This window comes from Hemiscyllium ocellatum, chromosome 38 (genome assembly GCF_020745735.1).
Source record: "Hemiscyllium ocellatum isolate sHemOce1 chromosome 38, sHemOce1.pat.X.cur, whole genome shotgun sequence".
NCBI classification, from domain to species: domain Eukaryota; kingdom Metazoa; phylum Chordata; class Chondrichthyes; order Orectolobiformes; family Hemiscylliidae; genus Hemiscyllium; species Hemiscyllium ocellatum.
Genome location: NC_083438.1, coordinates 22623895 through 22695983, shown reverse-complemented (window position 1 = coordinate 22695983; position 72089 = coordinate 22623895). Strand labels below are relative to the sequence as shown.

At 46.5% G+C, this 72089-nt stretch overlaps 1 protein-coding gene across 3 annotated transcripts; it reads right to left on the bottom strand.

The window, feature by feature from the left end:
* Window positions 1-41563: 41563 nt before the first annotated feature.
* Window positions 41564-65073, bottom strand: LOC132833961 (carcinoembryonic antigen-related cell adhesion molecule 21-like). 3 transcript variants are annotated; one of them, XM_060852661.1, is made up of 8 exons: window positions 64816-65073; window positions 64350-64661; window positions 58584-58898; window positions 56679-56993; window positions 49651-49779; window positions 47459-47587; window positions 43703-43751; window positions 41564-41753 (listed from the first exon to the last, which is right to left on the bottom strand). In XM_060852661.1, the coding sequence occupies exons 1-7, from the start codon at window positions 64865-64867 to the stop codon at window positions 43729-43731; spliced, it is 1275 nt and encodes a 424-aa protein (XP_060708644.1). In that variant the 5' UTR covers window positions 64868-65073; the 3' UTR covers window positions 41564-41753; window positions 43703-43728. The 3 variants fall into 3 exon arrangements, with proteins under 3 accessions (XP_060708644.1, XP_060708645.1, XP_060708646.1); XM_060852662.1 differs by lacking the exon at window positions 49651-49779 and having other exon boundaries at window positions 64816-65071; XM_060852663.1 differs by lacking the exons at window positions 47459-47587; window positions 49651-49779.
* Between the last annotated feature and the right edge of the window lie 7016 nt (window positions 65074-72089).

Genomic DNA, 72089 nt, shown 5'->3' with positions numbered 1-72089 from the left:
GATCTAAGCTTGTAATTCAATGAGGAACTGGGGAGGTCAGTGCCAAGGTGTTTTAGGTGAGATAGAGACATAGAATCAGTCAGGTCAGTCACAGAGTCATACAGCGTAAAAAAAAGGCCATTTGGCCCAACTGGTCCATGCAGACCAGGTTTTCTAACCTGAACTAGTCCCATTTGCTGACATTTAGCCCATATCCCTCTAAACCTTAACTATCCATGTGCCTGTCCAAATATCCTTTAAATGCTGTAATTGTACTCATCTCTACTATTTTCTCTGGCAGCTCAATATCAAGCTGGGATCCCACATTGGTTTAGCTTATATTTAAACGATTTGGACAGTGAATGGAAGGAATGTGGTTGAAATTTTCAAATTAAATCACACTGGGTGTTTGATTATCAACAAAATACAATGCAATGGGGTTCATTTCTAATGGAGTAGAGCTGATGAGAATTTACATTACACTCGAATGGCAGAGGGTTTGAGTTATAAGGAGAGGCTGGATAAGCTGAGACCTTTTTCTCCCTGGAATGTAGGAGGCTGAGGGGTGGCCTTATAGACATTTATAACATCGCGAGGGGTACTGATAAGTTGAATAGCCAAAGTGTTTTTCCAAGGGTCAGGGAGTCTAAAACTAGAGGGTAGCAGTTTAAGGTGAGAGGGGAAAATATTTAAAAGGGACCTGAGGGGCAACATTTTTACTCACAGGGTGATGCCTACATGGAACGAGCTGCTGAAAGGAATGGTAGATGCTGGTACAATTACAACATTTAAAAGACATTTGGATAGGTATGCCTGGTTAGGAAAAGTATAGAGATTTGTAGGCCAAAACCTTTATTGCACCCTTTCCAGTTTAATAATATCCTTCCTACAACAGGGCGAGTAGAATGATGCACAGTGCAAGTGCTGCTATAACCCATGTTTCTTCAGCACAATTGGATTTATGGCGATTGAAGAATTTAGACCATTATTTGTAAAACATGAACTGTGTTGGCTATAACGCGATTCCAGTCCCATTAATTTTCTTATAACACGAGATCGCACAAGAGTGTTGTGAAGAAAGCATGTGGTGTTTGGGCTTTCATTAACAGGGGGATCGAGTTTAACAGCCGCAAGGTTTTGCTGCAGCTCTACAAGTCCCTGGTGAGACCACGCTTGGAATATTGTGTCCAGTTCTGATCGCCCTACTATAGGAAAGATACAGAGGCTTTGGAGAGGGTGCAAAGAAGGTTTACCAGGATGCTGCTTGGACTGGAGGGCCTGCCTTATGAAGAAAGGATGAATAAGCTCGGACTTTTCTCTCTGGAGAGAAGGAGGAAGAGAGGAGACCTGATCGAGGTGTACAAAATTATGAGAGGAATAGATAGAGTCAATAGCCAGAGACTTTTCCCCAGGACAGGATTGACTGGTACGAGGAGTCATAGTTTGAAGATATTAGGAGGAAGATATAAAGGAGAAATCAGAGGAAGGTTCTTTACGCAGAGAGTTGTGAATGTGTTGCCAGCGGTGGTGGTAGAAGCAGAGTCCTTGGGGACATTTAAGCGACTACTGGACATCCACATGGATAGCAGTGAGTTGAGGGGTGTACAGGTCAAGTTGCTATGTTTTATATTAGGATTAAATCTCAGCACAACGTCATGGGAGAATGTGCAAACTCCACACAGTCAGTCGCCTGACGGGTCTCTGGCGCTGTGAGGCAGCAGTGCTAACCACTGTGCCACCGTGCTGCCACTTGATCAGGTCCTGCAGATTTATCCACCTTTAACCATTTCAAGACATCCAGCACTTCCTCCTCTGTAATCTGGACATTTTGCAAGATGTCACCATCTATTTCCCTTAAGTCTATATCTTCCATATCCTTTTCCACTGTAATACTGCTGCAAAATACTCAGTTAGTAGCTCCCCCATTTTCTGTGGCACCACACAAAGGCCGCTTTGCTGATCTTTGAGGGGCCCTATTCTCTCCTCGTTACCCTTTTGTCCTTAATGTATTTATAAAAATTCTTTGGATTCTCCTTAATTCTATTTGCCAGAGCTATTTCTTGTCCCCTTTTTGCCCTCCTGATTTCCCTCTTAAGTATACTCCTACTGCCTTTATACTCTTCTAAGGATTCACTCGATCTTCCTGACATATGGTTCCTTCTTTTTCTTAACCAAACCCTCAAATTCTTTAGTCATCCAGCATTTCTATACCTACCAGCCTTTCCTTTCACCCTGACAGGAATTTACTTTCTCTGGATTCTCTTTATCTCATTTCTGAAGGCTTCCCATTTTCTAGCCATCCCTTTACCTGCAAACATCTGCCCCCAGTCAGCTTTCAAACGTTCTTGCCTCAGACCGTCAAAATTGGCCTTTCTCCAATTTAGAACTTCAACTTTTAGATCTGGTCTATCCATTTCCATCATTATTTTAAATCTAATAGAATGATGGTCACTGGCCCCAAAGTGCTCCCCCACTGACACCTCAGTCACCTGCCCTGCCTTATTTCCCAAGAGTAAGTCAAGTTTTGCACCTTCTCTAGTAGGTACATCCACATACTGAATCAGAAAATTGTCTTTCACACACTTAACAAATTCCTCTCCATCTAAACCCTTAACACTATGGCAGTCCCAGTCTATGTTTGGAAGGTTAAAATCCCCTACCATAACCACCCTATTATTCTCACAGATAGCTGAGGTCTCCTTACAAGTTTGTTTCTCAATTTCCCTCTGACTATTAGGGAGTCTATAGACCAATCCCAATAAGGTGATCATCCCTTTCTTGTTTCTCAGTTCCGCCCAAATAACTTCCCTGGATGTATTTCTGGGAATATCCTCCCTCAGCACAGCTGTAATGCTATCCCTTATCAAAAATGCCACTCCCCTCCTCTTTTGCCTCCCTTTCTATCCTTCCTGTAGCATTTGTATCCTGGAACATTAAGCTGCCAGTCCTGCCCATCCCTGAGCCACGTTTCTGTAATTGCTATGATATCCCAGTCGCATGTTCCTAACCATGCCCTGAGTTCATCTGCCTTCCCTGTTCGGCCCCTGCATTGAAATAAATGCAGTTTAATTTATTAGTCCTACCTTGTCCCTGCCTGCCCTGACTGTTTGATTCGCTTCTGTTCTCAACTGTACCCATCTCAGATCGATCTCTTTCCTCACTGTCTCCCCGTGTCCCACCCCTTCACCTTACTAGTTTAAATCCTCCAGAGCAGCTCTAGCAAATTTCCCTGCCAGTATATTAGTCCCCTTCCAATTCAGGTGCAATCCATCCATCTTGTACAGGTCACTTCTACCCCAGAAGAGATTCCAATGATTCAAAAATGTGAATCCTTCCCCCATATACCAGCTCCTCAGCCATGGATTCATCTGCTCTATCCTCCTATTCCTGTCCTCACTTGTCCGTAGCACTGGGAGAAATCCAGATATTACTACCCTCGAGGACCTCCTTTTTAAATTTCTGCCTGACTCTCTGTAATCTCGCTTCAGAATCACAACCTTTTCCCTTCCTATGTCATTGGTTCCAATGTAGACAATGACCTCTTGCTGGCCCCTCTCCCCCGTGAGAACATTGTGCACTCTCTCTGAGACATCCTTGATCCTGGCACCAGGGAAACAACACATCATTCTGCTTTTTCACTGCTGGCCACAGAAACATCTGTCTGTACCTCGAACTACAGAATCCCCTAACACAACTGATCTCTTGGAACCCGACGTACCCCTCATTGCATTAGAGCCAGTGTCAATACCAGAAACTTGGCTGTTTGTGCTACGTTCCCTGAGGATCCATCACCCCCTACATTTTCCAAAACAGCATACCTGTTTGAAATGGGTATATCCACAAAAGACTCCTGCACTAGCTGCCTACCTCTCTTACCCTTCCTGGAGTTAACCCATCTATATGACTGTACCTGTACCTGAGACATCCCCCCTTCCTATAACTGCCATCCATCACATACTGTTGCTGTTGCAAATTCCTCATCACTTCTAACTGTCTCTCCAACTGATCCATTCAATCTGATAAGATTTGCAGCCAGCAGCATTTATGGCAGATATAATCCGCAGTAACCCTTATACTCTCTTTAAACTCCCACATCTGACAAGAAGTACATATCACTCTATTAAAGACCATTTTTGCTCCTTCACAATCTACAGACACAGATTATAACACCATCTTATTCCTCTACAAACACTGCCCCAGGTTAAATTAATAGTTATGGCTTATATTTAAGTTTAATCAAGAGGCATATCTCCAAAAACACATAATCAAGAAAGAACCTACTCTACTCACTACTGCAGATTCTCTGTAGGCCACACTTAAAACAATGATTAACTATCTGATTCTGTGCTGTGAACTTCGCCCAGCAGTTCCTCCAGGATCAGTTGTGAATTTCAGTGTTTGGCAATTTTCCCAGACACACTCTGATGTCCAGCGATACACGAATTCAAACAGCAAAGGCAGTAACTGTGCAGGTTCTCTCTCTCTCCTGCAATGACCTCACCATGTGCTTCCTTTGTCCATGCTGTGAAACTTGAAAGTGTTCAGAAAATATCTACAAGGATGTTGCCAGGGTTGGTGGATTTGAGCTGTAGGGAGAGGCTGAATAGGCTGGGTCTATTTTCCCTGGAGCCTCGGAAGCTGAGGGGTGACGTTATAGACATTTATAAAATCATGAGGGGCATGGATACGGTAAATAGAAGGTATTTTCTCTGGGGTGGGCGAGTCCAGAATTAGAGGGCATTGGGTTATGGTGAGAGGGGAAAGATATAAAAGGGACCTAAGGGAAACTTTTTCACGCAGAAGGTGGTACATGTATGGAATGAGCTGCCAGAGGATGTGGTGGAGGCTGGTACAATTGCAACTTTTAAAAGGCATCTGGATGGGTGTATGAAAAGAAAGTGTTTAGAGGAATATGGATCAAATGACGGCAAATTAATTTAAAGTCAAGGTTAGATTGGTGCTGGAAAAGCAGGAGAGTCAATGTTTTGGGAATAAGGGCTTTCTCCTAGTTGATTTCAACCTTACTGCAAAGTTTGTTCCAAGGATGCCGACCTGGAAGGAAGGGCTTATGCCCAAAACATCGATTCTCCTCGGATGCTGCCTGACCTGCTGTGCTTTTCCAGCACCACACTCTCGACCCCCAGTGTACAGCTGCCAATCATCTACACTCCTCCCACTCTCTGGGTGGCGCTGTAGATGGTCCTCCCAAGGTACAGCTGCCAATCATCTACACTCCTCCCACTCTCTGGGCGGCGCTGCAGATGGTCCTCCTAAGGTACAGCTGCCAATCATCCTCCACTCCTCCCACTCTCTGGGTGTTGCTGGAGATGGTCATGATTTGGAGATGCTGGTGTTGGACTGGGATGGACAAAGTTAAAAATCACACAACACCAGGTTATAGTCCAACAGGTTTATGTGGAAGCACTAGCTTTCGGAGCGCTGCTCCTTCATCAGGTGGTTGTGGAGAATAAGATTGTAAGACACAGAATTTGTAGCAAAAGTTTACGGTATGATGTAACTGAAATTCTATATTGAAAAAGACCTGGATTGTTTGTTAAGTCTCTCATCTTTTAGATGTGTATATGTGGCAGTGGGGTTGGGGGGGGGGGATATGGTGGAATGTTTGAGTGTCTGTGAGAGGGTGTGTGTGGGTGTGTAAGTGTGACTGTATGAGAGAGTGCCTGAGTGTGTGTCTGTTTGTCTATCTGTCTGTACAATGAGGTCTCCTGTAGTGTGATATGAACCCAAGGTCGGTTGAGGCCATCCCCATGGGTAATGAACTTGGCTAGCAGCCTCATTCATGTCACACTGCAGGTGACCCCATTGCACTGTATACACACAGACAGACAGATGGACAAACAGATAGAGAGACGGACAGACACACACACACACACACACACACTCAAACCTTCTCTCATACAGTCACACATACACTCCCAAACACACCCTCTCACAGACATAAAACCCTTTACACTCACACTCACACACATATACATACCCTCTCACAGACAATCCTAAACCCCGCCACACACACATGCACACATACACATATATGTTTGTGGGGTGAATTTGTACTTGCAGAATTACATTTTACTTTGCTCAAAAACTGCAAGAATCCATGTAAGATTGTATAAATCTGTTTTTTTAGATTAGAATCAGTCTGACCATTGTGGCACAGACAGCCTCATCGGGAGTGAACACCCTCAATAGCTTATCTGGTCCGACATGACACCAATTGTTAAAGCACACTTGAGAATGTAACTTTTAAAAAAGCTTTTGCGATTTACATATGAAAGAACTGAAACCAAGATGGTCATTCTAAAAGATAAGAGACTTCACAAACAATCCTGGTCTTTCTCAGTATAAAATTTCAGTTACATCACCCTTTTGCTAGACATTGCGTCTTACAATCGTATTCTCCACAACCACCTGATGAAGGAGCAGCGCTCTGAAAGCTAGTGCTTCCAAATAAACCTGTTGGATTATAACCTGGTGTTGTGTGATTTTAACTTCGCACTCCCAGGGTACAGTTGTCAAACATCCTCCACTCCTCCCGGCCTCTGGGTAGCGCTGCAGCCTACAGTCTGAGGGAAGAAATGCCTGTCAATCATTCTGCACTCCTCCTGGACACTGGGTGGCGCTGGAGAGCTCCTTTTTGGTGTTGGCGGAGGTTGGAGGTCCTGACCTTCCAGTCCTCTCAGCCGAAAGATGGCGCTAAAGTGGTCCTCCCAATAGGGCAGCTGTCAATCATCCTTCACTCCTCGACTCTCAGTGCTATGATTTGGAGATGCTGGTGTTGGACTGGGGTGGACAAACTTAAAACTCTCACAACACCAGGTTATAGTCCAACAGGTTTATTTGGAAGCACTAGCTTTCGGAGCGCTGCTCCTTCATCAGGTGGTTGTGGAGAATAAGATTGTAGGACACAGAATTTATAACAAAAGTCTATGTGTGATGTAACTGAAATTCTATATTGAAAAAGCTGTGGATTGTTTGTTAAGTCTCTCATCTTTTAGAATGAACATGTTGGTTTCAGTTCTTACATATTTAAATCGCAGAACATTTTAAAAATTGCATTCTCAAGTGAACTTTAACAATTAGTGACATGTCAGCCCAGATAATGTATTTAAATTGTGAGTGCCCAGTGTGAGACTGTCTGTGCCACAATTTTCGGACTGTTTCTAATCTAAAAAACGGATTTACAGAATCTTATATGGATTCATGCAGTTTTTGAGCAAAAAAAATTAATTCTGCAAGTACAAATTCACCCCAAAAACTCGTGTGTGTGTGTGTGTGTGTGTGCATGTGGGTGTATGTGTGCAGCGAGGTATGAGTGTCTGTGAGAGATTGTGTATTTATGTGTGAGTGTGAGTGTAAAGAGGTATATGTCGGTGAGAGGGTGCGGATGTGCATGTGAGTGTGGGAGTGTATGTGTGAACGTATGAGAGAGAACTTGTGTCTGAGAGAAAGTCTGCTTGAGTGTATGGGACTGCAGGAGTGTGTGTGTATCTGTAGGACTGTGTGTGTGTCTCTAAGTGTCTGTGTGCGTGTGTCTACCTGTGAGTGTGCGTCTGTGTGTGTGTGTCTGTGTGTGTGCAGTGCAGTGGGGTCACCTGTAGTGTGACATGAATCCAAGGTCCCAGTTGAAGCCGTCCCCATGGGTAATGAACTTGGCTGTCAGCCTCTGCTCAGCCACTTTGCGTTGCCTTTCCCAAAGTACACCTTGGAAGACAGTTACCCGAAGGTCCAAGGTTAAATGTCCTGGACCACTGATGTGATCTTCAACTGGGAGGGAATACTCCTGTCTGTTGATTTTTGTTCGATGTCCATTCCTCTGTTGCCTTAGCCTCTGCTCGTTCTCACCAATGGACCATGCCTCAGGGCATCCCTGCCTGCAGCGTATGAGATAGACAATGTTGGCTGCATCGCATGAGCACCTGCCACGTACATAGTGGGAGGTGTCCCACGTGTAATGATGGTATCCATGTCCACACTCTGACACGTCTTGCAGCGTCAACCATGACACGGTTGTATGGAGTTGTCCTGAAAGCCGGGTGGTTTGGTACGGACAGTGATCTGTTTGAAGTTTGGTGGTAGTTTAAAGGTGAGCAGTGGAGGTGTGGGGAAGGTCTTGGTGAGGTGCTGATCCTCATTGATAATGTGTTGCAGGTCACGAAGGACCCACGGACCAGTCGAACCGGGAACATTCCTTGTCACAATGGAAGTTTCCTCACTCTACACCAGTATCCCCCACAATGATGGCATCGCGGCAACAGCCTCAGTACTCAACACCTACAACTGCCAATGTCCGAGTACCGTCCTACAACTCGTCCACTTTATCCTCAACCACATTTTCACCTTTGACAACCAGTTCTTCATCCAGACACATGAAACAGCCATGGGGACCAAATTTGCACACCAATATGCCAGGATTTTCACGCATAGATTCGAACAAGACCTCTTTTCTACACAGAACCTCCAACCAACACAATATACCAGGTGCATTGGCAACATTTTCTTCATCTGGACCCATGGCGAGGAGTCACTGATAAAACTACACAGTGATATCAACTAGTTTCATCCCACCATCAACCTCACCATGGACTACTCTCTACTATCTGTCTCATTCTTGGACACATGCATCTCCATCAAGGATAGGCACCTCACTCTACCACAAACCCACAGATAACCTCATGATGCTGCACTTCTCCAGCTTCCACCCAAAGCATATTGAAACAGCCATCTGCTATGGACAAGCCCTATGCGTACATTGGATCTGCTCAGATGAGGAGGAATGTGACAGGCACCTGGAAGTACTCAGGGATGCCCTCATAAGAATGGGGTATGATGCTCAACTCATTGAGTGCCAGTTCTGACTTGCCACAGCAGGGAACCGTAATGACCTCCTCAGGAGACAGACACGTGCTGCAACCGACGGGGTACCCTTTGTTGTCCAGTATTTCCCAGGAGCTGGAAAACTACGCCATGTTCTTCACAACCTGCAACACATTATCAATGAGGATGAGCACCTCACCAAGACCTTCCCCACACCTCCACTTCTCACCTTTAAACAACCGCCAAACCTCAAACAGATCATTGTTTGTAGCAAACTGCCCAGCTTTCAGGACAACTCCATACAACCCTGTCACGATCAGCGCTGCAAGACGTGTCAGAGTGTGGACATGGATACCATCATTATGCATGGGACACCTCCCACCATCTGCTCAAAAACTGCATGAATTCATGTGAGATTCTGTAAATCCAGTTTTTAGATTAGAATCAGTCTGAATATTGGGCACAGACAGTCTCACACAGGACAACTCACACCTTCAATGCATTATCTGGGCTGACATGACACCAATTGTTAGAGTTCACTTAAGAATGTAACTTTAAAAAAGTTCTGGGATTTACAAATGAAAGAACTCCCACCAGGTACTCATGTGACTCAGCCAATGTTGTCTATCTCATACGCTGCAGGCAGGGATGTCCTGAGGCATGGTACATTGGTGAAACTGAGCAGAGGCTATGGCAACAGATGAATGGGCACCACACAACAATTAACAGACAAGAGTGCTCCCTCTCAGTCAGAGAACACTTCAGCGATCCAGGACATTCGACCTCAGACCTTCGGGTGACCATCCTCCAAGGCAGCCTTTGGGACAGGCAGCAGCGCAAAGTGGCCGAGCAAAGGCTGATAGCCAAGTTCGGTTCCCATGGGGAGGGCCGCAACCGGGACCTTGGGTTCATGTTAAACTACAGGTGACCCCACTACACTAACACACACACACACACACACACACACACACACAGATAGACAGGCACACACACACACACACTCCTACAGACACAAACACACTCCTACAATCCCATATACTCATGCAGACCCTCTCTCATACACAAGCTCTCTCTCATACGCTCACAGATACACACACACGCATCCTCTCACAGACATATGCCTCTTTACACTCACACATACACACACTTTCTCACGGACACTCATACCCCATCTCACACATATACACACACGCACAAGTTTGTGGGGTGAATTTATACTTGCAGAATTACATTTTACTTTGCTCAAAAACTGCATGAATTCATGTGAGATTCTGTAAATCCAGTTTTTAGATTAGAATCAGTCTGAATATTGGGCACAGACAGTCTCACACAGGACACCTCACACCTTCATTATCTGAGCCGACATGTCACCAATTGTTAAAGTTCACTTGAGAATATAAGTTTAAAAAAGTTCTGGGATTTACAAATGAAAGAACTGAAGGCAACATGTTCATTCTAAAAGACGAGAGACTTAACAAACAATCCGGGTCTTTTTCAATCTATAATTTCAATTACATCACACTGTAAACCTTTGTGATAAATTCTGTGTTTTACGATCTTACACTCCACAACCACCTAGAACATAAGAGCATAGAACATTACAGCACAGTACAGGCCCTTCGGCCCTCGATGTTGTGCTGACCTGTCATACCAAACTGAAGCCCATCTAACCTACACTATTCCATGTCCCTCCATATGCTTGTCCAATGACGACTTAAATGTACTTAAAGTTGGCAAATCTACTACCGTTGCAGGCAAAGCATTCAATACCCTTACTACTCTCTGAGTAAAGAAACTACCTCGGACATCTGTCCTATATCTGTCACTCCTCAATTTAAAGCTATGCCCCCTCGTGCTCACCGTCACCATACTTGGAAAAAGGCTCTCCCTCTCCACCCTACCTAACCCTCTAATGATCTTATATGTCTCTATTAAGTCACCTCTCAACCTTCCTCTCTCTAACGAAAACAGCCTCAAGTCTCTCAGCCTTTCCTCGTAAGACCTTCCCTCCATACCAGGCAACATCCTAGTAAATCTCCTCTGTACCCTTTCCAAAGCTTCCACATCCTTCTTATAATGCTGTGACCAGAACTGTACACAATACTCCAAGTGTGGCCGCACAGAGTTTTGTACAGCTGTAGCATAACCTCATGGTTCCGGAACTCGATCCCTCTATTAATAAAAGCTAAAACACTGTATGCCTTCTTAACAACCCTGTCAACCTGGGTGGCAACTTTCAAGGATCTGTGTACCTGGACACCGAGATCTCTCTGCTCATCTACACTACCAAGAATCTTACCATTAGCCCAGTACTTTGCATTCCGGTTACTCCGACCAAAGTGAATCACCTCACACTTGTCCGCATTAACCTCCATTTGCCACCTCTCAGCCCAACTCTGCAGCTAATCTATGTCTCTCTGTAACCTACAACATCCTTCATCACTATCCACAACTCCACCCGACCTTAGTGTCGTCTGCAAATTTACTAACCCACCCTTCTAAGCCCTCACCCAGGTTGTTTATAAAAATGATGAACAGCAGTGGACCCAACACCGACCCTTGCGGTACACCATTAGTAACTGGACTCCAGGATGGACATTTCCCATCAACCACCACCCTCTGTCTTCTTTCAGCAAGCCAATTACTGATCCAAACTGCTATATCTCCCACAATCCCATTCCTCCACATTTTGTACAATAGCCTACTGTGGGGAACCTTATTGAACGCCTCGCTGAAATCCATATACACCACATCAACCGGTTTACTCTCATCTACCTGTTTGGTCACCTTCTCAAAGAACTCAATAAGGTTTTTGAGGCACGACCTACCCTTGACAAAACCGTGCTGACTATCCCTAATCAAATTATTCTTTTCCAGATGATTATAAATCCTATCTCTTATAACTTTTTCAACACTTTACCAACAACTGAAGTAAGGCTCACTGGTCTATAATTACCAGGGTTGTCTCTACTCCCCTTCTTGAACAGGGGAACCACATTTGCTATCCTACAGTCTTCTGGCACTATTCCTGTAGACAGTGACAATTTAAAGATCAATGCCAAAGGCTCAGCAATCTCCTCCCTGGCTTCTCAGAGGGTCCTAGGATAAATCCCATCCGGCCCAGGGGACTTATCTATTTTCACACTCTGCGGATTTCAAATAGCTCTTCCTTGTGAACCTCAATCCCACCTAGTCAGTAGCCTGTATCTCAGTATTCTCGACAACATTGTCATTTTCTAGAGTGAATACTGTCGAAAAATATTCATTTAGTGCTTCCCTATCTCCTCTGATTCCACACACAACTTCCCACTACTATCCTTGATTGGCCCTAATCTTCCTCTCGTCATTCTTTTTTTCCTGAATACCTATAGAAAATCTTAGGGTTTACCCTGATCCTATTCGCCAACAACTTCTCATGTCTCCTCCTGGCTCTTCTGAGCTCTCTCTTTAGGTCTTTCCTGGCTACCTTGTAACCCTCAAGTGCCCTAACTGAGCCTTCACATCTCATCCTAACATAAGCCTTCTTCTTCCTCTTGACCAGAGATTCCACTTCGTTCGTAAACCATGGCTCCTGTACTCTACAGCTTCCTCCCTGCCTGATAGGTACATACTTATCTAGGACACACAGGAGCTTTTCCTTGAATAAGCTCCACATCTCTAATGTGCCCATCCCCTGCAGTTTCCTTCCCCATCCTATGCTTCCTAAATCTTGCCTAATCGCATTGTAATTGCCTTTCCCCCAGCTGTAACTCTTGCCCAGTGGTATGCACCTATCCCTTTCTATCATTAAAGTAAACATAACAGAATTGTGATCACTATCACCAAAGTGCTCACCTACTTCCAAGTCTAACACCTGGCCAGGCTCATTACCCAGTACCAAATCTCATGTGGTTTCACCCCTTGTTGGCCTGTCTACATACTGTGTCAGGAAGCCCTCCTGCACACACTGGACAAAAACTGACCCATTTATAGTACTCATACTATAGTGTTCCCAGTCAATATTTGGAAAGTTGAGTCCCCCATGACAACTCCCTGTCTCTCTCACTCCTATCGAGAATCATCTTTGCTATCCTTTCCTCTACATCTCTGGAACTATTCGGAGGCCTATAGAAAACTCCAACAGGGTGACCTCTCCTTTCATGTATCTAACTTCAGCCCATACTATCTCAGTTGACGAGTCCCCAAGCATCCTTTCTGCAACTGTAACACTGTCCTTGACCAACAATGCCACACCTCCCCCTCTTTTACCATCTTCTCTGTTCTGACTGAAACATCTGAATCCTGGAACCTGCAACAACCATTCCTGTCCCTGCTCTATCCATGTCTCCGAAATGGCCCAACATTGAAGTCCCAGGTACCATCCCATGCTGCAAGGTCACCCACCTTATTCCGGATGCTCCTGGCGTCAAAGTCAACACACTTCAAACCAACGTCTTGCTTGCTGGTGCCATGTCCCGTCCCTGAAGCTTGATTTCGGACCTCCCTACTCTCAACCTTTTCTATACTCGGACTGCAATTTTGGTTCCCCCCCCCCCCCCCCACTGCTGGATTAGTTTAAACTCACCCAATAGCCTTAGCGAATGTCCCCCCAGGATATTGGTACCCCTCAGGTGAAGACCATCCTGATTGTAGAGGTCCCACCTACCCCAGAAAGTGTCCCACCTTCCCTGATGAAGGAGCAGCGCTCCGAAAGCTAGTGTTCCAAATAAACCTGTTGGACTATAACCTGGTGTTGTGTGATTTTTATCTCAGTGCTCCAGTTGTCCTGCTCGGGGAATATCTGTCAATCATCCATCCTCAGTGAAAGCACTGAGATCGGGCAGCTCATCTCATTCCTAACGTGTTGCAACTGGAGCCGGAGGGACATAGTGCAGTTTAAATGCATTGGAATCGCAGAGTCATAGATGTGTACAGCACGGACACAGATCCTCACTCCAACTAGTCCACACTGACCAGATATCCCAACCTAATTTAATTCCAATTGCCAGCACCCGGCCCTATCCCTCTAAACCCTTCATATACCCATCCAGATACTTTTAAATGTTGCAATTGTACCAGTCTCCACCACTTCCTCTGGCTCATCCATACACACACCACCCTCTGGGTGAAAGAGTTGCCCCTTAGGTCCTTTTGATATCTTACCCCTCTCACCTTAAATCTATGCCCTCTACTTCTGGACTCTCCCATCCCAGGGAAAAGATTTTGTCCATTTATCCTATCCATACCCTTCATGATTTTATAAACCTATATGTGGTCACCCCTCAGCCTCTCCAGGGAAAACAGCCTCTCCCTATAGCGCAAAACCTCCAACCCTAGCAACATCATTGCAAATCTTTTCTGAACCCTTTCAAGTTTCACAACATCTTTCTGATCGGAAGGAGACCAGAATTGCATGCAATATTCCAGAAGTTGCCTAACCATGTCCTGTAACGCTCAAATCCTATGCTCAATGCTCTGACCACTAAAGCCTTCTTCACTACATGACATTGCAGAATTACATTTGATTTTGCTCAAAAACTGCATAAATCCATGTAGGATTCTGTACACTGGGACACAGACAGAGTTTAAACTCACACTTTCAAAGTACTCTCTGAACTGAGACGGCACCTATTGTTAAAGATATCTTGAGAATGTAACTTTAAAAAAAGTTCTGAGATTTTCATATGAACATGGTCATTCTAAAAGATGAAAGTCTTAATCTAAATTTGTTTAATTTTACACTGCATGACACAACAATCCTGTTGCTATAAATCCTGTGTCTTAAGATTCTGCTCCACAACCACTTAATGAAGGAGCAGCGTTTCCAAATAAACCTGTTGGACTATAACCTGGTGTTGTGTGATTTTTAACTTTAGGAGAAAGTGAGGACTGCAGATGCTGGAGATCAGAGCTGAAAATGTGTTGCTGGAAAAGCGCAGCAGGTCAGGCAGCATCCAAGGGGCAGGGCTAATGCCCAAAACGTCGATTCTCCTGCTCTTTGGATGCTGCCTGACCTGCTGCGCTTTTCCAGCAATACATTTTCAGCTCTGATTTTTAACTTTGTCCACCCCAGCCCAACACCAGCATCTCCAAACAGTTTAGATCCAAATGCACTATGTTCTTAGCGCAGTCACACTTTGAAATGCAGAGAGTGTGTTTCCTGCCCTGCAAATTCTCTTAAGCAGTGATGTGAGGGGACAAACTGAAAATTCAGGAAGGAAGTTGAAGGGAAAGTGAGAATAAGAGAAGTTAAGAAAGACACAGAATCAACGGAGCAGAAAACTCAAGAAGGGATCATACAGTATGGTCAAGTGAAATAGGGATTGATAGGAAGGGTGAGGGGAGTAACAAATTAAAATTTTTATGTATGAATGCACGAAGCATAAGAAAGCTGCTGTCCCAGCACCGAACCTTGTGGTATCCCACTGGTCACCGCCTGCCATTATGAAAGGGACCCCGTTTATCACTACTCTTTGTTCCTGTCAGCCAGCCAATTTGCAATCCAAGTCAGTATTTTGCCCCCAATGCCATGTGCCCTAATTTTGCTCACTAATCTTGTATGTGGGACTTTATCAAAGGCTTTCTGAAAGTCCAGGTATACTACACCCACTGGCTCTCCCTTGTCTATCTTCATAATTACATCCTCAAAAATTTCCAGAAGTTCAGTCCAGCACAATTTCCCTTTCGTAAATCCATGCTGACTCTGACCAATCCTGTTACTGCTATCCAAATGAGTCGTAATTTCATCTTTTATAATTGACTCCAGCATCTTTTCCACCATTCATGTCAGGCTAACTAGTCTATAATTCCCTGTTTTCTCTCTCCCTCATTTCCTGAAAAATGGGAAACATTAGTCACCCTCCAATCTGCAGGAACTGATCCTGAATCTATAGAACATTGGAAAATGATTCCAATGCGTCCACGATTTCTAGAGCCACGTCCTTCAGTACCCTGGGATGCATACCATCAGGTCCTGGGGACTTATCAGCCTTCAGACCTAACAGTCTCTCCAACACCATTCCCTGCCTAATATAAATTCCCTTCAGTCTATCCACTACTCGAGGTCCTTCAGCCACTATTACATCTGGGAGATTGCTTGTGCCTTTCCCAGTGAAGACAGATCCAAAGTATCTATTCAGCTCTTCCACCATTTATTGTTCCCCCTAATAAATTCACCCGTTTCTGTCTTCAAGGGCCCAATTTTAATCTTAACCATTTTTTTCTTTTCACATACCTAAAAAAAGCTTTTACGACCCTCCTTTATATTTTTGAACAGTTAGCTTTTGAATTGGCTGGCTGACAGGAAGCAGAGAGTAGTGATAAACAGGTCCCTTTCGGAATGGCAGGCGGTGACCAGTGGGATACCACAAGGTTCGGTGCTGGGACAGCAGCTGTTTACAACACACATCAATGAAATAGATGAAGGCATTAAAAGTAATATTAGCAAATTTGCTGATGACACAAAGCTGGGCAGCAGGGTGAAATGTGAGGAGGATGTTCTGAGAATTCAGCGTGACTTGGACAGACTAGGTGAGTAGATGCATGGCAGATGCAGTTTGATGTGGATAAATGTGTGGTTATCCACTCTGGTAGCAAAAACAAGGAAGAAGATTATTACCTAAATGGAGTCAAGTTAGGTAAAGGGGCAGTACAACGAGATCTAGGTGTTCTTGTACATCAGTCAATGAAAGCAAGCATGCAGGTACAGCAGGCAGTGAAGAAAGCTAATGGCTTGCTGGCCTTCATAACAAGAGGAATTGAGTATAGGAGCAAAAAGGTCCTTCTGCAGCTGTACAGGGCCCTGGTGAGACCACACCTGGAGTATTGCGTGCAGTTTTGGTCTCCAAATTTAAGGAAGGACATTCTGGCTATTGAGGGAGTGCAGCGTAGGTTCACGAGGTCAATTCCCGGAATGGCGGGACTATCATATGTTGAAAGACTGGAGCGACTGGGCTTGTATACACTTGGCTTTAGAAGGCTGAGAGGGGATCTGATTGAGACATCTAAGATTAATAAAGGATTGCACATTCTGGAGGCAGGAAGCATGTTTCCGCTGATGGGTGGGTCCAGAACTAGAGGACACAGTTTAAAAATAAGGGGTAGGCCACTTAGAACAGAATTGAGGAGAAACCTCTTCACCCAGAGAGTGGTGGGTGTATGGAACACTCTGCCCCAGAGGGCTGTGCAGGCTAAGTCCCTGGATACTTTCAAGAAAGAGATGGATAGAGTTCTTAAAGATCGTGGGATCAAGGGTGATGGGGATAAGGCAGGAACAGGATACTGATTGTGGGTGATCAGCCATGATCATAATGAATGGTGGTGCTGGCTCGAAGGGCCGAATGGCCTACTCCTGCACCTATTGTCTATTGACCTGAAAATGGTATATTTCTACGTTTGTTGCAATAAATATTGGCTCAGATGCTGGAGTGAACTGTTTTTCTCTTTAGGTGCAACACTTCCTTAAACATGGCCCTGAAACACTGTCTCTGAGTTTGGACTCAATGTTTGAACCCATAACTGTTGGACTCAGATGTCATGATATGGGGGTGCCAATGTAGAACTAGGGTGGGAATGAAAATAACTCTGACCTCCAACATTTGCAGTCCTCACTATCTCCCAGTGGACTGGGGTGGACCAAGTTAAAAATCACACAACACCAGGCTATTAGTCCAACAGGTTTATTTGGAAGCATTAGCTTTCAGGGCGCTGCTCCTTCATCAGGTAACTAGTGGGGCAGGATCAGAAGACATAGAATTTATAGCAAAAGATCACAGTGTCATGCAATTAAAACATTATATTGAGCAAACCTAGATGACTGTTAAGTCTTTTATCTTTTAGAATAGGTTGCAGGTTTAAGTTCACTAATATGTAAATCCCAGAACATATTTTAAGACACAATCACGAGATAACAAGGTTTTATAAAATAAAGGTTAAAAATAGACTATAGCCTGTAGTTGTGTGATTTTTAACTTTGTCCAACCCAGTCCAAAACTGGCACCTCCACATCATACACATGGTGGCATCTCAACTCAGGCAATGTATTAAATGTGTGAGGTTCGAGTCTGTCTGGATCCTGACCTTGAGTTAGACCGGTTCTATTTCCAAAGTAGAAATTTGTACAATATTATATGGATTGTTTTTAAATGTGACCTTACAGAATGTCTGCAGTAGTGAGTAGAGTGGGTTCTTTCTTTTATATATTTTTTTAAAGAAAAAAATAGGTACTTAAATATTACAACAAATACAAAACAATGCAATTCAAAACAGTACAAAAATAGTCCAAAACTAAACCCAAATAATAAAAAAATCCCCAACCCACCCTCCCATACGAATGTATAAACATATACAGAGAAGTATAAAATATAAAAAAAACTGAACTAGCTATTTAACTAAATAAATAAATACCTAACAACAAACAAATAAATAGTAATAACTCAGCCCAGCCAAACAAAACACTCATACATTCACAGTTCCTCCTCCTTGGATATTGGACTCATGAAACACAATCGTTACGGCTATATAAAAGCCCGTGTTAGTGTGGCAGATAAATCTGTGTCCCGGTATTTCAAAAAGGGTTGCCATGTCTTGTAAAAATTCTCAGTTGTGTGGTGTACCATAATTGTGAGAAAATCCAGGGGAACATGCTCCATAACAATCTTCCGCCAACCCGACAGGCCTGGGGAGGTTTCAGATATCCAACCTAGCAAGATATTCTTCCTTGCACAGAATGTAAGAATATTGAAAAGTTTTATGCCCGAAACATCGTTTTGCTGCTCCTCGGATGCTGCCTGAACTGCTGTGCTCTTCCAGCACCACTAGTCCAGATATTGAAAAGTTTTGCCTTATGCGAGTCTGCAGGAAATACAATGGGTAGGCCCAAAAGGAGAGAAATAGGGTCCTTCTCCACCCCTCCACCTAAAATCCTCTCCATTGCACCCACCACAGCGCTCCAATATGTTTGAAGCCTGTCACAAGACCAAAGACGATGGGTAAGAGTGCCCCTGCAGACCTTGCACTTGGGACATGCTGGAGATACTCCTGGTTTAAATTTTGACAAACGTTCTGAGGCTAAGTGGACCCTGTGGAAAATCTTCAACTGTAAAGCATGGGTCCTATTGCAAATTGATACCTTCCTTGTATTCTCCCAAATATCCTCCCATGCCTCTGAAGAAACTTCAAAACACCCAGCTCTCTCTCCCACATCTTGCAGAGTCGATCAGACTCATCTGAGGTGGCACCCCCCAATTGGTGATATAAAGTACTGACAGAGAGTGTCCTTTTAGCCCTTAGTAACCCTCCTCCCATGTCAGACTTGTCGGGATCAGTCAAAAGTATGGTCTTTTTTTGAATAAAATCCCTGACTTGAAAGAAACAAAAGTGGTCTCTATTCGGTAACTCGTACTTCCATACTAACTGATCGAAGGACATCATTACATCTCCCTCAAATTAATCACCCATGCAAGATACACCCCTAGCTGCCTAATGTTTAAATCCTGAATCTATCATACCCAGTTGAAAACCCGACATACCCACTAAAGGTGTAAACAAAGATATTTTGCCAATATTACCTCCCTCTGCCGAATTGCCCTCCATGCTTCAACAGTATTGATGACTATTGGGTTATGGCAATATTCCCTAACTGTCCTCACCTTGTCTAAAAACAGCAAACTTGGTAAGGGGGAACCTTTACTGGGAGACTTCAATATCTAGCCATATTGAAACAGGGTCCCCACAAACCCAATCACTCACGTAGGTCAAAAGCGAGCTTAATTGATAATTTTTAATGTCCAGAAGGTCTACTCCCCCCAATCTGTGAGGCAATTGCAGTTTGGCTAATTTAATGAGGGGCCGTTTACGGTGCCAGATGAAGGAGCTGAACCAACCGTTCAGTCTCCTGAGTGTTTATTGAAAACCAGGGGAGCATCCGTATAGGGGATAGCAAACGAGGGAGAATATTCATCTTAATAAGCGCTATCTGACCCAACCATGAGACTGGAAGTGCCTCCCATCTTTGGAGATCTTGTTCAATTTTTTCAAATAATTGAGTAAAATTGGCTTTGAACAGCCAATCCAGAATTGGAGTAAAGAATATGCCCAAATACACAAAACCCCCCTGTGACCACCTAAATGGGAATCTATAGTTACTCTCAAGAGCCAACTCTTTTGTAAGACCACCCATAGGCATAACCTCTGATTTAGCAAAATTAATCTTATACCCTGAAAAGTGCCAAATGCGTGTATGCATTGTATCAGGCAAGGCACTGAGACTGCTGGATTTGTCAAGAAAATTAGAACATCGTCTGCATTCAGCAAGACCTTATGTAATTTTGACCCCACTTCTGGAGCCGATATATTGAGATCCCCACGAATGGCCTCTGCCAATGGTTCAATCACCAACATAAAAAGTAATGGTGAAAGGGGATAGCCCTGCCGGCTGCCCCTAGAAATATTAACATTGTTTGATCATGCCCCGTTGGTAATGACCGCCATGAGAGGTACACTGTAGAGAACCTTTACCCATCTTATGAAAACTTCGCCCAGACCAAACCGGTCTAGAGTATAGAAAAGGTACAGCCACTGAGCTCGGTCAAATGCCTTCTCTGCATCTAAAGAAATCACCAATCCCTGTATTGACTGCTGTTGGCGTGCTTGAATTACATTAAGCAGCCTCCTAACATTATTGCAGCATTTGCGACCCTTTATGAAGCCCGTCTGATCCTCTTTAGTAATAGAAGGTAACACAGTCTCCAGCCTTAACGCGAGAGCCTTAGAGAGGATCTTAAAGTCACATTTATGAGCGAGATGGGCCTGTATGAAGCACAGTCTTCCGGATCCTTCCCTTTTTTAAGGATCAGTGAAATATTGGCCTCTATCAGAGATGGTGGGACACAATCATGACTGTATGAATCATTAAACATATTCAGCATCGGGCCTGACAGGAAACTTATAAATTCCTTATAGAATTCACTGGGAAGTCCATCAGGACCGGGTGCCTTTCCACTCTGAAGCTGCCTCACAGCTTCCTGCACTTCTTGCTCTGATAATGGGGCATTGAGAAAGGACTGCTGTTCGGGAGTCACACCCAGGAGCTTCAGATCCCTAAAAACGGATTCCATTTTGGCCGGCCCCTCCTCACAATTCTCAGACTGATATAACTTAGAGTAGAATCTCTGGAACGCCACATTAATCTTTTTAGAATCACATGTTAGGTTCCCAGACTCTTCCCTAATCGCTGCAATGGTTTGTGGGGCACTTACTCTTTCTGGCAAGGTATGCTAAGTATTTGCCTGGCTTATCAACATGTTCATATAACCTTTGCTTTGCAAAAGCCAGCTCCTTCTTTGCCGTCTGCATGAGCACGGAATTTAGTGTAGACCGCAGTGTCACAATCCTCTGTAGTTTGACCAATGAGGGATTGTCAAAATAGGCCTTCTCGGCTGCCTTCAACTGTGCTCCAAGGAGACGTTGCTGCTCACCCTTCTGCCACTTCCTACTGGTGGAATATGAAATAACTAACCCCCTGGCATAAGCTTTGGCAGTTTCCCAGAGAACAGATGAGCTATCAACCGAGCCTATGTTGATATCTAGGAATGCCCGAAATTCCCTAGAGAAATACTCCACAAACTTACTGTCCATGAGAATAAAGGGGTCCATTCGCCAGTACCTTGAATCCACTGTAACATCCTTAATTTTAACCATAAGGTACACTGGAGCATGATCAGAGATGACAATGTTACCAATCATACAGGATGCCACCAGATCCAGGGTTATGCAGGGGTCAGAAAAAAATCAATCCTTGTGTGACATCTCTGCGGATTGGAGAAAAACGTGAAATCCCTACCTGTGGGGTGGATACACCTCCAGATGTCCACCAACCCTAACTCCCCACACAGACCCACTAACTATTTAGTTTGTGCAGAGGGTATTGAGGGACCTTTAGGCAAACTGTTAACTGTGGGATCCATGAGGCAGTTAACATCTCCCCCTGTGATGATGTGCGAGACTTGAGTCTTATCACTTTAGATAAAGCATCTACCAAGAATTTAAGAGGATGAGCTGGGGGACAATAAACATTTGAAACACCATATTCTTCCCCATTTATCAAGGCTTTAAGAATTACAAACCTCCCGTATGTGTCTTTAACACATTCCAACAATTTAAATGAGAGATTTTTCCTAACCAATATAGCCACTCCCCTACTTCTTGTATTAAGTGATGAAAAATAAACTCGGTCAAAGCCATTCTGCTATAATTTCAGGTGTTCCTTGTCATCCAAATGTGTCTCCTGTGACAAAGCAATATCCACCTTCTCCTTTCTAAGACTCAAGAGTACCTTCTTCCTCTTAATTGGTGAGTGACTTCCCTTGATATTCCAGGTACACCATTTAATCAAATCATTAGCCATAATCTTCTGCAATTACATTTAAATTCCAGAGAGGAGGAACCCGAACCACAAATTGCTGAACCTTAATGTTGCATGGTCCACCAAATATAAAAACTACATAAACTAAAACCACAACATTTAACAGAAATACAATATTATTAAAAATACAAAACAACAAAAACCAGAAAACAAACCAATATATAAAGCGCCAATAACGCTGAGTAGGGGAACTCACCCCCGCCCCCCCCCCACCCAGAGGGGTTATCTACTCTTCCCGAACTGCCCATAAATAGGCATCTAACCATCTCAACCACCTTCACTTCTCCCAGCTAGAGCTGCATCGCAAGCACAAGCTAAAAAGACTAAACACCCCATAGGATATCAATATGAATAAAAAAACATTCTTTTATAAGAAAAAAGGGGGAATAAATACCCCACCCATCGTTTGGTATGTCCTAACTTAGAAATTTAAAATGTACATCTTAACCACCGCCAGACATAGTCTGAACCAAATTATTATCAATAAAGGAAAAAAAAGGGAAAAACAAAGCTCCAACCGGATTTCCTCCATTTCTGTTACAGAATGATAAACACATACCCAAGCAACAATATTTATACATACTACAATTGTTTAAATTAGGTTAGTTTGTCCACAAAGTCTCTTGCCTTCTCCGATGTGTCAAAGAGATGCATGGACCCATCTAAGGTGATCGGAAGCACTGCCGGATATCTCAGCAAGAATCCCAAGCTCCTTCAATCTTCTCTTGACACCATCATACGATTTTCGTTTCTGGATCACTGCCGCTGAAAAGTCCTGAGAAAACATGATCTTAGATCACTCAGGGCCCTTGGATCCTTCCCCTGGAGTCTGGGAGCCTTCATGACTCTCTCCTTATCCCGGTAATGATGGAACTGCACCAGGAAAGGACGAGGGGGTTGACCCAGACCCGACCTCCGCGCTGCAGCCCGGTGAGCCCTCTCTATCTTCAATCCTCTCAGGCCAGTCTCCAAGTCAAGGAATTTCGGCAACCAATCCTCAACAAATTCCGCAGGCCGCTCACCTGCCTTACCCTCAGGCAGACCAATGATCTGAGTGTTTTTTTCTCCTGCCTCTGTTTTCATCCACTCGGTCACTCAAATTACGAACCTGCATCTTCAGGGCTTGGATCTTATCCTTGAATGAACTGGCATCAGCTTCCACCGCTGTGACCCTGTGCTCCACCTCATCCGTCCTCTTCTCCAGGTCTCCCAGCTGCTGCTCATGCTTCTGCAGCATGAGAGAGACTGGAGCCAGCTTCTCTTCAATCTGTTTCCCCAACACCTCGCGGGATTTCGAGAGCTGGTTCACCAGGTCCTGGAGAGTAATCGGCTCTGAGGCTGCTGCAGGCTGAGCTGCAGGCCCGACCTCGGTTGCTCCTCCTCCCTTTTTAGGCATTTCTGGACAGCTGAAAATACAGGTAAGTCAATTTTTAAATATTTCTTGGGGCTCCACAATCTTTCCAATGCCCCAAGAAATCCTGATGACCTGGGTTGGGCAGGTTAAAGGACCGTCCTGCTCCCACTGTGATGAGACGCTTTGCAGTATGATCTTCCCAGATCACCGCCATCTTGGATCCCTCAGAGTGGGTTCTTTCTTGATTGTATGTTTTATTGAGATATGTCTCTTGATTAAACTTAAAAATATAAGCCATAAGAATTAAGTTAGCCTGGAGCAGTGCTTTGTCGAGGAAGAAGACAGTGCTATTTTCTGGGTCTGTAGATTGGAAGAAGCAAAAATGGCCTTTAATAGAGTGATATGTACTTCTTGTCAGATGTGGGAGTTTAAAGAGAGTTTAAGGGTTACTGCGGATTATATCTGCTATAAATGCTGCTGGCTGCAAATCTTATCAGATTGAATTGATCAGTTGGAGAGACAGTTAGAAGCGATGAGGAAATTGCAATAGCAACAGTATGTGATGGATGGTAGTTATAGGAAGGGGGGGGAAGTCTCAGATACAGTCACATAGATGGGTTAAGTCCAGGAAGGGTAAGAGAGGTAGGCAGCTAGTGCAGGAGTCTTTTGTGGATATGAAAATGTGTTGCTGGAAAAACACAGCAGGCCAGGCAGCATCCAAGGAACAGGAAATTCGACGTTTCGGGCATAAGCCCTTCATCAGGAAAGGGCTTCATCAGGGCTTATGCCCGAAACGTTGAATTTCCTGTTCCTTGGATGCTGCCTGACCTGCTGCGCTTTTCCAGCAACACATTTTCAGCTCTGATCTCCAGCATCTGCAGACCTCACTTTCTCCTCTTTTGTGGATATATCCATTTCAAACAGATATGCTGTTTTGGAAAATGTAGGGGGTGATGTGCCTGAGAAGGGCTCATGCCCGAAACGTTGATTCTCCTGCTCCTTGGATGCTGCCTGACCTGCTGCGCTTTTCCAGCAACACATTCTCAGCTCTGATCTCCAGCATCTGCAGTCCTCACTTTCTCCTGAATTGGAAGTCCTGTCTTGCTGAGTTGAGGGTTGGAGAAATTTGCCCAATCGATTAGAGATCACAAAACACAGCTCGAAGTGAAATTGACAAACAGTTTATTGCAAGCGGTATGGCTGGAGGAGAAACTGACTCGGCTGAAACAGAACTGACAGTGTGCACAGGTCGGTCAGATTTCTATTCCCAGAGCTGAGGATGAGACCAGTTTTATAGTAATGCTGCACAATGACACTGAGTAAGAAATGGGAAACTACAATGTTTCTGGAAATGGAGTAATTTAGTTACAAGGATGCTCATTGGAAAACACTTTAATCGGATGAACGTCCAGTTCCTTCACACAATGCAACATCCCGACAGTATCATGGTTCCACTCATCTCCACAGGTAGGTGTTAACGTCTCTTCTAAAGTGGTGAGGTGCTTCCATTGTCCTGTTCCTGGAACATGTCCTTTGCTGGTGTCTGTCCTCTTTGTGTGGCTTTGGTATTGCTGGGTTGTGAAACTGCCCGTGGGGCTTCGACATAGCTGCGGTGCTCTGTCATGTCCATGGGAGCTGACCGTGTATTCCCTTATCTGCCTGCTGTCTGATCCAGCTTGTGAGCTGCTCGGGAATTCTGGGTGTTCTGGTACAGTTGGGCCAATTTTGCTCTTGTGGGCCTATCGTGGGTTAGCGAGTCTTTTCCCACAGTGAGACTGAGAGGGCTGCCTGTTTTTAGTGTGGCTTTCAGAAGAAGCAGGAGAGGGAGAGGGAGGAGGGGAAGTGTAGGTGTGGGAAAACATCGCTGCAGTGAGTGAGCAGATCCTGTCCTGTTGCTGACAAACATCCTCTCCGAGTTTGCAGAGTGATTCCTGTGAGAATGTCACAATGTTAAGTCACGCTCCTGCTTTATTGTTGTGGATATACAGATGAACCGTGCATTTCCAAACAGGATGGGCAGGAGCTGTTTCGTTTGGATAACTGATTCTTCGGATAATCGATTTGACCTTACACAAGGGACGCCATACTGATCTAACGCTGCGCTCCCCCGGAGAGTTGGTTTAAATCGATAATTTTGATGAGTCTGCTATTTAAACAAACCAGTCTTTGCATTCTGCAAATTGCAGGTTAAACTGAGAAAGATTAAATCCGTACCGTCACATAAATACTGTGTATGAAATCCTTGCATTAAACAAGGTCCAGAACAGCTTCTACGATTGCAAGAGCATTTGTCATTTCCTGGGAACTCAGTCGCGCAACAGAAAGACAAAAGCACCACCTCGTGTATGCGTTTACATTCTCAGGCATTTTTTCCATGAACGGCCCAGTAAAGTGATGGGAATACTGTAAACCACTTACTTTTGCAAAGGGCTGTGTAACTAACCCTTACCTAAAAGATACCCAGTCACTGCTGGTGTTTTTTTCTGTTTTTGCCAGCGTTTTCACATCTTCTTCAGTACTGGTGAGTCCAATACACTTACCTCTTCGATGTAACGTTTTTGCGGGGAGTTGTAATCTTCTTCAAGATAATCCGAAATTTGGATAATCGATATTCAGAGAATCGAGGTTCCTCTGTACTCTGCAATCCAGCCCCATGTCACCCTCCCTTCCCTCTCTGGGTCTGGCACCGGGTAACTGTGGTTAGTTGCTGCCCCAAGCCCCGATCTGAGCGCCTCACTGTCAGTTGTGAGCCAGAGTCAGAAAGGGTGACACTCGGAAAGCACAGCAGGTCAGGCAGCATCTGAGAAGCAGGAGAGTCGACGTTTCAGACATCAGCCCTTCATCAGGAAGGTGGGGGGTGGGGTAGTGGGGAGGAGCCCATGGGGCTGAGAGATAAATTGGAGGGGGACTGGGACTGGAGTGGGGGAGGTTGCTGCAAAAGCAAGAGGTAGATGCAGGTGGGGAATGATGGTGATTGGTCAGAGCAGAGGGTGGAGCAGATAGGTGGGAAGGAAGATGGATATGTTGGATTATTCAAGATGGCGGTGCTGAGTTGGAGGGTTGGATCTGGGATGAGGTGGGGGGGTAGGGGAGATGAGGGAACTGATGAAAGCGACATTGCGGCTGTGTGGTTGGAGACTCCCAAGGCGGAAGATGAGGCGTTCTTCCTCCAGGCGTGAGGTGGTTTGGATTGGCCGGTGGAGGAGGCCAAGGACTTGCATGTCATTGGCAGAGTTGGAGGGGGAGTTGGAGCGGGCAGCCACAGGGCGGTGGGGCTGTTGGGTGCGTGTGTCCCGGCCATGTTCTCTGAAACGTCCCTCAAGTTGTGATCCTTAACCGAGTCAGGTGGAGTGACATTGAAGGAGAGGGTGCGTTGGCAGTGGGACTAAGGCAATCAGAGGGACCTCCCGATGAATGCGGATGGGGTGGTTATCCAGAAGAGTGGCTGTAACCCAAGGAACATTGACCAACCATTGATATTGGCCATGGGCACCAGTCAGTTGAGGGATGGTTTGTGTCGGTTACTTGGAGACTGTTGCTGGGGATATCAGTCAGTTCGAGGGGTATCCTGTACTCCCCTCATGCACAGACATTTCAGCAATCACTGCTGTACTGATTATTTATTGAGCTTCCACCCTGGGTTACACAGGGGCTCAGTGGTTAGCCCCACTGCCTCACAGCACCAAGGAGCCGGGTTGAATCCCAACCTCAGGTGACTGTCTTTGTGGAGTTTGCCCATTTGCCCTATGCCTTTGTGTGGGTTTCCCCCCACAGCCCAATGATGTGCAGGTTAAGCCTTGCTATGTTGCCATGCAGTGTCCAGGGATGTTTAGGCTGGGTGGATTAGCTGTGGGAAATGCAGGAGATAGGGTGGAATGCTAGGGTTGGTATGGACGGGAATGGGAAGATGTATGATTCCATACTGCAGGGATTCTGTGATTTTCTCCCACCTCCCTTGGCACTGAGCTGTTTGAATCTGTCACAGCCTGGTCTGTAATATCTAAAAAAGTGGCCAGGACAGGGGGAGGCTGATGTATAGATAGATGAAGCAGACAAGGTTTTAATTTATCCCTTTTCAGACAAGACGGAATTTTCCCTCTCTGTAATTTTTGGAAGTGGTCATGGTATATCTGACAGCTGCAAATTACTGATGAAGGGCTTTTGCCCGAAATGTCGACTTTCCTGCTCCTTGGATGCAGCCTGACCTGCTGTGCTTTTCCAGCACCACTCTGATCTAAACTCTGGTTTCCAGCATCTGCAGTCTTCACTTTCACTGAGCTGCAGTCTACACAGAGTCCTAGAGTCACAGCACAGTCAGTCCGACTCATCCATGCCAACCAGATCTCCGAAACCAATCTAGTCCCACCAGCCATCCCTCCAAACCCTTCCTATTCATATATCCATCCAAATGCCTTTTAAATGTTGCAATTGTACCAGCCTCCACCACTTCCTCTGGCAGCCTATTCCATACACGTCCCACTCTCTGGGTGAAAACGTTGCCCCTTAGGTCCCTTTTATATATCTTTCCCTTCTCACGCTCTAGTTCCCCCACCCCAGGGAAAAGACTTTGTCTATTTATCCTATCCATGCCCTACATGATTTTATAAACCACTATAAGGTTACCCCTCAGCCTCCGATGCTCCAGGGAAAACAGCCCATGCTTGTTCAGCCTCTCCCTATAGCTCAAATCCTTCAACCCTGACAACATCCCTGTAAATCTTTTGTGAATACCTGCAGGTTTTACAACATCTTCTAGTCTAGTTGCCCAAGCCAGAGGTGCTTAGCGACTCAGTGGTTAGCACTGCAACCTCACAGCACCAGGGACCCAGGTTCGATTCCTGCTTTGTGTGACTGCCTGTGTGAAGTTTGCACATTCTCTCTGTGTCTGTGTGGGTTTCCTCTGGGTGCTCCAGTTTCCTCCCACAGTCCAAGATGTGTAGGTTAGGGTGGATTAGCCATTGCTAAATTGCCTGTAGCGTTAGGTGCATTAGTCAGAGGGAAATGGGTCTGGGTGGGTTACTCTTCGAAGGGTCACCATGGAATTGTTGGGCCGAAGGGCCTGCTATCACACTGTAGGCAATCTAATCTTTAAAACAATCTCAATTGAGAGTGTGTTGCTGGAAAAGCCACAGAGGATCAGGCAGCATCCGAGGAGCAGGAAAATCGATGTTTTGGGCCGGAGCCCTTCATCAGGAATGACTTTTTAAAATTACAGACCATTTCTCACATTATCCTCAGAAACTGGAGCTGAGTTGCACTGAAAGAAATGAATCCACCAGCTTGCTCCATTTCAGCCTTACGTACCACTCAATCTCAATCAACAATGAGCTCTTGGATTGACACATCAAACACAGATTACCTGAAGCCAGGTTTCTTCAGATGGCTGTTTGCAATTCAGGGAGTGTGTGTTGTGTGGTTTTGTTTGTTATTGAGCTGAGCTTAGGGGACGCTGCCTTTTGAAGGAGAATTGCTTCAGCGATGTTGTCAGCACTTTGCAAAGCATGCTGAGCAGGCAGTGGGGAAGGAGCGATAAAAGCACCAGCTCCCATGACCCATGGAGAAGAATGACAGGAAGAGCCTTATCGAGCGGAGACATCAAGAGTGCCAAAAATGTGAGCGAGGAAGATAAAGAGCTTTCAGAAAGACGGTCAGAATCTGGGAAAGGCAGAGATTAAAGCTCTTAACCCTCAAACACATGGGCTTTGGAGGATAGAACATGACTGTGTGCACGGTCGGTGGATTGGGTGCATAGGCCGTGGAATTTTTATAGAATTCCAACAGTGTGAAAACAGGCCCTTCAGCCCAACAAGTCCACACCGATCCACAGAAGAGCAACCCACTCAGACCCATTCCCCTACATTTAACTGCTGACTAATGCACCTAACCGACGCATCTGTAGGCAATTCAGGACATCCAATCCACCCTAGCCTACACATTTTTGGAGGAAACCCATGCAGACACAGGGAGAACATGCAAATCCCACACGGGGGTTACCTAAGGCTAGGGTTGACCCTGGGTCCCTGGCACTGTAAGGCAGCAGCGCTAACCACTGAGCCACTGTGACACTCGCACGATAGGGTTAGCAGCCAATCCCCTTGGTCTGTGCCTGATTTGTAAATTCCCGAATCCTGACTGGAAATGGCAGGGGTGAGCAATGGAGCCATTGCATTTAAATCGTGGTCTCAGGATTAGGGCTCGATCATTCAAAATAGCAAATTATTGTCACATGTATGTTTACAACAAAAAAACAGCGATAAAGTTGATGAGTGCTTAACTTAATGACAGAAGTCGTAACTGAGAAAAAAAAAGAAGCAAAAGTTCATCATAGTTCAAGTAACGGCTCCTGGGTTTGAGGTAAGCTGAAGATCAGGCAGAGACTACCAAGCCACACCAAAATGACATTTCCATGCTGGGACTAGGCCTCCTTGTTGGGAATACACCTCCTTGCTGCGACTTGACGTCCTTCCTGGGACTGGACCTCTGAGCTGGGATTAGACCTCTGTGCTGGGACTAGGCCTCCAAACTGGAACTCGGCCTCAATGCTGGGGACTAGACCCCTATGCTGGGACTAGGCCTCCAAGCTGGGGACTAGACCTCCATGCTGGGGACGAGACCTCCGAGCTGGAACTAGACCTCCGAGCTGGGACTAGGCCTCCGAGCTGGAACTAGGCCTCCATGCTGGGACTAGACCTCCGAGCTGGGACTAGGCCTCCAAGCTGGGGACTAGACCTCCATGCTGGGGACGAGACCTCCGAGCTGGGACTAGACCTCTGAGCTGGGACTAGACCTCCGAGCTGGAGACTAGACCTACGAGCTGGAACTAGACCTCCGAGCTGGGACTAGGCCTCCGAGCTGGGACTAGGCCTCCGAGCTGGGACTAGACCTCCATGCTGGGGACGAGACCTCCGAGCTGGAACTAGACCTCCGAGCTGGGACTAGGCCTCCGAGCTGGAACTAGGCCTCCATGCTGGGACTAGACCTCCGAGCTGGGACTAGGCCTCCAAGCTGGGGACTAGACCTCCATGCTGGGGACGAGACCTCCGAGCTGGGACTAGACCTCTGAGCTGGGACTAGACCTCCGAGCTGGGACTAGACCTCCGAGCTGGGACTAGGCCTCCGAGCTGGGACTAGGCCTCTGAGCTGGGACTAGACCTCCGAGCTGGAACTAGGCCTCCGAGCTGGGACTAGACCTCTGAGCTGGGACTAGGCCTCTGAGCTGGGACTAGGCCTCTGAGCTGGGACTAGACTGCCGTGCTGGGCCATTGGAATATTCTGAAGCCACCTCCAAAATAAAGACGAGACCTCCTCACCAGGCCGAGACCACCCCCTCCTGGACAAGACCACCACACTGGGAGACCTCCTCGCCAGGCCTACACCACCAGTCGGGGTTGCTGGAAACCACCTCGTCAGCAGGCCTGGGCCGGGAGAAGATGCCTCCTGCCGAGGTCACTAGAAGAAGGTAAAGTCCCATAATAAATGGAAACATTTGAAACAAAAATAGAAGAACAAAGTGGACAAGTCGATGGGCTGAGAGTCCACACATTCCACTACCACTGTTCCACCATCTTGAACAAAAATTGAAGACTGCTTCAGGATAAATGGCCACCCAAAGGAACGAGTCTGTAGAATTTCACCCCAAGTTTCTGGTTGAGGATGTTCCCCTATTGAATGTATCTCATGCAGGTTTATGGTCTCTTTGGCAATTAAAGAATACAGGGAGCGGGCAAGCAAAGAAGAGCAGAGATATTTTCTCATCAACCAATGTTATATGCCTGATCTCTGAAACAGTGGGCTCAGAGATACGGACTTTACCGCTGTACTGTGATAGCCTCTTGCAGGGTAGAGATATTTTCTGATCAGTCTGTTTGGAGATCTTAAGGCATCCTGCTGGAACAAGTGGGATTTGAGCTCAGGCCTCTTGGCTCAGAGATAGGGACAGTACCACTGCACGACAAGAGCCTGCACAGCAAAATGGGGGAGATTTTTGTGTTGTTAGCACCAAAATGGAGTCGAAGCCTCCAGTACTTTATGAAGTGAACTGCTTAAAAAAAAAGATTTGGAGAGGCCGGTGTTGGACTGGGGTGGGACAAAGTTAAAAATCACACAACACCAGGTTATAGTCCAACAGGTTTATTTGGAACCTGCTCTCTGATGAACTTGGTTAAATAAAAACTGACAGAGAAAATTCCTCAGGACGATGGGGGATCGAGCGACGCACCAACCCCTCCATTCCTGGATGAGAATGAGATTGGAATGGACATAGTTCTAACGTATTTCAGAGGAACAGGCACACCCACTCCCACCTTCGATAAATAATTCATACCAACCTACTTCGGCACAAGATTTTGCTTTGTTAAAATTGACAAGTAACTGCATCGAATGGTCCAAATCCAGATGGAGGAAGAAAAGATTGTGTCCCCTCGAGCAATTTTGCTTTGTCAAACGACAAGATGTTGTTCACTCAAATATTTCCGAGTGCTTGTCACAAGATAATGGGTGCGAATGAGGAAATAAAGACCTTGGGGTTGGAGTGCCATTAACCTCGAAGTGATGCCTATCTCTCAGAGAATTCTGCACATGAACCCTGAGGTCATAGAGTCATACAGCAAGCAAACAGACCCTTCAGGTGGAACATGTCTACACTGACCAGACGTCCCAATCTGACCCAGTCCCATTAGCCAGCATTTGTCCCATATCCCTCTAAACCCTTCCTATCCATATACCCATCCAGATGCCTTTTCAATGCTGTAATTGTACCAGCCTCAACCACTTGCTCTGGCAGCTCATTCCATTCATGCACCACCCTCTGGGTGAAAAGATTGCCCGTGGGGTCTCTTTTAAATCTCCCCCTCTCACTTTAATCCTATGCCCTCTAGTTTTGAATTTCCTCTGCCCCGGGAAAAAGAACTTGACTATTCACCCTCATGACTGTATAAACCTCTATCAGGTCACCCGTCAGCCTGCGACACTCCAGGGAAAATAGCCCCAGCCTGTTCAGCCTCTCTCTCTCAGACCAGCATCATCCTTGTCAGTTCTCTCTGTCCCCTTTTAAGTGTAACAGCATCCTTCCTATAGCAGGGGAGACCAGAGTTGATCACAGTACTTCAAGAGTGGCCTGCAGAGCCGCAACATGACCTCCCGACTCCCACATCCAATGTTCTGACCAATGAAGCCAAGGATGTGTAATGCATGTAGCTTACTGCACGTCTCCTTCTTTCCCACCTCCACCTTCATCCTCTTGGTAGCAGCTCACTGCAAATGGAGAAGGGGCAGCGGTGATGTGCTTGAACCAAGTGCATGGGACAGTGACTGTGCTTTTAGATTAGATTCCTTACTGTGTGGAAACAGCCCTTCAGTGCAACAAGTCCACACCGACCCTCTGAAGAGCAACCCATGCAGACCTGTCGTCCCGTTTCCCCCCCCCCCCCACCCACCCCCACAGCCAAAGCAAAACGTTCGGAGACACAATAATTTTACCTCCTTCATCTTTATTCCGGGCCCTGGAGGGAGAGAGAATGATCGCCCATGTGCACAGGGACATGAGTTCACCGTCTTCTCTTGAACAACAGTTTCTCAATGAACTCTACAGTCACTTTACAGGGAGGAGCGTTCAGATAAGGCAACATACATATTAATTGGGTGACTGTTACAATCAATGAGTATCAATAGCAGAGAACAAGCCCTTTACTCTTACAAATGAATGTTCTTCACCTTGTTAACTGGATTCATACAATGGATGCTTTTCCCCTTGTTAGCTGACCTTGCATACTGAATGGATTCAATCAGCTCCTCAGTCATGAGCATGAAGAGTGAAGAAGTGGAGTTGCAGGTCAATAGGATCGTGAAGAAGGTATTTGGCATGCTGTCCTTTATTGGTCAGATTATTGAGGACAGGAGTTGGGAGGATCCTATCTGAAAGATGTTGTGAAACTCGAAAGGGTTCAGAAAAGATTTACAAGGATGGTGAATATTTTAAAATATGTTCTCCAAATGAAACTTCCTAAATAAAACAGTCGGAATTACAGTGGCAACTTTGGCAGAGATCAACATTCTTTATATTTGCAATATGAAAGGGGCCAATGAAGTCTGAACAATAATTAACAGAATTTGAATAGCTCAGCCTCACGTGCTAATTTTCTCTAGAAAATCTCAACAAAACATCAACCTAAAAACGTACTTTTTGTGAACGCTCTGCATTAAAACCACAGCAGTAAAGATATTGTAATGCAATATTCTCATCGGGGGAAAGCATGACCACTGACCCACATGTTTTTGTTTTAAACAGGCATTGTGGAATTTCAAACAATTCACAGCTCAATGCACCCAATCAATTTGTTTTAAGGTTACAAGTTTGATCATTTTAAAGTAAAAAAAAATCACACAACACCAGGTTATAGTCCAACAGGTTTAATTGGAAGCACTAGCTTTCGGAGCGCTGCTCCTTCATCAGGTGGTTGTGGAGTACAAGATAAAATCCATAACCACCTGATGAAGGAGCAGCGCTCTGAAAGCTAGTGCTTCCAATTAAACCTGTTGGACTATAACCTGGTGTTGTGTGAGTTTAACTTTGTAAATCCCAGTCCAACGCTGGCATCTCCGAATAATTTTAAAAAGGACATGTACAAGTTCAATGTAAAAACAAAATCTGCCCTCTTACACAGCCGACAAAACACATTGAATTGAGATCCTGATTCAAACAAGGCCAAACAGTTACTGAAAAGGATTTTCTGATCCAGTATTTTACCCAAAATGTTTAAACATCAAACACTCTCAGCATGGCACAATTGATATTGAAACCTCCCCTCTTCACCCAAATATTAGCACAATCTTAATTTCAGTGTTTTCTCATTTTTGTTTGCATCCTTGCTCTGAAATTACACTGATAAACAGAGGAAGCCCTCGCAGCAGACCACATGGCATCGCAATCCGAGTCACTCTCTTTCCCCAAAGACTCACCGGGCCTCAAATTTCACCACTAGGGGATTTTAACCCGTTTCTCACTTTACTCCTCAGGGGGGCTTGAACCCCACTGAAACATAGAGAACTCAAATCCCAGTTAAAGGCAGAGAACGCAAATCCCACTTAAAAATAGACAACTCGAACCCCGATTCAACACAGAAAATCCAAATCCCACTTCAACACAGAAAACGTGAATCCCAACTAAACACAGGAAACTCAAATCCCAATTTAACACAGAGAGTTTGAACCTCGCTTACACACAGAGAGCTGGAACCTCAGCACAGTGCGGAGGACTTGAACCTCAAATTAACCCACCACAGGGGGGTCTAACCCCAGTACTGCGCAGAGGCTTCGAACCTCAACAAAACCCAGCCCCGGAGACTCTAACCCCAGTATCGCACAGAGGACTCAAACCTCAATCACACTCCCCTCCCTCCCAACGCAGTGCAGAGGAGTCAAACTCTGCCTTCCTGCACAATTGTGAAACTATATCTCTCAACTGAACTAATTACCATTTGAGGAATCTGTTGAAGAGAGAGTGATCGAACGAGGGGACCATCGCTGGCACACAGGAACATCGGGAGGGACTAAGGTTTAAAATCTTACCTTGTGGGCCCGTCGGTCTCCAGACACTGATGTTCTGGGCAGCCGCTGACACCATCCGATCGTAACTATTCATTTGGATCCTGCCAACTATGCCAATATTGTCATCCCGATCCCCCCTCCCACCCCTCCCCCTCACTTGAAGTAAAATGCTCAGAGACACAGTATGGCTTTACCTCCTTCATCTTTATTCTGGGCCCTGGAAGGAGAGAGAACAATCGCCCATGTGCGCAGAGACATGAGCTCATGTCTTCTCTTGAACAGCAGTTACTCAATGAACTATATAGTCATGTAACATGGAGGAGCATCCAGATAAGGAAACATACATATCAGCTGGGTGCCTGTTACAATCAATGAGGGTCAATAGCAGAGACCAAGACCTCTAAGTTCGGTGGAGTTGTGGATAGTGACGAAGGATGTTGTAGGTTCCAGAGAGACATAGGTAAGCTGCAGAGCTGGGCTGAGAGGTGGCAAATGGAGTTTAATGCGGACAAGTGTGAGGTGATTCACTTTGGTCGGTATAACCGATATGCAAAGTACTGGGCTAATGGTAAGATTCTTGGTAGTGTAGATGAGCAGAGAGATCTCGGTGTCCAGGTACACAGATCCTTGAAAGTTGCCACCCAGGTTGACAGGGTTGTTAAGAAGGCATACAGTGTTTTAGCTTTTATTAATAGAGGGATCGAATTCCAGAACCAAGAGGTTATGCTACAGCTGTACAAAACTCTGGTGTGGCCGCACTGGTGTACAGTTTTGGTCACTGCATTATAAAAAAAATGTGGAAGCTTTGGAAAGGGTGCAGAGGAGATTTACTAGGATGTTGCCTGGTATGGAGGGATGGTCTTACGAGGAAAGGCTGAGGGACTTGAGGCTGTTTTTGTTAGAGAGAAGAAGGTTGAGAGGTGACTTAATAGAGATATATAAGATAATCAGAGGATTAGATAGGGTGGACAGGGAGAGCCTTTTTCCAAATATGGTGACGGCGAGCACGAGGGTACATAGCTTTAAATTGAGGGGTGATAGATATAGGACAGATGTCAGAGGTAGTTTCTTTACTCAGAGAGTAGTAAGGGTATTGAATGCTTTGCCTGCAATGGTAGTAGATTCGCCAACTTTAGGTACATTTAAGTCATCATTAGACAAGCATACGGATGTACATCGAATAGTGTAGGTTAGATGGGCTTCAGATTGGTATGACAGGTCGGCACAACATCAAGGGCTGAAGGGTCTGTACTGTGCTGTAATGTTCTATGTACTGTTCTACAATGGATGCTCTTAACATTGTTAACTGGATTCATACAGTGGATAGCTGCAAATGTGTTGCTGGTCAAAGCACAGCAGGCCAGGCAGCATCTCAGGAATAGAGAATTCGACGTTTCGAGCATAAGCCCTTCATCAGGAATAAGAGAGAGAGAGCCAAGCAGGCTAAGATAAAAGGTAGGGAGGAGGGACTAGGGGGAGGGGCGATGGAGGTGGGATAGGTGGAAGGAGGTCAAGGTGAGGGTGATAGGCCGGAGTGGGGTGGGGGCGGAGAGGTCAGGAAGAGGATTGCAGGTTAGGAGGGCGGTGCTGAGTTGAGGGAACTGACTGAGACAAGGTGGGGGGAGGGGAAATGAGGAAACTGGAGAAATCTGAATTCATACCTTGTGGTTGGAGGGTTCCCAGGCGGAAGATGAGGCGCTCCTCCTCCAGCCGTCGTGTAGTTGTGTTCTGCCGGTGGACTCATACAGTGGATAGTTTTCCGATTGTTAGCTGACCTTGCATACTGAATGCTTCCAATATTGTTAAACAGCTCTACATAGTGACTGCTTTTCCACCTTGTTAACCCATTACCCTTGTCTCCAGCACCCTATTGTCAACTGTAAGTTCTTATCTGATCTGAGTCATGCTCAGCTGAACCCCTTGCTTCACAAAACTCAGAACTTAACTCTTTCCCTGCCTGCCTATACCCGATACACGATCTCAGACCCATCCCCTATCCTATATTTACCACTGACTAATACACCTGGACACTATGGGACAATTCCCCATGGCCAATCCACCCTAACCTGCATATCCCTGGACACTATGGGACAATTTCCCATGGCTAATCCACCCTAACCTGCACGTCCCTGGACACTATGGGACAATTTTGCAGGGCCAATCCACCCTAACCTGCACATCCCTGGGCACTATGGGACAATTTTGCATGGCCAATCCACCCTAATCTGCACATCCCTGGGCACTATGGGACAATTTTGCATGGCCAATCCACCCTAACACACACAACTTTAGATTGTGGGAGGAAACCAGAGCATCCAGATGAAACCCGCAGAGACACTGGGAGGATGTGCAAAATCTACACAGACAGTTGCCCAAGGCGGGAATTGAGCCTGGATCCCTGGTGCTGTGAGGCAGCAATGCTAACCACTGAGCCACTAAAAGCAAGGACAATTGCATATTCAGCAATTTGGAACCTGCAACGTGCAGACCCCAATCATGCACCTGGTCAGTGGGGGATTGAACACATGACCTTAGTGTGAATGGCACCATGCTCTCGCCATCTGAGCTAGCCAACCCACATACTTTGAGAAGCAGGGAAGGGGAGATAGAGAGAGAAAATACAATAAACTCCTACTCCTGTTCTCTTCTCAAAGTTGTACCATTGAGCTTGTATTGTCTCTCCATGTTTCTTCTGCCACGTTTCGATGCAATCCTGATGCCAGCTATAAGGCCATGGGGCCAACTTGTCAATGCTCCTCAGTGTCATCCTCCCATTTTACCTTTCTCCCTCGCTTAGTATCATCTGCAAATTTAGAAATCCTGCCCTCAACACCCATCTCCAATTCATTGATATCAATCAGGGTCTCAACACCTATCCCTGCGGAGCACCAATTTCAACTCATCTCTAATGTGGGAAGCGCATTAGAGAACGTCTCCGGGACACCCGCACCAACCAACCCCACTGCCCCGTGGCTGAACATTTCAACTCCCCCCCTCACTCTGTTGAAGAAATGCAGGTCCTGGGCCTCCTCCATCACCACTCCCTCACCGCCCGATGCCTGGAGGAAGAACGCCTCGTCTTCCACCTCGGGATCCTCCAACTCCATGGCATCAATGTGGACTTCACCAGTTTCCTTTTTTCCCCTCTCCGCTACCTTACCCCAATTCCAAACTTGCAGCTCAGCACCGCCCTCATGACCTGTCCCATCTGTCAATCTTCCTTCCCACCTATCAGCTTCACCCTCCCCTCCGATCTATCACCTTCATCCCCACCTCCATTCCATCTATTGCACTCTCATCTACCTTCCCCCCAGTCCCAACCCCTCCCATTCATCTCTCCACCCCGGAGGCTCCCAGATTCATTCCTGATGAAGGGCTTCTGCCCAAAACATCGAGTTTTCCTGTCCCTCGGATGCTGCCTGACGTGCTGTGATTTTCCAGCACCACTCTAATCTTGACTCTGACCTCCAGCGTCTGCCTAGTCCAGTTTGGGAAGTGCCCCTCCTTACATTCTCTCTAGCTTTTAGCCAAGTTTTCATCCGTGCTCCTGATGAAGGCCTTATGCCCGAAACGTCGACTCTCCTGCTCCTCGGATGCTGCCTGACCGGCTGTGCTTTTCCAGCGCCACACTCTTCGACTCATTTTCATCCATGCTGCCAAGGACCCATCAATCCTAAACATTTCTAATTTGTGAACGGGCCAGCCCATGTGGCTCCATATCAAACACTTTCCAAAAGTCCAAGTATACAGGGCACACAGCAGGCGGTAAAGAAGGCAAATGTTATGTCAGCCTTTATTGCCAGAGGGTTCAAGTACAGGAGCAGGGATGTGTTGTTGCAGTTATACAGAGCCTTGGTGAGGCCACACTGAGATTGTCATATGCTGTTTTAGTCTCCTGTTCTGAGGAAGGACGCGCTTGCTCTCGAGAAAGGGAACGAAGGTTTACCAGGCTGATTCCGGGGATGGCGATGGAGAAGAGATTGACGAAGTTAGGTTTGTTTTCGCTGGAGGTCAGACGTATGGAGGGGACTTATACAATTTGAAACGGGCAACACGGTGGCTCAGTGGTTAGCACTGCTGCCTCACAGGGACAGGAACCTGGGTTCAATTCCAGCCTCGGGTGACTGTCTGTGTGGAGCTTACATGTTGTCTGTGTGGGTTTCCGCTGGGTGCTCCGAGTTCCTCCCGAAGATGTGAAGGTTAGGGTGGATTGGCCATGGTAAATTGTCCCATAGTGTTCAGGGATGTGTTGGTTTGGTGCATTAGTCAGGGGTAAATGTCGAGTAATAGGGTAGGGGAGTGGGTCACTCTTCGGAGGGTCAGTATGGACCTGTTGGGCCAAATGGCCTGTTTTCACACTGTAGGGGTTTTTTGAAACAGGGGATAGATGCAGGGAGGATGTTCCTGATGGTGGGTGGCATCAAGAAACAGAGAGTCATGGTCTGAGGATTCAGGGTGGAACATTTAGGATGGAGCTGAGGAGTCATTTCTTCACCCAAAGACAGGAGTTCATTACCATAGGAAGTAGTTGATGCCAAAACCTGCACATCCCTGGGCACTATGGGACAATTTTGCATGGCCAATTCACCCTAATCTGCACGTCCCTGGACACTATGGGACAATTTAGCATGGCCAATCCACCCTAACCTGTAAATCCTTGGACACGATGGGGCAATTTAGCATGGCCAATCCACCCTAACCTGCACATCCCTGGACACTATGGGACAATTTAGCATGGCCAATCCACCCTAACCTACAATCCCTGGGCACTATGGGACAATTTAGCATGGCCAATCCACCCTGACCTGCACATCTCTGGACACTATGTGACAATTTAGCATGGCCAATCCACCCTGACCTGCACATCTCTGGACACTATGTGACAATTTAGCATGGCCAATCCACCCTGACCTGCACATCCCTGGGCACTATGGGACAATTTAGCATGGCCAATCCACCCTAACCTGCACATCTTTGGTGAGTGGGAGGAAACCTGAGCACCCGGTGGAAACCCACGCAGACACGGGGAGAATGTGCAAACTCCACACAGTCACCCTGAGGTTGGAATCAATCCCAGGTCTCTGGCGCTGTGAGGCAGCAGTGCTAACCACTGTGCCACCCCAAGGTGAGGGCTCAGAGAGGCAAGTGAGACTCCAGGATAGTGTGTTGCCTCCCTGGTGCCAGGGTGAACGATGTCTCCCAGCCGGAGCAGGATATTCTGAATTGGGAGAGTGCGCAGCCAAATTAGTTATTCATAAAGTCATCGGCAGAAAGTGAAATGAGGTCCTGCAAAGGGAGTTCAAGGAGTTAGGTAGGAACGCAGGATCTCTGCCGTTATAAAGAAGAACAAAGACCAGGACAGTACAGGAACAGGCCCTTGGACTCTCCAAGCCTATGCTGACACATTTTGCCCGTACAGACGAAACCTGCCTTCACTGACAGGATCCCTATCCCTCCATTTTCTTCACATTGATGTAGTCGTCCAGGAGCCTCTTGAGTGCTGCTTCCAACACCTCCACCAGGCACTCACTACCCTTTGTCTGCAAAACTTGCCTCACACATCTCTTTTAAACATCCCCCCCTCATCTGCACCTCAAACCCGTGTCCCCTAGTAATTGACCCCTCCGCCCTGGGAAAAAGCCGCACAGTTTCCACATGACATCCACAATCTTATATCTATCAGGTCACCCCCTCAACCTCCTGTGTTCTGGTGAAAATGAACCCAGTCTATCATAGCTAAAATCCCCCATAACCAGGCAATATTCTGTTAAACATGGTGGCACAGTGGTTAGCACTGCTGCCTCACAGCGCGAGAGACCTGGGTTCAATTCCTGCCTCAGGCAACTGTCTGTGTGGAGTTTGCACATTCTCCCCGTGTCTGCGTGGGTTTCCTCCGGGTGCTCCAGTTTCCTCACGGTCCAAAGATGTGCAGGTTCGGTGAATTAGCCGTGCCAAAGTGCTCAGAGTTGTGGAGGTTAAGTGCACTTGTCAGAGGTAAATGTTGAGAAATGGGGAATTGGTTTGGGGTGGGATACTCTTTGGAGGGTCGGTATGGACCTGTTGGGCTGAAGGGCCTGTTTCCACGCTGTAGGGATTCTATGAACCTCGATGCTGGCCCAACTAACGGTGCCACGCCCTGGGAATAAATCAGGAGACACTGGAGATCAGAGTCAAGATTGTGGATGCTGGAAAAGCACAGCCAGTCAGGCAGCGTCCAGGGAACAGGAGAGTCGGCATTTCAGGTATAAGCCCTCGATCAGGAATCATGCCTGATGAAGGGCTTATGCCCGAAACGTTGATTCTCCTGCTCCTCAGATGCTGCCTGACCGGCTGCACCTTTCCACCGCCTTTGACGCTGGGAATGAATTGTGAATTTAGATGAAAAGAACCCGGAAAATCTCGGTTGCACCAACTCTTTTCTGAACAGACATACCAGCGTAGTTAACAGGTTGTGGCTGTAACTCCATGAAACTTTAATGAGCAAGTGGACCCCACAAGTTTGTAATAAAGTGAAATCTGAATTCTGCTTTAAGACATCCTCTGGGAGGGAGTTAATATTGTTCATTTTCCGTCGGTTTCCCTGCGGTTTCTGGCTTGTTTGGGCTGCACAGCATTATTGGTAAAGTCCTCAGCTTCCCTCTGAAAACACAATGAAAACAGATTGGAGTGATGCTTGGTATGAAATGTACTGTCCTGTATTGTCATTACATCAACCCGACAGTTACAGTGCACTGCAAGCACTCAAATAAAGAAAACTTTAAAAAACATAGTTAAAAATCACACAACACCAGGTTATAGTCCAACAGGTTTAATTGGAAGCACACTAGCTTTCGGAGCGACAATCACCTGATGAAGGAGCGTCACTCCGAAAGCTAGTGCTTCCAATTAAACCTGTTGGTCTCTAACCTGATGTTGTGTGATTTTTAACTTTGTACACCCCAGTCCAACACCGGCATCTCCACATCTTAAAAAACATACACGTTATCTCAGGCACTGATATAAAATAGGGAGAGGCTGGATCGGCTTGGGCTATTTTCCCTGGAGTGTCGGAGGTTCAGGGGTGACCTTATCGAGGTTTATACAATCATGAGGAGCATGGATAATGTGAATAGCCAAGGTCTTTTTCCCAGGATAGGGGAGTCCAAAAATAGATGGCAGAGGTTGAAGGTGAGAGGAGAAAGATTTAAAAAGGACCTGAGGGGTGACTATTTCACACAGAGGGTGGCACGTGTATGGAATGAGCTGCCAGAGGAAGTGGTGGAGGCTGGTACAATTACAACATTTAAAAGGCATCTGGATGGGTATATGAATGGGAAGGGTTTAAGAGGGATATGGGCCAAATGCTGGCAAATGGGACTAGATTAATTTCGGATATCTGGTTGGCATGGACGAGTTGGAGTGAAGGGTCTGATACCGTGCTGTATAACTCTTACGATTCGAAGATGCACTGCAGAAGTCCACTAAGGCTCCTATTGGAGCCCCTTCCAAACACATGACGACTTCCATCTCAAAGAACAAAGGGCAGCCGATACATGGGAAGACCACTGTCTCCAAGTTCCCCTCCAAGCCCCTGACCATCCTTATCACAGTTCCTTCAGAATCACTAGTTCAAATCCTATGTGCTAATGGGCTGTGAAGTGGCAGATGGAGTTTAATTTATATAAATGTGAGGTGCTGCATTTTGGGAAAGCAAATCTTAGCAGGACTTAGACATTTAATGGTAAGGTCCTAGGGAGTGTTGCTGAACAAAGAGACCTTGGAGTGCAGGTTCATAACTCCTTGAAAGTGGAGTCACAGATAGGTTAATGAAGAAGGCATTTGGTAATCTTTCCTTTATAGGTCAGAGCATTGAGTACAGGAGTTGGGAGGTCATGTTGCGGCTGTACAGGACATTGGTTAGGCCACTTTTGGAATATTGCGTGCAATTCTGGTCTCCTTCCTATTGGAAGGATGTTCTGAAACTTGAAAGGGTTCAGAAAAGATTTACAAGGATGTTGCCAGGGTTGTAGAATTTGAGCTATAGGGAGAGGTTGAATAGGCTGGGGCTGTTTTCGCTGGAGCGTCAGAGGCTGAGGGATGATCTTGTAGAGGTTTATAAAATCATGAGGGGCATGGATATGGTAAATATCTTTTCCCTGGTGTGGTGGAGTCCAGAACTAGAGGGCATAGGTTTAGGGTGAGAGGGGAAAGATATAAAAGAGACCGAAGGGGCAACTTTTTCATGCAAAGGGTGGTCCGTGTACAGAATGGGCTGCCAGAGGATGTGGTGGAGGCTGGTTCAATTACAACATTTAAAAGGCATCTGGGTGGTTATGTAAATAGGAAGTGTTTAGAGGGATATGGGCCAAGTGCTGGCAAATGGGACTAGATTAAATTAGGATATCTGGTTGGCATGGACAAGTTGGATCGAAGGGTCTGTTTCCGTGTTGTACATCTCTATGACTCCATGAGAGACAAGTAAATTGGAAACGCTTTAAATGTTTGTGATAACTTAAGGGATCAAAGGACTCGATTTCCAGTGTATTACCCCAGCAAGTTATCATAACTTAAAGACTTGCCTTACCTCTTGATATACTGCAAATACTCACCTGTTAACTGTCTCACCTGGATAGGGTTACTCAACAACAAAGTCCAGAACTGCAACAAGACAGAGGAGAACATAATCAATTGACTTAATCAATTTGATGAGGCTGAAGCATCCTTCAATGATCTATACTGAGTAATGTACATCCGCTCCAAAACAAATGCTTGCATGTTTACCATCTCAAAAATATTATTGTCTATTGCTTTGTCACATGACTGTGTCACTTATAAATTTCAACGTCCATGTGTCGATGTAAACTATAGGGTAGTGAAGAAGGCGTGTGGTATGCTTGCCTTGATTGGTCAGTGCATTGAGTACAGGAGTTGAGAGGTCATGTTGCGACTGTACAAGACATTGGTTAGACCACTTTTGGAATCCTGCATTCAATTCTGGTCTCCTTCCTATCGGGAGGATCTTGTGAAACTTGCACGGTTCAGAGAGGAATTACAAGTATGTTGTCAGGGTTGGAGGGTTTGAGCTATTGGGAGAGGCTAAATAGGGTGGGGCTGTTTCCCTGAGTGTAGGAGGCTGAGATGTGATCTTACAGAAGTTTATAAAATCATGACGGGCATGGACAGGGTGAATGGACAAGGTCTTTTCCCTGGGTTGTGGGAGTCCAGAACTAGAGGGCACAGGTTTAGGGTGAGATGGGAAAGATAAGAAAGGGACCTAAGAGGCATCATAATCGTGCAGAGGGTGGTGCATGTATGGAATGAGCTGCCAGAGGAAGTGGTGGAGGCTGGTACAATTGCAGCATTTAATAGGCATATGGATGGGGACATGAATAGGAAGGGTTCAGCAGGATAGGGGCCAAGTGCCGGCAAATGGGACGAGCTGAGGTTAGGATATCTGGTCAGCATGGGTGAGTTGGACTGAAGGGTCTGTTCTCTATGACTCGATGTGCTGACACCCTCAGATAGGGACAGGAGGTTGCTTCATGTCCACAGGCCAGTTTCCTCATTCTATGGCACTCAGAATAACATATATTCTCAACTCTCTGTATCCGACTTGGCTGCATCTCCTTCCATATCCTGGACTGCACTGGCAAAGAGTGTTCAGTCTTTCATCCTTTGAGCTCTCATAAAAGGTGCTGGAAAGTGGGACTACTGGAGATAGAAAGCAGTTTCTGTCAGTGATGAGCTGAAGGGCTTCTTCTGCATTGTATGAGTCTATGATTAGAAATGGAGTGACTACTTTCTGAGGATGAAGTTGCCATATACCTGCCTCTCTTTATGTGAAGATGTGTTTCTCCAGACCTGGAGGTTTGGGGTAACTCTGACATGAGGGTTACACCCTTCCAGCTAATCTCTCTCACCAGCACTAAATCTGGTGGCTCAGTGGTTAGCACTCAGTGGGTTCAGTGCATTAGTCAGGGTTCGATCCCAGCCTTGGGCGACTATCTGCGTGGAGTTTGCGTGTTCTCCCCGTGTCTGCGTGGATATCATCTGGGTGCTCCAGTTTCCTCCCACAGTCCACAAATCTGCAGGTTAGGGTGGATTGGCCATGCTAAATTGTCCCATAGTGCCCAGGGATGTGCAGGTTAGGGTGGATTGGCCATGCTAAATTGCCCCATAGTGTTCAGGGATGTGCAGGTTAGGGTGGATTGGCCATGCTAAATTGTCCCATAGTGCCCAGGGATGTGCAGGTTAGGGTGAATTGGCCATGCTAAATTGCCCCATAGTGTTCAGGGATGTGTAGGTTAGGGTGAATTGGCCATGCTAAATTGTCCCATAGTGTTCAGGCTTGTGTGGGTTCAGTGCATTAGTCAGGAGTAAATGTAGAGTAGTCGGGGAATTGGTCTGGGTGGGATACTCTTTGGAGGTTTGGTGTGGACTTGTTGGGCCAAAATGCCTGTTTCCATGCTGTAGGGATTCGATGAAATCTGTGTCTATCCACTGTCTTATCTCCTATGAAATGTTCTCCTGCATTTTTTTGAACAACTTCTGTCAATCCCATGCAGATTGCACTGATTGGTGGGCTAGGGACTCCAGGCCATACTGAGCAATCTGATTGGTCTGTGAGTAGTAGGACCCTGGATGTACCAAACATCAGAGGGATTATGGTGTACTTGTACCTTAAGGTAGCAGGACAGTTGGATTCAAATGGCTAAGGCGGCACGTGAGATACTTGCCTTCATTAGATGAGGCTTAGAGTTTACGAGCTGGGAGCTGTATAAAACATCAGTTAGGTCTCAGCTAGAGTACTGCATGCAATTCTAGAATCCACATTATAGGAGCAAATGGGATAGCAATGGGGCGGGGGGGGGGGAGGCAGAGGGAGATTTACCAAGGGATTGCCTGGGCTGGAGAGTTTCAGTGATGAAGAAAGATTGGACAGAATGGGGATGTTTTCCTCAGAGCTGAGAAGACTGAGGAGGAGGTGCGGAACATGGTTGAGATTATGGATGTAGGTTTGCTCGCTGAGCTGGAAGATTCATTTTCAGATGTTTCGCCACCATACTAGGTAACATTATCAGTGAGCCTCCAGATGAAGCACTGTGGCATGGCCCGCTTTCTATTTATGTGTTTTCCTTGGGTTGGTGATGTAATTTCCTGTGGTGACGTTGTATCCGGTGGTGATGTTATTTCTTGTTCTTTTTTCTCAGGAAGTGATATTGAGATATATAAAATGATGTGGAGCTTAGACAGGAATAAGCGTTTCGCCTTGTTGGAGGGATCAGTGACCGGGGCACAGATTAAAGGTAAGGGGGAGGAGGTTTAGAGGGGGATGTGAGGACAAAAATATTCACCCGGAGGGTGGTGGGGAATGTGGGACTCACTGCCTGTCAGTGTGGGAAAGGTGGAGACCCTCAGCACGCTGAAGAAGTTTCGAGATGTGCACTTGTGGTACCAAGGCTTTCGGCCAAGCCGACTTCTCTGTTTAATAGAATCAAAAGCAGAAGTTGCTGGAAAAGCTCAGCAGATCTGGCAGCATCTGTGAAGAGAAATCATAGTTAACGTTTCAGGGTCCGGTGACGCCTCCTCAGAGCTGATGTTGGCTCGGAAAATGTGAGTATTTATGCAGAGGATAAAATGGGGGCTGGAGGGACGGTGTAAGGAGTAAATGATGAGTGGGGATAAAGCCCAAGGAGAGAAAAGGACATTTGGACTGACCAAGGAGTGGACAGCCATTTAGCTAGCAGGGTGAAGAGTTGTTAATGGAGACTGTTAGTGGCTATCAGTGTGTTATGTGTTCCCGCCTATGTGCTCCACCTTTCCCTCTGACCTATCACTGTCAGCTCCCACCTGCAGCTACCTATCGCTTTCCCAGCTATCTTCCCCCCAGCCCCACCCTCCGACGTGTCCCTGAGACCCCTTACACACACACACACACACACACACACACACACACACACACACACACACACACACACACACACACACACACACTCCCCCCCCTCCACCACGTTCCTGATGAAGGGCTTATGCCTGAAATGTCAACTCTCCTGCTCCTCGGAAGCTGCTTGACCTGTTGTGCCTTCTCCAGCACCAACCCTTGACTCTCCAGCATCTGCCTTCCTCAATTTCTCCCCATAGCAGCGGACTGTGTGGTAACAAGGCCTGGTGCGTGCAGAGGCTGGGGTAAGGACACTGGAGAGTTCAAGCCTTAAGGTTGAAATTGAGTCCAAAGGGGCTGCGGGGACCCCAAGTGGAAAATGAGGTGCTGTTCTTAGAGCTTAGACTGAGCTTTGCTGGATCACTCTTGGTGTGTTGTAAACCTCAATGATTCTGTGAAAGTGATGTTGAATCAAGCAACTTACCTGGCCGGGTACTGGGGATACACCAATACTTGTTTATGATGATAGAAAAGGCAATTATCAAGCAGAAGCTCAGGATCGTGACTAAGGTCAGGGCAGCCCGATATCCTTTACAGAATATAGTCAGGAGATCTGGAAGATGGAAATCAAACACTCAAATGGTGGTCAGCCCAGTGAAAGACACGCTTGCCGGAAATTTGCTGGTACTCAAGTGCAAGAAATTGTCCTTGATTGAGAGTTGCAGATTGGTAGGTTCTAAAATCCAACAGGACTACTAACCAAGCGATGCATTAAACGTTTAAGGGTAATAGCTGCAGAGGTACAATGGGAAACACCACTGTTTAAGGCTCCCAATTTTTCCAGTACACTTCAAAAATTTAGTTTTATGGTACCCCCTCACTTTTCTCAGCTGGATCTTTTGCTCATAAACATCACATCTACTCACATTTACAGACTTATTGGAGGAGTTTGCAATAATTCAGGCTTTAATAAATGCATTAGCACTCTAAAAAGTATCTGCTAGAATATTTTTTAAGACCAGCCTGGTGGGGGAGTGGGAAGGTGGGAATAGTCTCAGAATAAAGTGGCACAAACTTAAGACTGTGATGAGGAAGAAATTCTTCTCTCAGTGGATTGTGAGTCTTTGGAATCCCTTATCATAGATTCATAGATTCCCTACTGTGTGGAAACAGGCCCTTCAGCCCAACAAGTCCGCACTGATCCTCCGAAGAGTAACCCACCCAGACCCATTCCCCTACTACTCTACATTCACCCAGAATAATGCACCTAACCTGCACATCCCTGAACACTATGGGCAATTTAGCACAGCCAATTCACCCTAACCTACACATCCCTGGACACTATGGGACAATTTAGCATGGCCAATCCACCCTAATCTACACATCTCTGGCCACTATGGGACAATTTAGCATGGCCAATCCACCCTAACCTGCACATCCTGAACATTATGGGCAATTTAGCATGGCCAATCTACCAGAACCTGCACATCCCTGGCCACTATGGGACAATTTAGCATGGCCAATCCACCCGAACCTGCACATCCCTGGACACTATCGGACAATTTGGCATGGCCAATCCACCCTAACCTGCACATCCCTGGACACTATCGGACAATTTAGTATGGCCAATCCACCCTAACCTGCACATCCCTGAACACTTTGGGACAATTTAGCATGGCCAATCTACCCTAAACTGCACATCCCTGAACACTTTGGGACAATTTAGCATGGCCAATCCACCCTAACCTGCACATCCCTGAACACTATGGGACAATTTAGCGCGGCCAATCCACCCTAACCTGCACATCCCTGGGCACTATGGGACAATTTAGCACGGCCAATCCACCCTAACCTGCACATCCCTGAACACTATGGGACAATTTAGCATGGCCAATCCACCCTAACCTGCACATCCCTGGGCACTATGGGACAATTTAGCATGGCCAATCCACCCTAACCTGCACATCTTTGGATTGTAGGAGGAAACCGGAGCACCCGGAGGAAACCCACACAGACACGGGGAGAACGTGCAAACTCCACACAGACAGTTGCCCCGAAGCATTAATTGAACCTGGGTCCCTGGCGCTAACACTGAGCCACCGTGCCACTCCCGGGCAGAGTCCCTGTGTATGTTTCAGGCTGGGGTGGTGGGATTCTTGATCAGTCGGGGAATCAAGGCTCACCAAGAAATGACAGGGAGGTGCAGCTGAGGAACATGGGATCAACCATGATCCTTTTGAATGGCAAAAGAGGGGCTGCTTTTCCTATTTCTTCTGGTCGTAAGATTCAACAACATACTCTTGGCAATGGCTTTTATTACCATTGTACAAAATCTCACAGAACACATGAGCAGGTCACGGGGGCACACCAGTTGAAAACCACTGGTTTATTATGATCTTTCAGCCATAATGTACCTTTGGGGTGGAAGAAGAACATGTCTACCTGATGGAGCGGGCCTGAGGGGCTGAATGGCGTACTGCTGTTCCTGTTTTTTATGGTCTTACAGCTTTAGAAGCTGAGGGGTGTCACAGGGGACAGGGAGAGATCAGGAGTACGGCACAGAGATGGAGGATCAATCCTGCTCCTGTCGAGTGATGGCAGAGGCTTGATCGGCTGAATGGCCCACTCCTGTTCCTATTTTGTACACTTGGAGGAGATGCAGGGTTTGACACTTACCGTGAATTTCGCCCATCGCTCTGTGCTGCTTCACATAGATGTGTTTACCAATGAGGAAAATGCAAACCGAAACCAGGAGAACCGCAATGGCCAGGCCAACATTGTAGATTGTGCAATTTGCAGAGAAGTCTGTCAGGCATAGAATTCGCCGATCAGGTCAGCAAAACGATGAGAGTCTCCAACTCAACTTGCTTGACAAGACAAATCTTGGCATCCTGCTCCTCTCCCCCCCCACCATTCCATGCTGTTTGGTGCACAAGACATTGGTAAGGCCAAATGTAGATGACCGGCTGCTGTTCAGGTTCCCCTATTGTATAAAGGACATTATCAAACTGGAAAGAGCGCAGGAAAGTTTTACCGGGGTGTTAGCTGGACTGAAAGGTTCGAGTTGTAGGGGGAAGTTGGGTAGACTGAAACTTCTTTTCCCTGGAGCGCAGGAATCAGAAAGTGATAAGTTTGTCAGCTCGCTGAGCTGGAAGGTTTGTTTTCAGACGTTTCATCACCATACTATGTAACATCATCAGTGCGAGTCTCTGGTGAAGTGCTGGTTGTATGTCCTACCTCTCCCCTATAGGTGGTGGCTTCTTCAGGTGGGTGATATCATTTCCAGTTTTTCTTTTCAAGGGAAGTTAGATAGGGTGAAAGTCAATGTTTTTATTGATGGAGTTCCAGTTGGAATGCCATGCCTCTAAGAATTCTCGTGCGTGTCATTGTTTTCCCTGACCTGGGATGTGTGTGTTGTCCCAGCCAAAATGGCATCCTTCTTTGTCTGTATGTGGAGAAACTAGTGACAGGGTCATGTCTTTTGGTGGCCAGTTGGTGTTCCTGTATCCTGGTGGCAAGTTTCCTGCTAGTTTGTAGTGTTTTTTACAGTTCTCGCATGGTATCTTGTAAATGACATTAGTTTTGCTGGTGGTATCAGAAAGGTGATCTTATCGGGGTTTATAAAACCATGAGAAGCATTGATGAGGTGATGATTTGGAGATGCTGGTGTTGGACGGGGGTGTACAAAGTTAAAAATCACACAACACCAGGTTATAGTCCAACAGGTGTAATTGAAAGCACTAGCTTTCGGAGCGCTGCTCCTTCGTCAGGTGGTTGTGGAGTACACAGCCACTTGATGAAAAAGCGTCACTCCAAAAGCTAGTGTGCTTTCAATTAAACCTGTTGGACTATAACCTGGTGTTGTGTGATTTTTAATATTGATGAGGTGGATAGCCAACAGATTTTCCCCATGGGTAGGACAGTCGACACCTAAAGGGAATAGGTGAGAGTGGAGAGACACAAAGGGTCCAGAGGGACAATCTTTTCACACAGAGGGTGGTGAGTGTCTGGAATGGGTTTCCAGATGCAGTGGTGGAGGTGAGTACAATTTTGTCATTTAAGAAATGTTTCGACATGGATGGGGTATGTATGGAGGGATATGGACCAAATATGGGATTAGCTTAATTGTGAAAACTGGGCGGCACGGACAAGTTGGGCCGAACGGCCTGTTTCCATGCTGTAAACCTCGATGACTGACCATTCCGTCAACACGGGTGGGACTTTGCAGGACATAAAGCAGTTATACCAATTCATACATTACAACAGTGCACTGATTAAAACATGGTAACATTGTCCAAGACATTGGTTTGGCTGCATTTAGAAGACTGTGTACAGTTCTGGTCGCCACATTACCAAAAGGATGTGGACGCTTTGGAGAGGGTGCAGAGAAGGTTTACGAGGATGTTGCCTGGTATGGAAGGTGCTAGCTATGAAAAGAGGTTGAGTAGGTTAGGTTTATTTTCACTAGAAAAAAGAAGATTGAGGGGGGACCTGATTGAGGTTTACAAAACCATGAAGGGTATAGACAGGGTGGATAGGGACAAGCTTTTTCCCAGGGTGAAGGATTCAATAACGAGAGGTGGAAAGTTTAAGGGGGATACACGCGGCAAGTACTTCACACAGAGGGTGGTGGGTGTTTGGAATGCGTTGCCAGCAGAGCTGGTACAGGCAGGCATGGTAGATTCATTTAAGATGTGTCTGCACAGATGCATGAGTAGGTGGGGAGGAGAGGGATACAAATTAGATTACTTACAGTATAGAAACAGGCCCTTTGGCCCAACAAGTCCACACCGACCCACCCCCCTACATTTACCCCGTCACCTAACACTATGGGCAATTTAGCATGGCCAGTTCACCTAACCTGCACATTTTTGGACTATGGGAGGAAACACACGCACACACGGGGAGAATGTGCAAACTCCACACAGTCAGTCATCTGAGGCAGGAATTGAACCTGGGTCTCAGGCGCTGTGAGGCAGCAGTGCTAACCACTGTGCCACCATATCGCCCACTTTGCTTAGGAATTGACCAACGGGTTTAGACCGTAGATTTGGATTAGCACAGGCTTGGAGGGCTGAACGGCCTGTTCCTGGGCTGTAAAGTTTCTTTGTTTTTCTTTGTTCTATTCCAGAACAAGCTAAGGCTGTGAAAAGGATGTTGAACTATAAACACCTTATCCCTCAAATTGGGTGGGTGGTGGAGGGGGGAAGGTATTGCAATATTACAGGTTGTCAGATCTATCTCCCGATGAAAGGCTTTTGCCGAAACATCGATTTTCCTGCTCTCTGGATGCTGCCTGACCTGCTGTGCTTTTTCAGCACCACTCTAACCTGGAAATAGTTCCACTCAACTGATTCCTGTGATGAGGAAGGAATATAGAATCACATGAAAACATGAGACATAGATAAGCTGCAGAGCTGGACTGAGAGGTGGCAAAAGGAGTTTAACACAGACAAGTGTGAGGTGATTCACTTTGGTCGGTGTAACCGGAATGCAAAGTACCAAAGTAATGGTAAGATTCTTGGTAGTGTAGATGAGCAGAGAGATCTCGGTGTCCAGGTACACAGATCCTTGAAAGTTGCCACCCAGGTTGACAGGGTTGTTAAGAAGGCATACAGTGTTTTAGCTTTTATTAATAGAGGGATTGAGTGCCGGAACCATGAGGTTATGCTACAGCTGTACAAAACTCTGGTGCAGCCACACTTGGAGTATTGTGTACAGTTCTGGTCACAGCATTATAAGAAGGATGTGGAAGCTTTGGAAAGGGTGCAGAGGAGATTTACTAGGATGTTGCCTGGTATGGAGGGAAGGTCTTACGAGGAAAGGCTGAGGGACTTGAGACTATTTTCGTTGGAGAGAAGAAGGTTGAGAGATGACTTAATAGAGACATTTGAGATAATCAGAGGATTAGATAGGGTGGACAGGGAGAGCCTTTTTCCAAGTATGGTGACGGCGAGCATGAGGGGGCATAGTTTTAAATTGAGGGGTGATAGATATAGGCCAGATGTCAGAGGTAGTTTCTTTACTCAGAGAGTAGTAAGGGTATGGAATGCTTTGCCTGCAATGGTAGTAGATTCACCAACTTTAAGTACACTTAGGTCATCATTGGACAAGCATATGGACATACATGGAATAGTGTAGGTTAGATGGGCTTCAGATTGGTATGACAGGTCGGCGCAACATTGAGGGCCGAAGGGCCTGTACTGCGCTGTAATGTTCTTGTTCTAAAACCCTTTGGTCCAACTCATCCATGCTGACCAAGTTGCCCCAACTAAACCCAGACCTCTTTCCTGCATTTGACCCACATCCCGCAAAACATTTCCTATCCCCTATAACTTTTATGTACAAATGTCTTTTAAATGTTGCCACTGTAGCTGCATCTATCACTTTCTCTGGCAGCTTCTTCCACATACAAACCATCCACTGTGTGCAAAAGTTGTCCCTTTGGTTCCTTTTAAATCTTTCTCCTCTCTCCTTAAAAATACATGCCCTAGTTTTGAATTACTCCAGCCTAGGCAAAAGGCCTTTGTATTCACCTTATCCATACTCCTTATGATCTATAAAGTGAACCCTCAATCTCTCGTGCTCCAGCGAAAAAAAGCCCAGCCTATCCAATCTCTCCTTCTAGCTCAAACCCTCCAGTCCTGGTAACGTCCTTGTCATGCTCTTTCTGATCAGCCATGACGTCATTGAACGTAGGCTCAAAGAGATGAATGGCCTCCTGTTCCTTATGGTCTTAGGGAGATCAATTGCTTTATTGCAGTTGTCCAGGGCATTTTGGGGTCTGATCAGTAATAATATGCACAGTTTAGGTCTCCTTATTTGAGAAATTATCTAGTAATGTTGAAAAAGCTTGAACGAGGAAACAGAAGTAAATAAATAAGAGGTTTCCCTTTTAAGATGGAATACAAAGAGTTTTTGTTTCATCTCTTCGAGGGTCGTGAGTCTGTGGAAATAGCTTCGCTGGAAAGGTGTAGACGCTTGGTCATTGAATCTACTCAAGGCTGAGTTTGATAGACAGAGGAGGAAACGCAAGGTAAAAGGAGGGAGGCAAGGATCTAAATTTAAGACCAGAACCAGATCTGTTTTGATCTATTAGAATGACAAATTGTTCCCGACCAGAGTCGAGAGTGTGTTGCTGGAAAAGCACAGCAGGTCAGGCAGCATTCGAGGAGCAGGAGAGTCGACATTTCGGGCAAAAGCCCTTCATCAGGAATGAGGCTTGTGAGGAGGGAGGGGAAGGGGGAGGTGCTGAGAGATAAATGGGAGGGGGTGGTGCTGGGGAGGAAGGTAGCTGAGAGTGCAATAGGTGGATGGAGGTGGGGGTAAAAGTGATAGGTCAGAGGGGAGGTTAGAGCGGATAGGTGGGAAGGAAGATGGGCAGGTGGGACAGGACATGAGGGCGGTGCTGAACTGGAAGGTTGGATCTGGGATAAGGCGAGGGAAGAGGAAAATTAGGAAACTGGTGAGATCCACATTGATGCCGTGGGGTTGGAGGGTCCCGAGGTGGAAGATAAGGTGTTATTCCTCCAGGGTGGTTAGGGAGTGGTGATGGAGGAGGCCCAGGACCTGCATGAACCTGGTGGAGTGGGAGGGGGAGTTGAAGTGTTATGGACCAGACCAGACCCCCTGAAAATACTTTAAGGTAGCCTTGACCCTAAATTTTACTTCTTTTTTGAACTCAGAGGTGAAGTGCCTCTTTCAGATGCAAATTAATGGGTCAAACCATTCAGTGTTAAGCATTCAATTTTTTAAACTGCTGTAGTTAAAGTCCAATCAAAGAAAGAGGAATTTCGGATAACAACTGTGCTGGAAGGCCTAGCATAATAACAGACCCCGTAACAGATATTACTAATTAACTTCCAACATAGTAACATTCCATAAACATTACCTTTGGCAAAAAAAAGGTAAGTTCAGTCACGGATTCTCACATCCAGGAGGCGAAAAACAGCAAGAGGAATTTCAGAGAGTTGGAGCCAGGAGGACATTACTGAAGCTTCCAACTCTGTTGACATCGCAGTAGCTTCTGACGTTAGTGAGGAACTAAAATCTAGAAACCCCACTCTGTGACAGTTGGCCACACCCATTCAGGCTGTGAAAAAAAAACCCAAGGCCTCCCAAGCTGATGATGCAAGTGCTCTTATTTAACCAGTTCTGCACCTCTGCTTTACAACCTCTCCTCGAAAAAGAAACAGGACAAAATAACCTCAAAAAGTGACAGCATTGGTGCAAACACAAGTTCAGAAGGCCAGCTGTTATGCCCCAAATTTACAGCCTCTCCCCATTTTCTTTTGATTGAGTTCAGTGGCACAGAAAAGCCAGCTGCTTTAAGTTTGGAATAATTTTCTGTTCGACAAAGGAAGTCGTCTCCATGTAACCTCAGAATATACAGACCTACACTGAGTCATACAGCAGACCCTTCTGTTCAATTTGTCCATGCCAATTACATTTCCCAAACTGAACTAGTCCCATTTGCCTGCGTTTGGTCTATTTCCCTCTAAACCTATCCTATTTGCGTACCCGTCAAAATGCCTATTGAGTGTTGTAACTGTACCTGCATCCACCAGCTCGTGTGTCGTTCATTCCACATATGAACCACCTTCTAGAGCATTAAAGCACAGTACAGGTCCTTCGGCCCTCGATGTTGCGCCAACCTGTGAAATCAATCTGAAGCCCATCTAACCTATGCTATTCCATTCTTGTCCATATACCTACCCAACGACCATTTAAAGGCCAGTAAAGTTGGCGAGTCTACTACTGTTGCAGACACTGCGTTCCATGCCCCTACGACTCTCTGAGTAAAGAAACTACCTCTAACATCTGTCCTATACCACAGTGTGAAACAACTGCCCCTCAGATCCCTTTTAAATCTTTCTCCTCTCACCTTTAACTTTGACCCCTAGTTGTGAACATCCCCACCCTTGGCAGTTCAACAGTGCAAAGAAAATAGTCATCATGCCCAGACCCGTTGCAAATTCTTTCACCCTAATCTAACCAAACTAGGAACAGGAACCTCAGCAGAGGGACAAGATGTTCGAGATAATTCAATTAGCAATCAAATGGGCAAAATAAGGTTAGATACCCTACAGTGTGGAAACAGGCACTTCGGCCCTCAGAGTCCACCCTGACCTTCTGAAGCGAAACCCACCCAGACCCATTGTCCATATTTACCCCTGACAGGGCAGCACGGTGGCTCAGTGGTTAACACTGCTGCCTCACAGCACCAGGGTCCTAGGTACAATCCCAGCCTCGGGTGACTGTCTGTGTGGAGTTTGCACATTCTTCCCGTGTCTGTGTGGGTTTCCTCCCACAGTCCAAAGATGTGCAGGTCAGGGTGGATTGGCCATGCTAAATGGTTCATAGTGTTCAATGCATTAGTCAGAGGGTAATGGGTCTGGGTGGGTTACTCTTCCAAGGGCCGAAGGGCCTGTTTCCATACTGTAGGGAATCTAATGCACCTAACACTAAGGGCAGTTTAGCTCAGCCAATTCACTGAGCCTGCATATCTTTGGACTGTAGGAGGCAACCTACACAGACATTGGGAGAATATGTAAACTCCACACAGACAGTCACCCGAGGTGGGAACCGAACCCAGGTCCTTGGTGCTATGAGGCAGCAGTGCTAACCACTGAGCCACCACGCTGCCCTAAGTGCAAGTTTTCACCAAGTAACTCTTTAATCCAACAATTGTAGCAGGTACTCACTGAATACTTGAAGGGTGATAATGGCTGATGCTGAGATACCGGTGGGGGACTCCAGAGTGATTGTAAACTCTGTGAAGCTGTAGGAATGCACAGAGAATAGAAGGAGGGATGCATTTGGTAAGAGGTCTATCCAGAAGAACTTGTGCTGTGTTGTATTCTGAATGGTGCCGTCCCACTGGAAAAGCGTTTCCCCATTGGCAACCCAGCTTCCATTGTTCACTTCCCCGGATATATGAACAGACAGGATGACACGGGCTCCAGACTGTGCTTTGATGCTGCTGAGCTCTGGGGAGATGCTGAGAGGCTGTGGCTGCGCTGGGAGACAGGACAATAGGTCAGTCAACTACATTAAACTTCTTGTAACTGATCACTCCTAGAGTGGGCCAACTTGCTGTTTCTACATGAGGCTGCGAGAGATGTATTTAAATCTAATGACCAACATAACTGTCCTCCTTATTAATAATCTTTTTAGTCATTCCCACAGGATATGGGGGTCTCTGGCTGGGCCCAACATTTATTGTCCATCCCTAATTGCCCCTTGAGAAGTTGGTGGTGAGCTGCCTTCTTGGACTGCTGCAGTCTACCTGCTGTAAGTTGACCCACAATTCCATCAGGGAGGGAATTCTGGGATTTTGACCCAGTGGTAGTGAAGGAACGGCAACATATTTCCAAGTCGGGACGGGGAGTGACTTTGAGGGGAACTTGTAGGTGGTTGTGTTTGCGTGTATCTGTTGCTCTTGTCTTTCTAGACGGAAGTGGTCATGGGATTGGAAGACACTTTCTGAGGATCTTTGGTGAGTTTCTGTAGTGCATCTTGTCGATGGTACACACTGTTGCTACTGAGCGTCGGTGGCAGAGGGAACGGGTGTTTGTGGCTGTAGTGCCAATCAAGCAGGGGTTGCTTTGTCCTGGGTGGTGTCAAGCTTCTCTAGTGTTGTCGGAGCTGCCCCCATCAGGGAAGGTAGGGAGTATTCCATCACACTCTTGACTTGCAGATGGCGGACAGGTTTTGCAGAGTCAGGAGGTGCAGTATTCCGAGCCTCTGACCTGCTCCTGTAGCCGCTGTGTTAATGTGGTGAGTCTAGTGGAATTTCTGGTCAATGGTAATCCCTAGGTATGCACATCCCAAAGACTGCTGCTGTTCACCACTAACCCTTCCAGGGTAGTGAAGGATGGGGAGCAAAAGCTGTCTGAGCGAGGAACACCCACATCTCATGTGCAATAGAATAGAAACATTTGTTGTGATATGCCCCACCAACACTTGACACATAGAGTCATAGAGATGTACAGCAGGGAAACAGACCCTTCGGTCTAACCCTCGGCCGACCAGATATCCCAATTCAATCTAGTCCCACCTGCCAGCACCCGGCCCATATCCCTCCAAACCCTTCCTATTCATATACCCATCCAAATGCCTCTTAAATGTTGCAATTTTACCAGCCTCCACCACTTCCTCTGGCAGCTCATTCCATACATGTACCACCCTCTGCATGAAAAAGTTGCCCCTTAGGTCTCTTTTACATCTTTCCCCTCTCACCCTAAATCTATGTCCTCTAGTTCTGGACTCCCCCACCCCAGGGAAAAGACTTTGTCTATTTACCCTAACAGCCAGAAGTACTCAACCTGTAACAAAAACAGAAATTGCTGGAGAAACTCAGGAGATCTGGTAGGTTCTGTGGGAGACAATTAATGTCTCAGGTCCCCTAACCCTTCTTCAGAATGCTGCCAGACTTCCTGAGTTTCTCCAGCAATTTCTGGCCTTTGTTTCACATTACCAGCATCCACAGTTCTTTGTTTCATTTCGGTAGTTGACTATTCTGGGCAATGATGGGCAACATTAAATAGGCAACCCAGTTATTTTGCTGGCCCTTGCTTTCTTTAATTTGGGAAACAGCAGCAACTTACTGACAACATTCAGTTCGATTTTGGCTGTCCTCGTGTCTCCGGACGCTGTACTCATGGTCACATCGTATTCTCCAGTGTCCAATACCCGAACCGATTTCAGTTTCAGTGAAGTCTTGGAGGAGATTGCGGCCCGCCCACTGTAATCGGGGCTGATCTCGGGGGATGTGTCACTCCACCAGGCGACAGCTTTCCCTCCAAACGTCCAGCTCCCGTGCTTCACCTCTTGTGAAGGACTCGCTGACAGAATGACTGTGTCCCCAGCAACGGCATTAATCTTGCCGCCTTCAACGCTGATGGTAAAAGGAGCAGACTTTGCTAGGTGAAAGCAAAAAAAAACTGATAATAGTCCAGATTCTGCAGTTGTAATGACAGTGAATCTGTCAGCTTCTACCCTCATTACAACAGTGATGGATAATCAAGCATATAAATGCTTCTTTATTCATCCATGTTATTTGCTGGATGGCCAGCCAGTGATGCTAACAGTGTGGGTTCAATTCCCACACTGGCTGAGGTTAGCACTCTCCTTCTCCATCCATTGGCTTCACAGTAGGAGACAGAGAATGGTGGTGGAGGGTAGTTTCTCAGACTGGAGTCTTGTCACCAGCAGTGTTCCTCAGGGATAATTTCTGGGTCCTCTTCTGTTTGTCGTTTATATGAATGAACTGGATACATGTACAAAAGGCATGGTTAGTAAGGTTGCAGGCGATACCAAAATTGGTGGCATAGTAGAGAGCAAAGAAAGCTTTCTAAGATTACAAAGGGATCTTGATCAAATGGATCAATGGGTTGAAAAATGGGACTAGATTGGATACCCCATTGGCATGGACCAGTTGGATCGAAGGATCTGTTTCCATGCTGTACATCTCTGTGACTCTATGGCAGAGTTCAAACTGGATAAATGCAAGGAATGGCATTTTGGAAAAACAAACAAGGGCCGGGCTTATACAATGAATGGTAGGGCCTTGAGTAGTGTTGGAGAACAGAGGGACCTAGGGGTTCAGGTGCGTAACTCTTTGAAGTTTGCATCACATATAAGCAGAGTGGTTAAAAAGGCATTTAATATGCTTGCCTTCGTTGCTATAGGAGTTGATGTTGTATAGGACGTTGGTGAGGCCTCTTTTGGGCTACTGTGCCCAGTTCTGGTCACCTAGTTATTGGAATGACATTATTAAGCTGAAGGGGGTTCAAAGGAGATTTACAATGACGGTGCTGGATATGGAAGGCTTGCGTTATAAAGAAATGCTGGTTAGGCTGGGGCTATTTTTACTGGAGTGCAGGAGACTGAGAGGTGACCTTATAGTAGTTTGCAAAATGATGAGAGGTATAGAGAGGGTTAATCATAGAATCCCTACAGTGTGGAAACAGGCCATTCGGCCCAACAAATCCACGCCAACCTTCTAAAGAGTAACCAACCCAGACACGTTCCCCTGCATTTACCCTTGACTAATGCACCTAACCTACAAACCCTGAATGCTATGGGACAATTTAGCATGGCCAATTCACCCTAACCTGCACATCTTTGGACTGTGGGAGAAAACCCACACAGACTCAGGGAGAACATGCAAACTCCACACAGCCAGTTGCCTGAGGCTGGAATCAAATCCAGGTCCCTGGTGCTATGAGGCCGCAGTACTTACCACGGAGCCACCGTGCCACTCTGTTAATGTCCTGTGCTGACAATGGGAGGTGTCTTTTCCCTAAGAGGGGGGATCTCAAGACTAGAGGGCACATTTTTAACGTGAGAGGATGGACATTGTAAAAAGACATGAGGGGCAAATTTTTTACACAGAGGGTGGTTCACATGTGTAATGAACTCCCTGAGGAAGTGTTGGATGCAGGTACAATTACAATGTTTAAAAGATATTATTCCTGTTCAGATTACTTAGAGTGTGGAAACAGGCCCTTTGGCCCAACAAGTCCACACTGACCCTTTGAAGAGCAACCCACCCAGACCCATTCCCCTACACCTAACACTACAGGCAATTTAGCCTGGCCAATTCACCTAACCTGCACATTTTTGGACTGTGGGAGGAAACCCACGCAGATACGGGGAGAATGTGAAAGCTCCACACAGACAGTCGCCTGAGGCAGGAATTGAACCAGGATTTCTGGCGCTGTGAGGCAGCAGTGCTAACCACTGAGCTACTGTGCCACCCACAGAATGATTAATTGGTTTATTCTTTTCTTCCATGGGTGTTGCTGGCAAGGCAAGCATTTGTTGAACTGAGTAGCTTGCTGGACTGTTTCAGATGGCAGTTCAGAATCAGCCATATTGCTGTGGGTATGGAGTTACATGTCAGTCAACCAGGTAAAGAAGGCAAATTCCCTTCACAAAAGGAATCAGTCAATCAAATGGGTCATTATTACTGATGACAAGGTTTAAAATCCAGCTTTATTCACTGAATTCCAGTTCCACCAACTGATATTGCGAGATTTGAATCTATATCTCAAACCTTGACCTCTGGATTACTAGCCCAGTGACAATGCTATTACACCACCATCTCCCTCTCTGAACAGAATTCAAATCTCTCAACTTATCGAGTTTGGCTGAATCACAGAGTCTCAGTTACACCTTTGACTCAGAATAAAAGTCTGGCAGATCAGCTGGTCAACCACCTGATGATGGAGCAGCACTCGGAAAGCTTGTGCTTCCAAATAAACCCGTTGGACTACAGCCTGGTGTTGTGTGGTTTTTAACTTTGTACACCCCAGTCCAATACTGGTGTCTCCAAATCAGATCAGAACAGGTTCACTTGAGTAATTCTCTGTGTGGAGGTATTGTCTCACAAGCAAAGGGAAGCATCGTGGTTCAGTAGTTAGCACTGTTGCCTCACAGCACTAGGGACCAGGTTTGATTCCAGCCTCAGGCAACTGGCTGTGTGGAGTTTGCACGTTCTCCCCGTGTCTGCGTGAGTTTCCTCCGGGTGCTCCACTTTCCTCCCTCAGTCCAAAGATGTATGGGTCAGGTGGATTGGCCATGGGAAATGTAAGGCCCAGGGTGGAATGCTCTTTCAAGGGTCAGTGTGGACTCAATGGGCTGAATGGCCTGCTTATGCATTGTAGGGGTTCCATGATGTCGAAGACAAACAGATGGGGACTCTGTGCAGTGTGCTTTAGAAGGATGAGAGGTGATCTCATTGAAAGATGTCAGATTCTTCAGGAGCTTTCCTGGGTAAAAGAGGTGTCCCTTCATGGGAGAGTCTAGGACCAGAGTGTAGAGTCTCAGAATAAAGGGGTGGCCAATTTAAGAATGAGATGAGTAGGAATTTCCTTTCCCTCAGAGTTGTGAGTCTTGTAACTCCTTGCTGTGGGGGCAGAGTCCTTCGATATATTTGAGGCTGAGATAGATTTTTGATCAGTCGTGGAATCAGTGGTTATGGGGAACGAGCAGGGAAGTGGCCGTGAGAAATGTCAGATCAGCCACTTTCATATAGAATGGCAGACCAGGCTTGAGGGGCTGAATGGACTATTCCTGCTCCTATTTCTTATGGTCTTAGCTTGTACAGGTGCAGTGGCTCAGTGGTTAGCATTACTGCCTCACAGCACCAGGGACCCAGGTTTGATTCCTGCCTTGGGTGACTGTCTGTGTGGAGTCTGCACGTTCTCCCCGTGTCTGCATGGACTTGCTCCGGTTTCCTCCCCCAATGTGCAGGTTAGGGTGGGCTGGCCATGCTAAATCGTGGATGGTGCATTAGTCAGGGGTAAACATAGGGGGATGGGTTACTCTCTGGAGGGTTGGGGTTGAAGGGCTTGTTTCCACACTGTAGGGAATCTGATCTAGAGTTTGGCTGAATCACAGAGTCTGAATTATACCTCTGACACAGAATTACAAGTATCGTACCCGGCCAAGACAAACAGAAAGAAGCGAAAAGCAGAAATAACTCGAGAAACAGCAGGTCTGACAGAGAGAGAAAAAGCAAACTCAATGTTTCGGCTCCAGTGACCTGTGTTCTGAAGCGTTAAGACTGCTTTCTCTCTTCCCAAATGCTGTCAGACCTGCTGAGTTTCTCTAGCAATTGCTGTCTTTCATCTCAGAGCTTAAGCACCTACAGTTCTTTATTTTTATAAACATAAACGCAGGGCGGTACGATGATTTAGCAGTTAGCACTGCTGCCTCACAGCACCAGGGTCCCAGGTTGGATTCCAGCCTCAGGTAACTGCCTATGTCGAATTTGCACATTCTCCCTGTGTCTGTGGGGGCTTCCTTTCACAGAGGTGCAGGCCAGGTGAATTGGCCTTGCTAAATTGTGCGTTATTCAGAGGGAAATGGGCCTGGGTGGGTTACTCTTCGGAGGGTCGGTGTGGACGTGTTGGGCCAAAGGGCCTGTTTCCACACTGTAGGGAATCAAATCGAATCTAAGCATTTTATATCAATAAATAAAACACCAAATGAGCCTCATCACATGCCCAATTCAAGTTATGGAGTCATAGACACTTCCAGCACAGAAACAGATCCCTCAGTCCATTGCCATGGCGACCATAATCCTGAACTCAACTAGATCCATCTGCCTGCACTTAGCATGTAATTCTCCAAATATTTCCTATTCCTGTACTTATCTAAATGTCATGATTTGGAGATGCCGGTGTTGGGCTGGGATGGACAAAGTTAAAAACCACACAACACCAGGCTATAGTCCAACAGGTTTATTTGGAAGCACTAGCTCTCGAAGTGATGCTCCTTCATCAGGTGGTTGTCTAGATGTCTTTTAAACATTCTAACTGGACCCACATCCACCACTTCCTCTGGAAGTTCATTCCACACACGGTCCACCCTTTGATGAAACAAAGTTAAAAACCACACAACACCAGGTTCTAGTCCAACCGGTTTAATTGGAAGCACACCAGTCCAACACTGGCATCTCCAAACCATGACTACTATCGGCACCACTAACCTTTGTTGAAACAAATTGCCTCCCGTGTCTTTTTTAAACAATTTTCTCCTCTCACCTTTAAAATACGCCCCTGGTCTTGAAATCCCCCACACGAGGGAAAAGGCATGCACCTTATCCATGCCCCTCCTGATTTTATAAACTTCTGTAAGGTCACCTTCCTGTAACAGGGTGATCAGGACTGGACACTATTCCAGCAGACGCCTCTCCAACATCCTGTACATCTTCAAAATAACATCCCAACTCCAACATTCTTGTGAGCAATGAAGGCAAGTATGCTAAAGGCCTTCTTAACTGCCCTATCTCGATCTGATGCAAACTTGAAAGCATTTTGTACCTGAACTCCTTGGTCTCTCTGTTCCATAACACTCCCCAGTGCCCTACTTTAATCGTTTAAGTCCTGTCTTTGTTTATCTTAACAAAATGTGGTACATTTATCTGAAGTAAACTCCATTTGCCACTCATCTGCCTATTCACCCAATTGATCAAGATGTTCTTGTAATCTTAGGTGACCTTCTTCACTGCCCACTCCACTGTCTTGGTGTCATCCATAAACTTATGAAACATGCTTTCTATAGGTTCACCTGAATCATTTCTATAAATGACAAACAAAAGTGGACCCAGCGCTGATCCCTGTGGAACACCCTGGTCACAAGTCTCCAATCTGAACAACACCCCTCCATCACCACCCTGTCTCTCACCATAAAGCCCATTTTGTGACTAATTGGCAAGTTCACCCTGAATCCCGTGTGATCGAACTTTGCTAATTATAGTCCATCATGTGAAACCTTGTCAAACTGAAGTCCAAGTGAACACTGTCTACCGCTCGGCCCATGTTGATCTGCTCATTGTCGATTACAAGAGACAGGAAACTTACGGAACACGTTCAAAGTGACCTTGGCTTTGCCTTCTTGTCCAGTCGGGGAGTCCATCGTCACCCAGTAATCCCCAGCGTCTTTGAGAGTTACTGAGAGGAGGAGGAGGGACGTGTTGTCCAAAAGCAGCACCTTGCGTTTGGTGTAGGCGACGTTGAGGTCAGGCGGCTCGACGGTCCACAGGACGATGGACTCACCGCCAAACTTCCAGAAACCACTCGAGACGGGGGAGGAGGGTCTCACCGGGAGGGTGACTCGATCACCCACGGTGGCGTTGACCTCTGGCTTGTACACGAAGATACTGAAAGGCTCAGCTGTGGGAACAATTCCAAGGTATCTCCGTTAGGAAGGAACCCAGAGAGGAAAGCAACACACAGGGGCTGCCTTTTACTTTTACCCTCAGGAGGTCCCCAAAACTTCCAGTTGCCTGCTCTGACCCGGCCTACTGATACCCAAAGAGATTCTCACCGTATGATAGGACGAAGCACACCACGGAGATGATGAATCCAGCTCTCTCCATTTTGGCAGAAGTGTCTCTGATCCGGTGTTTTCACTGGAGTCCTGTTCCCAGGAGCGTCACATGAGCGGTTTGCGAAGACTGGGGAAAGACAAGTGACTGGCTGCTCTGTTTGCTGGTCATACACTTGTCAACGAGCTCCAAGTGCAATCATTGTCAGTTCCCATTGTTCTGTGGTTTCCTCTCCTTCTGTCTGGACTGGAGACTACGATCATTTCGCCCTGGTCGCTTACTCCAGATGAAAGGGATCTTTGCCTGAGGAAAAGGAATATTCTATCCGCGTCCCAGCTCTCACAACTCGACACCACTGCAAATAATGTTGCCTTGTCAAGCTCCCAGCTGAGCAAGATGGTCACCAAATACTCGATCTTATATTCTATGTTTCTAGCCCCTAGTCACAAAGTCGAATGCATTTTCCTCTTTATTAATTGCTGTTTTTCATCTGTCCATCCGCTTTCAATAACAGAAATTGAATTCCCCCCTTCCATCTGGGAATCTCCACCACAAACTTCCTCCCCAAGTCTGAAATAAAAACAACCAGTTATTCGTTTCCTGCCTCTCAGCCAAGTTTTCCTTAGAGTTAAAAACAGCTGATGGCTGCTTTTTAGGTCACGTCTCCCGTTTAAGCAACTATTTCAACCGAAACTCAAGAGAGTTCCGAGTTCGGTCACTGTTCTGTGCGTGGTTCTCCCATTTCCCCAGAAAGCATTTACTGCTCATCACAGGACATCGATTCCTTTTCCCCTGCTCAGACCTCATTCCTGATGAAGGGCTCATGCTCGAAACGTCAAATTCCCTATTCCTGAGATGCTGCCTAACCTGCTGTGCTTTAACCAGCAACGCATTTTCAGCTGTGATCTCCAGCATCTGCAGACCTCATTTTTTACTCCCCATTTAAAAAGCAGGGTGGAGGTGTAGGGGTGAGCCAGGGACACTCTCTACCTACTTTGGGAATACATTGACTTTGGTTTCAGTCCTACTCAAGGCCATTCTCTGACCTGTTTCCTCTTATCCCCCACCCCAGACACTGATGGCTTCTGCTGTTGCTAATATCCGCTTTGGTTCCAAACTGGAAAATGGGAGGCAGAGGTTTAGGCAGGGAATTGGGAGGATCTGCTCAGGCAGACCGCGAAAGAACCAGAGATCAGAAATTCACCAATACTCGGCACACAAGCGCAGTGGCTACAAGAGCAGGTCAGATGCGAGGAACACTGCAGCAAGTAACTCACCTCCTGATTCCTCAAAGCCTGTCCACCATCTACAAGGCACAATTCAGAAATGTGTTGGAATACTCCTCACTTATCTGGATGGGAGCAGCCCCAACAACACTCAAGACGTTTGACACCATCCAGAACAAAGCAGTCCATTTGATTGGCACCACATCCACAAACATTCACTCCCTCTCCCATCAAGATACAGTAGCAGCAGTGTGTACCCTCTACAAGATGCACTGCAGAAATTCCCCAAACGTTCTTAGACAGCACCTTCCAAACCCAGGAGCACTTCCATCCAGAAGGGCAAGGGTAACAGATACATGGGAACACCATCCCCTGCAAGTTCCCCTTCCAGCCACTCACTATCCTGACTTGGAAATATATCACCATTCTTTCACTGTCGCTGGGACAAAATTCTGGAATTCCCTCACCAAGGGCATTGTGGGTCAACCTCAGCAGATGGACTGCAGCAGCTCAGGAAGACAGCTCACTACCACCTTCTCAAGGGGCAACTAGGGACGGACAATAACTGGTGGACCCAGGCAGCAATGCCCATATCTCACAGATGAATTAAAAAGAAGCTGACAGCTTGACTGCCTTTGTGTAATGATTGGAATGAGGTCAGTCAGGGGGACTTCATAGAATATGAGTTCCCTGACTGAGGCTGTGAATCTGATCCAGTCGGGGAACCATGGCTGATATAAAAAAGGTGACGAATCAGGGATACTTACACTCTGGTGACTGACTCTGTATGAAGCAGGACTATCATCAAGGACTACTCATGTGTAAATAAAGGGTGACTTGGTGATGAAATATCACCCTCTGTAGGGTTACTGCACTGAGAAGGCATCACTTTTCAAAACCATTTTCACTCACACGATGTGAGTGTCACTGGAGAGGCATTTATTATAAGAAGGCAGTTAGGAGTCACATGTCGGCCATTCCAGGTAAGGACAGCACAGTTCCTTCCCTACAGGGACATTAGTGAAGCCAATGGGATTTTCCAATCATCATCATCATCTGATTCTTACTTCCTGATCTTTTTTCCACCCTGGATTGAATTCAAATCCCACCATCTGCCGTAGTGGGACTTGAACACCAGAACTTCAGCTGGGTCTCTAGATTCACAGCCCAACAATACGACCGCTAGGCCATTGGCTCCTCTCCGCAAGCTGCATGTCCTGCAGATATCACAGTCACGTGTTTTTTGATCTGTGTGGGGAAGATCGGAGAATGGGCTCCCCCAGAACCCGGAACTTAATGATGATAATCTTCAGGAAATTCAAGCAAAAGAATAAGCTGCTCTGCCGAATGGTTCAAACATTGGAGGAATTTCTGCTTATTCCAGCATCAACAAACTCACTGAACCCTGTGATTATATCAACAAGTAGGACACCTGCTTGAATAATACCGAGAGGCAGCAGCAACTGATTTAACTTGAGTTGTGCACCTCTAACATTAAGCTCTTAGACACAGCCTAAAGCAAAATGTGCGAACAATGGGAGGACTGGTGATTGCAGACATAGACAGAGCCCTGGTGTTGCAGACTGTGAACTGACATGCACAGAAATATTTGCACGTTTGGTCTATGTATTACTCTTTTTCAAGAAGAAGATGTTTCTAAGTTAAGTGCTACCCTGAGACTGATTAATGTGTACGCCCCAGTGGGTAAGAGTGAACGGTTGGCCGTCCTGCAGCAGCTTCCCCTGTTGCTGGCTACGTCCAGGCGGTCATTCTGGCCGGAGACTTCAACTGTATCATTGATGCAGATGGACGATCCGGTGGGGGGGACAGTAAACTGGACGCCACGTCCAGAGCCCTGATGGACACAGTAAAAGATGCCAAGCTGCACGAAGTCTTCAGCACCCCTGCAGACGGAGCACAGCGTAGATACACCTGGTCACGGGCAGACGGGTCTATCCGCTCAAGGATAGATTACCTGTTTGTGTCCCAAACGTTCTCGGTCAGATCCACCGACATCAAGCCGGTGTTCTTCTCTAACCACTGCCTCCTGCTGGCCGACTGTCACCTACAGGACAAGCAGCAGGCGGGTAAGGGAACGTGGAAGCTGAACACAAAGCTGTTGACCCCGGAAACATTGAAGAGCTCAAGAGGGACTATGCAGGTTGGAGAACTGTGAAGCCCCTCTTTGAGTCCCCAGAGGACTGGTGGGAAACAGGAAAGGGGAACATCAAGAAGTTCTTCATCCTCAAAGGTGTTCAGGAGGCGAGAGAGAGGCGGGGAAAACTATCCCAGCTCCAGGAAAGTATACAGAACCTGCTCCTGCTGCAGACGATGGGGGTCGGTATCATGGAGGACCTCAAGGAGGTGAAGGGCCAGCAAGCCTCGCTCTTTGTCTCGGAGGCTTCCAAGATAATTTTCCGGTCCAGGGTCCGCTTGGTGGAGCAGGACGAGACGTGCTCATGTTTCTTCTTCCAGAAGGTGCACAAAGAGAGCTCCGTGCTCAGAAGCCTGAAGGAAGAAGACGGCTCGATAACGTCATCTCAGACTGATGTCATGAGGATCAGTAAGTCCTTCTACGCCAGTCTGAATGACGCGAAGCCGACCGACAGCGCGGCCTCCCAGTCGTTCCTGTCCTCTATCACGGAGATCTTAGACGACAGAACACGCGAGAGGCTGGACCAGCCGCTGTCTCTGGACGAGCTGACCAAGACTCATGAGTCCTTCGAAAAGAATAAAACTCCCGGAAGTGACGGCTTACCGGTCGAGCTCTATTCCGCTCTTTGGGATTGGCCAGGACCTGCTGGAGGTGTATGTCAGTATGCTTCGGGCAGGTACCATGAGTGAATCCATGAGGAAAGGCATCATCACCCTCATCTACAAGCGGAAGGGGGAGGGGAGGAACTCAAAAATTGGAGACCAATCTCACTGTTGAATGCGGATTACAAAATTCTGTCAAAGGTCATCGCCAACCGGGTCAGGTCTGCTCTGGGTCGGTGATTCACCCCGACCAAACCTGTGCTGTACCGGGCAGGAAGATCGCTGAGAGTCTCGCACTCCTCAGGGATACGATCGCCTACGTGCAGGACAGAGGGTTGGACGCCTGCCTCATCAGCCTGGACCAGGAGAAAGCCTTTGACAGGATATCACACAGGTATATGAGAGATGTTCTCTCCAAATGGGCTTTGGGGAGGGAATCTGCAATTGGATCAGACTGCTCTACACCAACATCGTCAGTGCAGTCTCAATCAATGGGTGGGAATCAGATAGCTTCCCAGTCAGATCTGGAGTCAGGCAGGGCTGCCCTCTCTCTCCTGCCTTGTTTGTGTGCTGCATAGAGCCATTTGCCGAGTCCATCAGGAAGGATGCGAGCCTGAGAGGGGTGACTATTCCTGGCAGTGGGGGCCTACAGGTTAAGGCCTCCCTGTACATGGATGACGTCGCTGTTTTCTGCTCGGATCCGCTGTCCGTGCGCAGACACGTGTGCATTTGTGACCAGTTCGAACGGGCCTCGGGGGCCAAGTTAAACCGAGGCAAGTGCGAGGCCATGCTCTTCGGGAACTGGGCCGACCAATCCTCGATCCCCTTCACCGTCAGGACCGACCACCTGAAGGTGCTGGGTATTTGGTTCAGGGGGGTGTGCGCCAAGTCTTGGGGGAGGAGCGTATCAGCAAAGTGAAACAGAAGCTGGGCAGATGGAAGCTACGGTCGCTCTCCATTGCAGGAAAAAACCTGGTCATCAGGTGTGAGGCACTGTCATTGCTATTATACATGGCACAGGTCTGGCCTATTCCCAGAACCGGGCCATCTTTCAGTTTATATGGAGATCAAAGATGGAACGGGTCCGAAGGGACTCGCTGTACAAAGATCTGGGCAACGGGGGAAAAAATACACCCAATGCCACCGTCACCCTGATGGCCACCTTTGTGTGTGGCTGCATCAAGCTGTGCGTGGATTCCCGGTACGCAAACACCAAGTGTCACTACGTACTGAGGTTCTACCTGTCCTGGTGTTGCGAAGGATGGGCCTGGCCTCACTGCCGCGGAACACTCCGAGTAGTTGGACCGTTCCGTATCACCTATCCTTCGTGGAGAAGTTTATGAACAAAAACACCTTTGACCACAAGTCCATCAGGAAGTGATCAGCACGTAGTGTCCTCGAGACCCTTCGGGAAAGGAGAGGGCGGATCCTATCGAGCGGTTCCCTGAGCAGACTGTCAAAGCCATTTGGCAGAATGCCTCATTGCCAGAACTTACCATCAAGCACCATGGCTTGGCTGGTGGTGAGAAGGGCTCTGCCTGTGAGATCCTTTATGTATGCCCGGACTCTCAGCCGCACCGCACGCTGCCCTCGAAGCCGCTGCGGGGGGAACGTGACTGTCACACACCTCCTTCTGGAATGTGCCTATGCAGAGGAAGTCTGGAGAGGAGTGCAGTGGTATTTGTCGAGGTTCGTCCCAAGCAGCGCCGTGACGCGGGACTCCGTGCTCTACGGCCTGTTCCCCGGGACGCACACCGAGACGTACATCAACTGTGCCTGGAGGATCATCAACTCGGTGAAGGACGCTCTCTGGGCGGTCCGAAACCTGTTGATCTTCCAGCTGAAGGAGTTGACCCCGACTGAGTGTTGCAGACTGGCACATTCCAAGGTCCAGGACTACGTGCTGAGGGACGCGCTGAAGCTTGGGGCAGCTGCTGCCAAGGCGCGGTGGGGAAAGACCACCGTGTAACATCTGCCCGCCTAGAGAAGATCAGGGGACCAATGCAGTCATTGGGCTCTGCTGACACCTCAGCTAAAACTGTAACCGTACAGACCTGTAAACAGGAATGATTACTCTGTTTCGGTATGCAAACAAATGGAATGTTTACATATGTATGGCATGTCCAGTTGTATAGATCATCAAAGTATTTTCAAATAAAGTATATTTTTGAAAGAAAGAAAGTACTTAGGAACTGGGAGTATCGGAATATCAGACACAGGGACAGTCAGTCACAGCTGGAGGGTGGTCGAGGTGGAAAACCTCACAACCTTTTAAAGGAACATGCAGGAACAATTGAAATGTCTCAGAATTGATGGCCGATGGGCCAAGGGATGGAAAGTGGGATTAGTGTCAACAGGTGTGTGCAGACTTCCTGGGCTGAATGGCCTCTTCTGGGCTGTATGACTGTGTGACAAAGAGCATGTGTAAGTTCAGTCAGGAACCCGGGATGGGCCCATTCGCCAACGACGATTAGCCACTCCCCTTTAACCACAGAGGATGCTTAGCCACGGCCCATTGGCCACTGAAGACGATTCGCCACCATAAATAAGTCGTATATTCAGAATATTGGTGATAGTGTTTACTTGTTTTAATAGAAGGGCTTTTGCTCGAAACGTCGATTTTCCTGCTACTCGGATGCTGCCTGACACGCTGTGCTTTTCCAGCACCACTCTAATCTGGACTCTGGTTTCCAGCATCTGCAGTTATTGTTTTTACCTACTTTACTTGTTTTAATAACCATTTACTTTTGTTAATATATTTTTCTTATTTAACAACGTTGAAAATGTTAGAGAACAAGCATATCTAAACGAAATAAAATTGTCGTTATATTGGTTAAGGTAGTGTTTGCGTTGTTTCAGTAACAACTTATTTTCGTTACAGGAGAGGTTTTTTTAAGCTTGTATTTTTTTTCCCACTTACCCCCCAAGTCTTCAAAATGGAAACAGAAATTATTAGTAAACGCGGAAATAAGAAGTTTTACCACCAGGGTTTTATATATGATTTTGATAAACTATCCAAGAGTGATTCAAGTATTAAGTTTTGGCGATGTGAACAAAGGGGCCGATGGAATGGATATTTCCACATCAAAAGTGGCACTGTGATTAAAAAATAAAGCTAAAAAAATCGATTCGCAGATGATAGAATAAAAAAATTGTTCTTGAATAAGGTAAAAGAGATTGTTTGGAAAACTTAGAGGAATAGCACATAACTATCAAGTGAACTAAAATTTGATTGTTTAATATTAATGTGGGATTTTACTGCCATTATAAAGATTTTTAAAATATATTTC

Excerpts from the sequence above, each read along its gene's own strand:
- LOC132833961 (XM_060852661.1), bottom strand. The coding sequence starts at position 64,867 with ATGGAGAGAGCTGGATTCATCATCTCCGTGGTGTGCTTCGTCCTATCA. Across the intron at positions 49,780-56,678 it reads TATCACCCTTCAAGTATTCA|ACTTCTCTGCAAATTGCACA; the intron begins GTGAGTACCTGC and ends TATGCCTGACAG. Across the intron at positions 47,588-49,650 it reads AGCGATGGGCGAAATTCACG|ATCTCCTGACTATATTCTGT; the intron begins GTAAGTGTCAAA and ends TCCATCTTCCAG.